Raw genomic sequence first — 72,089 nt, 5'->3', positions numbered from 1 at the left:
CTGTTGACATCTTTTGGCAAAGGCAAAGGGGAATTATCACGGGGGTCCCCTAGTGGGCTGGAAGAGTGATTGATGCTCAGGCGCAGATAACTATGGCTCATTCCAGTGGTTTGTCTCCAATGTTCTCTTTACAAAAATGAAAGCAATCAGGGCAGGGACATTTCCAAAATATATATCTTTCAACAGAAAAGAAAAATTTGTTTAAATGACAGAAATTATTAGAAGATTATAGATGGGAGAAATGGTTTGGTTAAATCTTAAGAGTCTCATTGTTTCAGAATCTTTGAAATGATTTCTAAGAAAACAAATTTGAAAAAGTGATTTTCAACACATTTTAAGTAAAGCATGTAGATCCTTGAACACTCAATATGACCACACTGTTGAGTATTCAAAGTAGTGCTGAAAAATAGTATTAGACTGTAAAACTAAAAGCCAGGAGTGAAGGAAAAAATGGAAAAAAATTAAATGTTTTTAAAAGGCAGGCTAAATGCAAGGGGTATATTGGATTGGTGCCTGGATCATCCCTAGTGAATGGCAGCAAGTATCATTTGATCATACACAGAAAGAAAAATAGGCGGTGAGTGGTAGAGGTGAGGAGGGAGAGCTGGCAGTCAGTGATGACTACAACACACTTCCCCAGAGAATCATAAGGAAGCTGGAAGCAAAGTCTTCTACACTCCAGCATCCCTGGCTGACCAACTGACAGGTCTTCAAATCTGTAATTCTATACCTTAGTTTGCAAGGCAATCAAAGACTGGACTTCACTCACAATAGTCTTTCAATGTGACTTTTGTCCTACTGGATATGCTATAATAAAATCTAAGTTACAACACAAAGAAAGATATCAAAATGATCACTACAAAGTCCATTTTCTCTGCCAAGATAAGTGGAAGTATATGAAATCAAATTTGAATCTGCATGGAGGACTAAGAATATGTACAAACACATAAGCCAAGGTGAGGACATAGTGGAGGAGTTAATGGAATGGTGAGCAGTGACCTGGGAATTAGAAGCCGTGGGGCTTGGTCCCAGTGCCATTGGTACCAGTTGTGGGACTTAAGCAGACTGTGGCTTGCTTGGACTTGATGTCGTGTTTGTTAAAATTGTAGGCTGACTCAACATCCCAACAACCCTTCCTGGCTCCTCTTATGGTAACTTTTGCATAAGTGGAAACTGTAGAAAAGAGAACACAAAGCCTCTGACATGTAGATGGCAAGACTTTAATATCACAAACTCAGAGGTTCCAAATAGGCAACAGGCCCTGCAACCTAATCACCATCAGTAGGAAGGACTAGTGGGCTATGCAAGGTGGCTGACAACTGTAATCCCAGCACTTTGTGAGGCCAAGGCAGGAGGATTGCTTGAGGTCAGGAGTTAAAGAGCTCCCTGGGCAACACAGTGAGATCATGTCTCTACAAAAAATTTTTAAAGTTAGCTGGGAGTAGTGACATATGGAGTTCAAGTAGTGACCCTGGAGTTCAAGGGCTGCAATGAGCTATCATCACACCACTGCACTCCAGCCAGGGTGGACAGAGAAAGACCTTGTCCAGGAAAAAAAAAAAAAAAAAAAAAAAAAAAAAAAAAAAAAACCCAAAAACAACAAAAAACAAGCAGCAGCAGCAGGAAGAAAAAAGAAGAAGAAAGAAGAAGAAATCTACACTAACACAAAAGTTGTCAAATTTTGTAGCCTGGTCAACATAGCAAGACCCCATCTCTAGGGGGAAAAAAAATTGCCAGGCATGGTGGCATACACCAGCAGTCTTAGTTACTCAGGAGGCTGAAGCAGAAGGATTGCTTGCGCCCACGAAATAATGGCTGCAATGACCTGAGGTTATGCCACCACCACACTCCAGTCTAGGCGACAGGGTAAGACTTTGGTCTCAAAAAAAAAAAAAAAAACTTGTGGATACAGCTAAAGGAGTACTTGCAAGAAAATGTATGGCTTTAAATTCATTTCTGAGAAAAAAGGTTAAAAATCAACAAGCTTCCAACTCAAGAAGCTAAAAACCATCAAATTAAATACAGAGAAAGTAGAAGGAAATAAATAAAAAGTTAGGTCAAAAATCAGTGAATCAAAAAGCAGGCAAAAAATAATCAATGAAGCCAAGAGTTGGTTCTTTAAAAATATTAATAAAATTAATTAGCCTGGCATGGTGGCACATGCATGGAATCCCACCTACTCAGTAGTTTGTGGCATGAGAATCGCTTGAAACCAGGAGGTGAAGATTGCAGTGAGCCAAGATCGTGCCACTGCACTCCAGCCTGGGCAACAGAGTGAGACTCTGTCTCACAAAACAACAGTAACAACAAAAGTATAAAATTGACAAAGTCCTTGCTTGTTTGTTCAATGGGGAAAAGGTGGGAAAACAAGATCACCAATATCAGTTATGAAAAAGGGGACATAATTATAGAGAGAAAGAATATTATAAACAATTTTTTGCTAGTAAATTTGACAACTTAGATGAAGTGAACAAATTTCTTAAAAACCACAACTTATCAAATTTGACACAAGATAAAATAAGTAAGTTCAATTGTATATATCTGAAAGCCATTAAAACATTTAATTTTTAATTTTCAAAATCAGTGTGTGTGTGTGTATGCGTGCATGTGTGTAAAATCTACAGTTTAAAACCCTTCTACAGAGAAACCCAGGCTGAGCGCCAAAAGCTTAGCATTGACTTTAGCCTAAAGTTGTGCCTAACCACAGAGGGTCTGCACAGCATTGACTTCATCTTGGCCTCTTGGTACTTGCCTACTCTTCTGGGTTTTTGCCTCATTTCATTACTTGTTTTATTCTGCTGTTCTGCATGCATCATTGTAAGTCACTGTGCAGCATCTTTGTAACAAAGTGAAACACAGTCATGCTATACTTAAAGATAGAGATACTATAAACACTGTACACTTACAGGCTACACTACATTTATTTTTTAGAATTTATTTCTTAAATAATAGATTAACCTTACTTTGTTATAACTTGTTTAAAAACCAATTTTTAAAAACATTTTGATTCTTATAACACTTAGCCTAAAATATACATTGTACAGCTGTACAAAAGTATTTCCTTTCTTCGTATCTCTATTCTATAAGCCATTTAAAAACTTTTCTATTACTTTCTAAACTTTTTTTTATTAAAAACTAAGACGCAAACACATACATCAGCTTCGGTCTACACAGGGTCAGGATCATCAATATCACCATGTTCCATCTCCACATCTTATCCCACTAGAAAATATTCAGGGGAAATAACAGGTTTGGAGCTGTCATCTCCTATGACCACAATGCATCCTTCTGGATTTCTCCTGAAGGACCTCCCTGAGGCTCTTTAGGAAGCGTTGCTATTTTCAGAAATATGTCTTTGGTGGTTTGCTTGGCTTATTTCTTTTTTACATCACAGATTTGCCTGCAAACAGATAATGCACCATGTACATTCCTATTAATGAAAACCTTTCAGTGTTGGGCTCTATGTTTTCAAACTTTTTAAGGAGCTTTCTGAGGTCTACAAAAGCTTCTGCCAAACCTTCACTGTTAATTTTCTTGGGAGTTCTTTTTTCTCTCAGTTTCCTCTTCTCGTCTCTTCTTCAGCTATGCATTCCTGTTCCAGTTCCAACAGCTCCTCATTCTTCTCCTCTACATCATCCTCATTCACACCTAGTTGGAGCCGTTTGCTATGACAACCACAGCCTTGGTTTTTGCAACCTCCTCATCCTGGCTAATCCTTTGAAGTCATAGACAAATCTCGAGTATCTTCAACCAGATTCCATTCATACATGCCTTGGTGACCATGCCAAGGTTCTTGATGCAGTCATAGTAAGGGAGGAGACCACCCCTCATATTGTCTTATGCCCAATTTCTGCCTCCAAAGGAAGAAAGTAAAAACTAAAAGGCAGAAATGAAATCCACAGGCAGACAGCCCAGTGCCGGAACCTGGGCCTGGTAGTTAAAGATCGACCCCTGACCTAACTGGTTATGTTATCTATAGATTCCAGCCATTGTATGGAAAAGCATTGTAAAAATCCCTGTCCTGTTCTGTTCCGATCTGATTACCAGTGCATGCAGCCACCAGTCACATACCCGCTGCTTGTTCAATCGATCACGACCCTCTCATGTGGACCCCCTTAGAATTGTGAGCCCTTAAAAGGGACAGCTCACTCGGGGAGCTCGGCTCTTGAGACAGGAGTCTTGCCAATGCTCCCAGCTGAATAAACCCCTTCCTTCTTTAACTCAGTGTCTGAGGAGTTTTGTCTGTGGTTTGTCCTGCTACAATAGATGTTGTAATCCTTCTAGAGTTGCATCAGTGTCTTCTCAGCATCTTCCTCAGCCACAGCAATAGTCTAGGCAAAACTCCTTCTCAGGTAGCGGGCCTTAAAGGCACCATAAGTCCTTGGTCCACTGGTTGAATCAGAGAAGTAGTGTTTTGGAAGGAGAAACACCACCTCAATATTGGGATGCAGATCACCAATAAAGGGATTATGTGTGGGAGCATTAAAGGTAAGCACAATCTTGAGAGGTACCGTACGTTCTTCTCCAAACAATGCTGCCAGCTTCATTACTTCCTGCTCTCCCAAAGCATCAACATGTATGTGGTTTTGGGTTTCCATGTGATATGGTTTGGCTGTGTCCCCACCCAAATCTCATCTTGAATTGTAATCCTCATAATCCCCAAGTGTTGAGGGAGAAACCAGGTGGAGATGATTGGATCATGAGGGTGGTTTCCCCCACGCTGTTCTCATGACAGTAAGTGAGTTCTCATGACATCTGATGGTTTTACAAGCATCTCGCATTTCCCTTGCTGGTACTCTCCCTCCTGCTGCCTTGTGAAGAAGGTGCCTGCTTCTGCTTAGCCTTCCATCATGACTGTAAGTTTTCTGAGACCTCCCCAGCCATGTAGAACTGTGAGTCAATTAAACTTCTTTTCTTTAATAAATTACCCAGTCTTGGGTATTTCTTTATAGCAGCATGAGAATGGACTAATAATACACCATGGTACCAATTATGACTGTAATTCTCTATTACTTCTGTGCTCCAGTGCTTACTTCTGTTTGGCTATAATTTTTTTGTTTCCAGTGACTTAATTACTTGGTCTATGACTTAATTACCTTGGATCCAATCACCAGGGGCTGAAGGGGACGATTTCCTTGTACAAATTTGGTTTTTTAGCTCTATCGCATATAGCAGTGCCTCCAGGGAGTGAAAGCACCTTTACAAGAGGAAATCGTGATGGTGAAAGAGATCTGATCTAACCAACCCTCATCTTGCCTTTAACCTCCAAACTGCTCTTAATCATTCCTGGGCTCAGGGTAAGCTAACTTTGGGAGACATCTAGTTTACAGTCTAAATGGTAATGTCTCTTCCCCAAAACTAAACTGCCTTTGTAAAGTTAACGAAAGACAATCAGGTAGAAAGATGAGGGAGCCTGAATTCTGCTCAGGTAAAGATGTGAATGGTTGCCAGCCATTGTTCCAGAGGTCACGAAATTTCTCCAACTACTCCTGCAGGTAACATTACTATTGTAGAACCTAAGACCGGCCTTTTGAGATGTCCTTTCAGGTATTTGCATTTTTGACAACTGACACACTGGGACCATCAACTGGCCTTGTGGCCTCACCTAGAAGTAGACTCAGCACAGCATGCACGGCGACCATTTTCCACACTCCTATGATTGCATCCCCAACAAATCATCAACACCCAAACTATCCTTGTAAAACTGTAGCCTCTGAACTTCCAAGGAGACTGATTAGAGTAATAAAACTCTGGTCTCCCGTTCAGCTGGTTCTGCATGAATTAAACTTTTTCTCTACTGCAATCCCCCTATCTTGATAAATCAGCTCTATCTTGGCAGCTGGCAAGATGAACCCACTGCATGGTTATAGGGGCACCTCCCATAAGGCGGAAGGATTGGGAAAGCGCCCATGTGCATCCACACAGTGGCAGTGTGCCAGGGACTGAGCATGGCACACAGATTCCCTCACATAGAGTCTCAGGTCAAAGTACGTGTTGGCCCTCGGAGTGGCCGGCCAGGTCCCACACTCACTCGCCCACGTGCTCCCTCCCTCGAGGGGCTGAGTGCAGTAGGCTGAGTAGACCCACCCCTGCTGCAAGTCTGGTAAAGGGGTCGAGACAAATCCTGTGTCAGTAGGGGATCTAATCGATATTGGGCAAATAACTGGAGGGCACAGCTAGGCAAGGGTTTCAGAGCAAGTTGAGGCACAAACAGTTCTGTGAGAAGCACCTGTGGGATCTATTGTCCTGAGAGGGCTGTTTACCCAGAGAAGCCTCCTGGTGTGCTGGGAAGGGGCTAGCCGGCAATCTATTGTTTGGATAAATGGTCATTTAAGAGATTCCTGAAGAAAACAACAAAGTTATTGACTGGTTTTATATAGCCTTATCTTCCTGGACAAGAATTTCCTGGAACAAAGAGTTGAGAAAAGAGAAGAATTTTTATCTGAGGAATGCTAGTCTTTTTAATTATCAGGCCAAGAGAGACATTAACGTAAGATCACAGAAGCCCAGCAAGGAGGTGTGTGCCTGTAGTCCCAGCTACTCGGGAGGCTGAGGCAGGAGGATCACTTGAGCCCAGGAGTTCAAGACCTGCCTGGGCAACATAGCTAGACCCTGTAACATAAAAAATAAAAAAGAACATATAACAAGACCATGGTCACATCCTACTTCCCCCTTGAGCTATGCAATCATCTCTTAAAACTGTTTGCTATTGCCACAAGTAGCTATAAATTAACCTAATAATGCTGCAACTGACACTATAACCCACAACCTACAGTTTAGCAATATATAGCCAATCACTAATTAACGTTATTTATGTGCACCCCAGAGAGTTCCTGACAAACCACTTTGTATCAGCCCACTCTCTTGTCCCCATTTCCCTTTAAAAATCCACTTGTAATCACTGCTAATTGGAGTGTATATTCAGGGCAACTTGAAACTATGCTCCTGGGTTGCAGTCCTCAAGCTTGGCCCCAATACACTCCCTATTTATGTTAATTTTGCCCCAGCTTCTTCCTTTTAGGTCAACAGAATCAAGTCACATTGAAGTTGGCTTACTCCTGACAGTCGGGTCATGGCACACCTAAGCATCGATGGTCTGGGCAGAGCTGTGTACTGAGGTCAGGGAAGCAGCTCATGGTACAGCCTTGCAGGCCACGGGCAGGACTTAATTTGGATTTTTTCTGCGCTGTGAGTATTTCAAGCACAGAAGTGATAAGAGTTTGCTAGGGCTGCTGTAACACAGTACCACACACTATGTGGCTTTTTAAAAAGGCATTTATTGTCTCTCAGTGCTGGGAGCAGAAAGTTTAAAAACAAGCTGTCAACAGGGTTGGTTCTTTGTGAGGGCTGGGAGGAAAACGACACCAAATATTTCACCCCAAAATAGACTTCTTTGACATGTTTCAAAATGGCTATTCAGAAGGCCTGTAAACACAATAATTGCCCTGCAAATCTAGTCTCCCCTTTTGAGTTGGGGGTGGTGGGGAGGAGGTTTGCATCTGCAGAGGAAATAAACAACAGCTGTAAGAAGGCTTTCTCAGCCCCCCTGGTCCGGATCTAGGAAAGATGACCTGAGAGTCTCAAATCTTTCGAATCTGACAAACACTTCCCACCGCCTACCTACCTTCTATTCTTCCCGAGGGCTGCTACCTTGGTTTCCTCTGCATAACAAGACTGCCTTGGTCTCCTCTTCTCTCCCTCCCATAACCTGTTTTGCTAGGACCCAAGTCCCCATTCTTTCTGTAACCTCAAGATGGTATAAAAGCATCAACCGGCCTGAAGCGGTGGCTCATGCCTGTCATTTCGGCACTTTGGGAGGCCAAGGCAGGCAGATAATTTGAGGTTAGGAATCTGAGACCAGCCTGGCCAACATGGTGAAACCCTAAAAACACAAAAATTAGCTGGGCGCGGTGGCGCATGCCTGTAGTCCCAGCTACTTGGGAGGCTGAGGTGGGAGAATTGCTTGAACCCAGGAGGCAGAGGTTGCAGTGAGCCAAGACTGTGCCACCGCACTCAGGCCTGGGCGACAGAGCCTGAAGACTCCGTCTCCAAAAAACAAAAAAACAAAAAAAAAAGCATCGTCTACCTGGCCATTTGAGTTTTTCATATTTTGTATGACTTCTGTGCCTGAATGCATGTTAATAAACATGCCTTTTTTTCCTTGTTGATCTGTCTATTCCAAGTGGTGTTTTTGTTTTGAGATGGAGTCTCGCTCTGTCACCAGGCTGGAGTGCAGTGGCGTGATCTCAGCTCACTGCAACGTCTGCCTCCCGGCTTCAAGCGATTCCCCTGCCTCAGCCTGCCAAGTAGCTGGGATTACAGGCACATGCCATCACGCCTGGCTAATTTTTTGTATTTTAGTAGAGACGGGGTTTCACCATGTTGGCGAAGATGGTCTTGATCTCCTGACCTTGTAATCTGCGTGCCTCAGCCTTCCAACCCAGTTTGCTTTATAGGATCAAATCAGTGAAGTCTGAGGGGTAAAAATAAACTTGCCTATAGAGGGAAGGATCTGTTCCAGGCCTCTCTCCTTGGCTTGTGGACAGCCTTCTCCCTGCAGCTCTTCACACCATCTTCCCCTACATGTCTGTGTCCAAATGTCCTCTTCTCAGAAGGATTAGAGCCCATCCCAATGACCTAACGAACTAATTTTATTTGGGGTACCTCTGTGGAGACCATAGCCAAATAAGGTCATGTGCTAAAGCAGGCCAGGGGGCTAGTACTTCACCATATAAGTTTGGGCTTTATAACATCGTGCCATTGTGCTTAAAAGACTATTTTCAAAAACAATAGAAAATTTAGGAAAAGTGCATTGTTTTACTTTCTTATTTTTTCAAATCTTTTTAATGTGGCTTAATGAAACAGTGCTTCTGCATTCAATCTGCTGCCATGTTTTGTGTTTTGTTGTTGTTGTCGTTGTTTTTGGCTGAAGTGTATAAAGAAAATCCAGCCTTATATAGATTTGTGATTGGCAAAAGGGTTTTTTTGGGGGCTGCGGGGGAACAGGGTCTCACTCTGTCCTCTAGGCTGGAGTACAGTGGTGTGATCTCAACTCACTGCAGCCTCCTGGGCTCAGGTGACCCTCCTACATTAGCCTCCGGAGTAGCTAGATGAGGCTACAGGTATGCACCACCACGTATGGCTAACGTTTGTATTTTTTGTGGTGAAACATGGGGTTTCACCATGTTACCTAGGGTGGTCTCAAACTCCTGGGTTCAAACAATCTGCCCACCTCGGCCTCCCACAGTCCTGGGATTATATGCATGAGCTACCGGTAGTACCCGGTCTGGAAGGGGTATTTCTATAGACTTTTCAGATAATATGACTATCCTTTCATATTACACTCAAACTCAGGAACTGGTGATTGCTTAAAGGTTAGCAGCCATGTAAAGTTTGAAATTACATCAATGAAATTTTTGTAGTCAAATTAAAACCCATTGGTATATCTTGTGCTTGCAAGAGCCATTTACCCATTCATCATTTTTAAATATCATGCATTACTTTAAAAACATTGGTTTACGGCCGGGCGCGGTGGCTCAAGCCTGTAATCCCAGCACTTTGGGAGGCCGAGACGGGCGGATCACGAGGTCATGAGATCGAGACCATCCTGGCTAACACGGTGAAACCCCGTCTCTACTAAAAATACAAAAACTAGCCGGGCGAAGTGGCGGGCGCCTGTAGTCCCAGCTACTCGGGAGGCTGAGGCAGGAGAATGGCATAAACCCGGGAGGCGGAGCTTGCAGTGAGCTGAGATCCGGTCACTGCACTCCAGCCCTGGCGACAGAGTGAGACTCTGCCTCAAAAAAATAAAAAAATAAAAAAATAAAAAAAATAAAAAAAAAATAAAAAAAAAAAAAAAAACATTGGTTTACTGCATTGTGCCAACCTTCCAAATTCTGACACATTTCATGATACAGTATTGAAAAATCACAATGGTTGCTACTACCACAGATTTCATGAAAAAAGTTTTCAAGAAGACAGTGTGGCAATTCCTCAAGGATCTAGAACTAGAAATACCATTTGACCCAGTCATCCCATTACTGGGTATATACCCAAAGGATTATAAATCATGCTGCCATAAAGACACATGCACACATATGTTTACTGCAGCACTATTCACAATAGCAAAGACTTGGAACCAACCCAAATGTCCATCAATGATACACTGGATTAAGAAAATGTGGCACATATATACCATGGAATACGATGCAGCCATAAAAAAGGATGAGTTCATGTACTTTGTAGGGACATGGATGAAGCTGGAAACCATCATTCTCAGCAAACTATCGCAAGGCCAAATAACCAAACACCGCATGTTCTCAATCATAGGTGGGAACTGAACAATGAGAACACCTGGACACAGGAAGGGGAACATCACACAGTGGGGCCTGTTGTGGGGTCGGGGCAGGGCGGGGAGGGATAGCATTAGGAGATATACCTAGTGTAAATGACGAGTTAATGGGTACAGCACACCAACATGGCACATGTATACATATGTAACAAACCTGCACATTGTGCACATGTACCCTAGAACTTAAAGACAAAAAAAAAAAAAAAGAAAGAAAGAAAAAAGTCTTCTAGAATTGAGAGGATGTCAAGTTCATAGAGCAACATATGTTTTCCAAGATTCAAGTTTTCACTTGAAAGCTTCAATTTTATTGTTGGCAACATTACCCACTGTTTTCTTTTGAAGTGAATGTTTTTGAAAAAAAAGTCTGCCAGACTCACCAGTTTATCTGATAGTTATTCTTTCAAGCAAAAGTGATGTTCCATGAAAAAGTCAGCTCTCAACTTGCAGCTCAGAGATCGTTTCCTACAGGGGAGCTATTGAGCTTTGGTATGCATCCCATGTGTTTCACGCAAGTTCCGTTTAGTCACATGGAGTATTCACAAGATGCGTACTCCACAGTGGAGACCTAATAAAATTGACTTTTTTTATTTTTTGCTACCACATTGAGACTATTCTCAAGTGAAGTGTTTTTGCCATGATCACATGGCAATGAAGAACATGATGGTCACTAGTGGGTACCTTTCTGTGTCATTGCCTTACTTCCAGTGAGGTGTCAGTGGATTTACCTACCCCCGCTTTTGCATTGCCACTGCAAATCTAATAGTGAAAAGGCAAATGATATCTCAGTATCACTGTGAAAACATTTTTCCCTCACACCACCTGAAAGGGTCTTGAGGAGCCTGAAGTCTTCAAGGTCCACACTTCAAAAAAAAACACAGCCCTAGACTGATGGTGGCCCATTACGGGTGGGGTCAGCTTTCCCCCAGATCACATGGGCTCTGCTGGGAGGGGTGGCTGTCTGTATGACCATCATAGTCACCTCAAGGAGGGAAGGGGCAAAGGACTGCCAAGCATCTACTGCATAAGTAGATAGCTGTAACCTCTGGGTAAGAAAATGGGACTGGGTGCGGCATGAGGGAAATGTCCACATTTTATTCAATATTCAAAACACAGTATTGTTTACACTTTTTATAACAGGAATGCCTTCTTGTTTTATCTGTGCAAATAGCAAAACAAAAGCATGAACGGGAACTGACCAAAGTTTTATTTAGTTTTTACAGAAACAGGATCATAGTGCATGTATTATCCAGCAACTTGCTTTGTCACCTAGTGTCCTGGAGATCTGTCCACGACTATGCATTTAGGGCTACTTATTCCTGTCCAACTGCTGCATACCATTTCACGTTATCAGTACTGTGTATCCACAGAGCCATTCTGCTAATGATGTGCACTTAGGGAGATTGACTAATTAAAAAGGTATCTGGGCCGGGCGCGGTGGCTCAAGCCTGTAATCCTAGCACTTTGGGAGGCCGAGACGGGCGGATCGCGAGGTCAGGAGATCGAGACCATCCTGGCTAACACGGTGAAACCCCGTCTCTACTGAAAACTACAAAAAACTAGCCGGGCGAGGTGGCGGCGCCTGTAGTCCCAGCTACTCGGGAGGCTGAGGCAGGAGAATGGCGGGAACCCGGGAGGCGGAGCTTGCAGTGAGCTGAGATCCGGCCACTGCACTCCAGCCTGGGTGACAGAGCGAGACTCCGTCTCAAAAAAAAAAAAAAAAAAAAGGTATCTGTCTGTATTAGGCTGTCCTTGCATTGCTATAAAGAAATACTGGAGACTGGATAATTTATAAAGAAAAGTGGTTTAATTGGCTCACAGTTTTGCTGGCTGTACAGGAAGCATAGTGCTGGTATCTGCTCAGCTTCCGGGGAGACCTCAGGAAACGTAAAATCATGGTGAAAGGCGAAGGAAGAGCAGGAGCGAGAGTGAGGTGAGCGGGGAGGTGCTACATGATTTTCTTTTCTTTTCTTTTTTTTTTTTTTGAGACAGAGTCTCGCTCTGTTGCCCAGGCTGGAGTGCAGTGGCGCAATCTTGGCTCACTGCAACCTCCGCCTCCCGGGTTCATGCCATTCTCCTGCCTCAGCCTCCTGAGTAGCTAGGACTACAGGCGCCTACCACCACACCGGGCTGATTTTTGTAATTTTAGTAGAGACAGGGTTTCACCTTGTTAGCCAGGATGGTCTCGATTTCCTGACCTCGTGATCCGCCCGCCTCAGTCTCCCAAAGTGCTGGTATTACAGCTGGGAGCCACTGCGCCCAGTCTGCTACAAAATTTTCAACTACCAGATCTCGCGAGAATCACTCACTATCCTGAGGACAAGTACCAAGAGGGATGGTGATAACTATTCATGAGAAAACTGCCCCCATGATCCAATCGCCTGGCACCAGGCCCCACCTCCAACACTGGAGGTTAAGACTGATAATGAGATTTGGGTGGGAACACAGATCCAAACCATATGGCTGTCCACTCTTAGAACATACTGTCAAATGTCCTTCCAAGAACGCTGTGCATGAGGGATTCATTTTTCTCTCCATACATAGTCACCATCAAAGGCTAAGCCACTATCATCCTTTCTAGCTGGGAGTCTAGCTATAGCCTCCAAACTGTTTAAAATGTACTCTCCACAATGCCTGAACAACTTTTAAAAAGATCAAATATAAGCACGTCACTCCTCTCCTTAAAATCTCAGTAGCTTCCTTGTCCTTTGGGATAAACTCTAAAATCTTTACGTGTCTCCCAAGACCCTGCTGTCATCTGGTTCTTGCCTATCTTTCCAGACTCAATCCCTACCATCCTTGTCTCCTTTCCTTACCCCAATTATTTCTGTAAAAACAATCTTCGAATGGAGGCATGCATATCGCTGAGAATATGGACACATGTGGTCATGAGGGATTCAGTTTTTCAGATCCCAACTCTTCTAAAAGTTATCTGACTGAGGACTCCTGGAGTCCAGGCCCACCCAGCACTTCACAATGGCTCCTCTCCCACCTGGCACATCCCAAATCTTACTACATGGTGCTGCCCTGCTGAGGTAGAAAGGTATAATAACCCTGAGGACACCAACAGAGAAAATTTATTTTAATGAAGGGACCATTAAGAGATACATTTCTAGTAAAACTTTTTTTTTTTTTTTTTGCCTACAGTTCCTTGTCAGATTTTGTGAAACACAATGATTAAACTGTGTATTGCTAATAATAGTAACAGTTCAATCCAGAAGAAAATTTGCTTCTTAGAACCCTAATGATACAGTCTGATCAATAAAAAACTTTAAAGGATAGAGCATATTCACTTACGATAGAATCCTGTGGTAGAATCGAAATAAAAATATTTTCAGGGAGAAAAATGATCAATGCAAAATTTTCAACTGGTCCAAGGCTTCAGTATTTTTGAAAGGAACGATGGGGTGGATATTAAATCACTATAGTATTTATAACTCACTGCACACATTTAAACATTTTCTGTAATCACTTTATCTTCAAAACATCATTCACAACTCATCACAACTTCTTTCGTAACTACTTAAATTTATAATTAAAAGCCTTTTAAAATTTATCATTAAAAGCCCCCTCCTTTTTTTGAGACAGGGTCTTTCTCTTTCACTCATGCTGGATTGCAGTGACGTGATCACGGCTCATAGCAGCTTTGAACTCCTGGGCTCAAGCAATCCTCCCAACTCAGCCTCCTGGGTAGCTGGGGCTACAGGCATGAACAATCACATCCAGCTAATTAAAAAATATATATTTGTAGAGATCTCACTCTACAGATCGTTTAAGTGATCCTTCCTCCTTGGCCTCCTAAAGTGCTGGAATTACAGATATGGGCCACCATGCCCAGCTGATAAAAACATTTAAATATCAATTTAAGAATGTGTGATAGGAATACACAGCATTCTTTCAAGGGGCATCTCAACAAATTTTAAAAAGAACATCGTGGCCCACTCCAGTGCTAAGCATGAGAATATGGTGTTTTCTCAGCTTCAGGCGTTTAAATGTACCATTCTCCCGTGGAAGGCCCACTAAGTCCCTCAAGCTTCACCTGAAATACCATTTCACCTGAGAAGTCTTCCTTGTCTCCAGACTAAATTGATTGCCTTGATACATGCTCCCACAGAACCATGAAGGTCCCCTTTTCATCCCACAGGGAACTCCTTGTTAAATGTTGTACAAGGAAGGCATAGACAGACTTCATCTTTCACTGTTCCACTGGTGCCCAGCAGGGTATGCAGAGGAGGAGATCGGCTGTGCTCTGAAAGAAGCACCATTCCAGTAGAGGGGTGGAAAAGGTCATCAGACTGCAAGGGCTCAACAAAAGTACAAGGTAAGGAGGCAGAGGGTGTAGGCTGATTATCAACTAAGAGGTATGCACTGAAAAGGGAGAAAAAAAAACAGAAAAACAGAGCCGGGTAGTGGCAGAAAGAGAGGGTGGATCTGTGACTGTTCACAGGAAGAGAGGAGGGGGCGCAGCACAGAGAATAACTGATAAGTCAGGAGCTGGGTTTGGAGATAAAGAGGGAGCAAGAGAAAGTTCTGTGTTTTCATGCCAAACATTGAACAAAACTTTACAACTTGGTGATTAACACCTGGGGTGATTCACAGTAACAAATTTACACATAAACACATATTTATTGACTTTGTACATAGCAATCCTAACATGAACACAGAACCTGCTTTATCTTTTCACACACTGTTCTAGTGTAGGGATGTCTGGTCTCAGTTAAAGAAAGCATAAGGAGCATGAGTTGTGCACATTGTCCACACCCGTGACTTTTTCCCTCCGGTACTAAACCTAGTGCTTCTTACAGTACAGGGCAATGACAGCCACAGAAAGGAAGAGAAGCTCTTTCTATTGCGTAATGCTTCCTGCTGGCCTTCAAATACTTGTTACTTGAGAGATCTCTATTCACCTGGCTTTGTCCCCAAAAGTCACCATCTACCAATGATGTTGTAACTTGATGTTAATCATGTATAAAGAAAGTAGCTACCATCCTGGTCCCGATTAGAACTTTCCACTGAAATGCCGTCCTGCCTAAAGGTAGCACAAGTTTCCATTATGGTGGTGGTGGTGGGGGGGTGGAATATATATATATATGGTAAAGCATTTGGCATTCTTTTAAAGTACAACTATCCTTGAAAAGGGTTACATATTAAACCATTTTTACTGCAGCCAAAGGGGAGGAGAAAGATCCAGAAGGCCTGTGGATCTGCTTTAACATCAATAAAACAGCTATCCAGCCTTCCTAGCTTTTAGTGAAGGCTACGAAAGTATGAATTTTATGGATTCTATACGTGCACGCAAGTACTTTTATTACTACAAAAAAAAAAAAAAAAAGAGGCTCCTTATTAAAAAAAAAAAAATCAGAAACAAGTCCAACAGGCTCTGAGGAAATGAAGCAAGAGTGAATTCTGAAAAGGTCTAATAAACAGTATGGAAATATACTTGCGGGGTGGTTCTTCCGCTATGCATAAACATGTAATTATCATCATTACTGTGATGGGAAAAACACGGACCCTAATTCTGAAACGCCCTGGTAGAGAGAGAAGGGCAGGAGGGGCGCTGCGCACTCAGAGGGGAGGCTGAGGAGCGGCGTCCCCTTGCTAAGGATTGGCAGTGAGCAGATGGGGACACCCGAGCTGCCCTTCGACCTGGGCCCAGGTGCCTGCAAGACTGGGACCTCTGATAATCCTAACACCCCCTTTCTCACTGCTCTAATTGCGTACATCCCGGCGCCCAGGGGCCTGTGAGCAGCAGGTGTGCGTTCCAGGCACCTCCAGCGCCCCTTAAACCTGCCCGCGCGCACGTCCGGCCGAGGGAGCAGAACAAGAGTCACCCGAACCCTCCTCCAGCCCGCACCCACCTTCACCTAGCTCCGCCAGTCGCCACCTCCCTTCCAGCGTCCGCAGCCTGCCCAGCTGGGGAGCATGCGCAGTGGCCGGAGCTGGTTTGCCCGCGCTCCTGGTAGGTAGCTGTACTTTAACTGTCGGCCCAAATCAACCAATCAAGAGGCGTGTTATTGCCGCCGACGGGGACCTATGGCAACGGATGACCAATCAGAAGGCGCGTTATTGCCGCGGAGCCCCTCCCCCGGCAGGGGGATGTGGCGATGGGTGAGGGTCATGGGGTGTGAGCATCCCTGAGCTGTCGATCCGGGAGGGCCGCGGGTTCCCTTGCCTGGCCGCCGCGAGCAGCGCACGCAGCCCCGCACTCGCCTACCCGGCCCCCGGCGGCGGCGCGGCCCATGCGGCTGGGGGCGGAGGCTGGGAGCGGGTGGCGGGCGCGGCGGCCCGGGCCCGGGCGGTGATTGGCCGCCTGCTGGCCGCGACTGAGGCCCCGGCGGCGGGCGGGGAGCGCAGGCGGAGCCCGCGGCTGCCGAGCTGAGAAGATGCTGCTGTCCCTGGTACTCCACACGTACTCCATGCGCTACCTGCTGCCCAGCGTCGTGCTCCTGGGCACGGCGCCCACCTACGTGCTGGCCTGGGGGGTCTGGCGGCTGCTCTCCGCCTTCCTGCCCGCCCGCTTCTACCAGGCGCTGGACGACCGGCTCTACTGCGTCTACCAGAGCATGGTGCTCTTCTTCTTCGAGAATTACACCGGGGTCCAGGTGAGCCGCCTACCGCTCCCAGGTCTGCGTCCACCCGAGCTCCCGGGTGCGCGGACCCCTCCGCTCCCCACCGGTTGGCGAGGGTCACCCGGCCAGCCCGGCGGACCCAGCACGGAGAGCACGTGCCGCCTCCCTGCCTTCCTCTCCGCATGCTTCCTGCGGGTCTGCCGAGATGGCTCTCTAGGAAGCTGTGGCCGCGTCGTCCTGAGGCTACAAGTGGGACCCGCCGCCCCTTTCCCCGCCCCTCGCCTGGGTCTGATGCTACTTAGCAAAGTGGGTGCAGATGCACGTTTTAAATAGGGCACGTGTTTAGCAGTTTCTGGCCTTTGGTCCAAAGAGGTGGTCATGTTGGAACAGATCGGAGACGTCTATACTCCAAAGTGCGCTTTTACAATGACCTTCTCTTGAAACAGAAGTACAATTCGGTCTTGTGTTCTTCCCACAGGACAAGTGAAAGCTGGGCAAGGAAATAAATACATTTGTTACGGTAGAAACCTAACTAGATACAATTCTTGCCAACTTTAACTGGGCTTAAATGTGTGGGTGATCTGTTGTCTGATTACTTTCTTTCTGTTACTGTTTCTCTATAGAGATTGGATTCGTAGATTAAACTTGAGAAACCATAAAAGTAGAAGGCCCTCTTTAACAGTAGGTATTTGAAGTCTTATAAGAAATAACAAATGTGAATGTTTCTTTTATTTCTCAGTTTGAAAGAACAGCTTTATTCTTGGTTATTCCTAATGTCCACTTAGTCCTCTTTTACTTGTCTTGGTAGGGTTAGGGTGGGATGGGGAAAATGGGACGGTATCATTTTGTCTTTTTAACTTTTTTTTCCACCTACAGCAGCTGTTTTTACCCTGTGGTCAGTCAGCTACTATATTTAGTTTGCAGTTGCACTGCTGATCGACGCTTGATGGTCCCAGTTGGAAGTTGTTTGGGGGGAAGGAATTAGGAGAGGCCAGGGCCTCCATTTAAACCAGTATCTGTAAGTGTCTCCTTGGAAAGAAAAAAAGATACTGTACCAGATCATGGTTTCCTGGTAATTGACGTTTAAAATGAGCCTCACTTAAAAATTTCAATAATTCAGCTAATTTTTTCCCTTTGTATGGTAACTCCACCAAGTTTGTCTAAATGTCTGAGTTTTATCATGATTAAGTTTTTACTTTCACATCACGTGACAACTGGCCTGGGCTGAGATATAATCTCAGAACACAAAGTCATTCACCTCTTTAAAAAATAATTCTATCTGTGGCGGGTTATGTTATTTTTGTTCAAGGAGTACACAATATGATGCAGAATACACCATTGAAGGATTTTTTGGTTTGGCAAGTTCTTATTTTTTTCAATGGCTGTAAAACCTAGCAGTGTTTCTGAAATTACATACCTTACCTTATATACTGCTGACTTCAGAGGTCCAATTTACTTCTTGATTTCCTGGCAAGTGATTTTGAAAACATTTAATCTAATCATTTCCCCCTGCCCCATTCAAATCAAAGGAACTGGCGTCCAGCAATAATTTTCATGCATTTATGAAAGGATGCCTGACGACTCTTAAGTATAATTCAAAATTTTGTTTAATGTGTGTTCCTTGATGAAGTTCTTTAGGAATCCTAGAACTAACTGATTGCCCACTGATCCTCAAATGCAGGTTATGAACATTTAATAAAAATTTAAAACCAAGAGTTTCTTGTTCCTGCATTTTTATTTTTATTGTTTGGAGGGGGCAAATAATTATTTTCTGTTTAGTAACAGAGAGCAGGGTATTTTGAATTTATTAGGGTCTTTTTCTGGAATCTGGGTTTCCTGTGTACACGAAGCTACCTTTCAATATTTTTGATTGTTTCTTTTAAGATTAAACCAATAGAGGAATAAATAGCTATCTTCAAACATAAGACCCAAAGGAAAAAGATTTATAGTGACGTTCTGTCACCGTATTTTTTACCTATGACTTTGTACCATTAACTTTGTCACTGAGATGTTTTGATTAAAATTTTTAGCTTACTGTTCTTGTTTTGTTAGGATACTCTTTTTTTCTTGAATTGTTTTTATCAGCTTTCGTTTGCAAGGCTAGGGATGATTATCTTGTTCTGTATAAAGTATTGTTGACTCATTTCTGAAGGGAGTTTTAGTAATTTAAGAGGTTATAAGTTTTTTAAATAAAAAGTTTATTAATTTATATATATTAAAGAGGCATTTTAAAATAAAAAATTTTTTAAATGACATTTTTATGCCTTTCAACTCTAGGTTTAAAAAAATAAGTGGTTCATAGTAGTTCTTACAGAAGAATATTTTCTTTTACATAGAATTTTTAAGCTGAAAAGAAGTAGTAGTAGTAGGTCCATGAGATTTATGATCTGTGCTTGGCAGGTAAACCTGCTTCCAACAAATTTACTTGAATTTTCCTTGGATTCTGGGTAAATGCCTTTTTCTTCCCTAATTTCACTAGTTTATTTTCATATGTATCTCTGAGATAGAGAAATATTTCAGTCAGTGCTGCTAAAATTGTTCCTTACAACTGGTTTATCCTTTTAGGTCCTTCCAGAATCTCTCATTGGTGCTGAAACTCAAATGGGTACTTTCTTCACCATTTATTTCTTTAGAATGAGTAATAAGAATTTTTAAAGTTTTTTTATATTTAATATAATTTGATACTCGTTGAAAATCAACTGAAGTTTCTCTACTATATTGAGAGGCATTGATTCAAGTTACTTTTGAATCAATGTTACTTTCCTGTGCTGCCAAAACAGATCACCTCAAACCAAGTGGCTTAAGAAACTTAATTTCTCCTGATTCTGGAGGCCAACAGTCTGAAATCAAGGCGTAGGCTCAGTTGTACTCCCTCTGGAGGCCCCAGAGGGGAATCTGTTCTTGTGGCTTTCAGCTTCTGGTGACTGAACCTCTGCCTTACAGTCCTTGCTGCCACCTTTTCTGCCTCACGTCTCACTCTGCCTTTCTCTTAGAAGGATACTTGTCATTGGGTTTAGAGTCCACCTGGATAATCCGGGATGATCTCTTCATCTCAAGATCCTTAATTTAATTGTAACTGCAAAGAGCAGTCTTATTTTTTTCCAAATAAGAAAACATTCACAGGTTCCTGGGCTTAGGATGTGGACACATTTTTTGAGGGGCTGCCTTTCAACCCACCACAATAATGAACTCCATAGTTCTGCCTATTCAGTATTTTGTAGTTATTTCTTAGTTTAACTTGCCTTATTTCTTTAGGTATTTATGTATTAATGCATTTTGGTCTCTGCTTTCTTTAACAGAGAACCTGGTTTTCTGTAGTGAGTTTACTTACTTTCCCATAATCTTTTAGTTTCTTATTTACAGATTTACTTTCACATATCCCTTAAGTAGAACATTTGATTAACTGTTTTATTTTCAGAACAAATCTATATTCTACATAATATTCAACTTATTCCTATTTTGATATTCTTTTAATTCTTAACTAATTCTGAAATTACCATCTTGTGATTATATATATATGTATTCTTGTGATTATATACATATATTCTGAAATTACCATCTTGTGATTATATATGTGTGATTATATATGATATGTGTGATCATATATAATCATATATATCATATATAATCATATATATCATATAATCATACATATAATATATCATATATGATATATATCTAATCACAAGATGGTAATTTCAGAATCAGTTAAGAATTAACTTATATATATCATATATATGATATATATGGAAATAACTGAAATCTTGATAAAGGTAATTTAACTTCTAAGACTGTTAATTATGTATGATTTGGTGAATATACTGGTATTTGATTTGTTTACCACTTAAAAGCCCTATCTGTAGGATAGGAAGTAACTTGAATGTGGAATGCTTAGAGACTCAGAATAAGAGGCCATATGTATATCCTTGAGCTGGAGTTTAAGGAAATCTTACGGGAAATTAAAAGGAAAGTTGGAGTACTGGCAGAGGAGTAGATGGGACTCATGAAAAAGGAATGAAGTTACCTTAAATTCTATCATCGTGAGTTAAAGTAAAACTAGATTTATCTTAGTTTATAGCCTAGAATTCTATCCTAGGAATCTAGATGTATCTTAAATGTTCAGATAGCTGCATAAACAATAACTGTAATAGTTATGATCAATAATGAAAAATATTTTTAGCATGTTTTGTGAAGCTGATAAAAGTTAATAGAATGTCTTCAGATATCAGAATTCTTTTTTCTTTGCTTCTTTTTTAAAAAATTTCTTTTCCCCATTCCTATGCAATATACTGAAAACTGATCGTTGAAATTTGTAGGCCAAAAAATTATCAACACGAGTCAGGGTCTTTTTCTGTCACCCAGGCTCTAGTGCAGTGGCACCATCGTGGCTCATTGCAGCCTTGAATGCCTGGGTTCAAGCCATCCTCCCGAGCAGCTGCCGTGCCATTATTTCTAGCTAATTTTTAAAAGTTTTTGCAAAAATGGGGTCTTGCTATATTGCCCAGGCTGTTCTTGAATTCCTGGCCTCGGGTGGTCCTTCTGCCTTGGCCTCCCAAAATGCTGGGATTACAGGTGTGAGCCACCATGCCCAGCCCCTAATAAATATTTTAATTACCAATTTATCTTGCTTAAATCAGTTGGTAACACTTGGAATTTTCTTCAGAATATATTTTACATTAGTGGCTCTGACTGCTAATTCCCCCTTCCCCAGATGCTAATGTAATATAACAAAATGCACAGTTCTTAAGTTTATATAAAATAAACTTAGGTTTTCAGTTGACCTGCTTTAAGTGTAAAATAGTTTGAAAAACACAAGAAAGAAGATAAAGAATTTAAGATTTTGACATTTCTCTAATATGCCCTTAACTTCTCCAAGGACTCATACTTTTTTTTGTGAGACAGAATCTCACACTGTTGCCCAAACTAGAAGGCAGTGGTGCAATCTCCACTCACTGCAACCTCTGTCTCTGGGCTCAAGTGATCCTCCCACCTCAGCCTCCCGTGTAGCTTGGACTACAAGTGCACAGCACCATGCCCAGCTAATTTTTTTGGTATTTTTTTTTTTTGCCATGGGGAGGGGTTAGAGATGAGATTTTGCCATGTTGCCCAGGCTGGTTTTGAGCTCCTGGGCTCAAGTGATCCCTCCGTGATCCACCATGTTTAGCTGATTCATACTTTTAACTGAAACATTGTTCCAAGTTCCTCAGAAACAGTCAAGGCTTTTTATCTAGAGACCATTTATAATTGGATCTTTCTTTTTGTAGCACTGACTCATCAAATTCATCCTAAACTCCTAATGAGTTAAATTTATATTCTGAATCTTGCTGTAAAAGCAGCCATTCATTAGAATGAAACATGTTTACTAATAATTGGAGAAAGGAGCTTATAAGTCATCTAGTCTACCCCCTTTTATGACACTTCTACATTCTTTCTGCACTTCTGCCAAAATGTTGCCCAGCGTCGTCTCTGATATCTGTAGTCCTAACGAGAATATGAATTGTAGCTTGTGTCCTTAATTTTACTCTTCTGTGCTTATTTGTCATTCATGTGAAGACCTTAAATAGATCTTAAATTGCTTCCTTTACTTTAGCTGAGAGTAATAGGACTGTGTAGGTTTGGGTGTGTCTCTGCATTAGCTTGTTTAAGCAGGATAATAAAAACTTTTAGTATAGGAAATTAAACATTTCCCAATCAAATTAATTCCAGTCTAACACAATTCAGTTCTGATGAGGGAACTGGTTAACTTGCTAGACTTAGAGGAAAATCCTAAAGAAATGGAACTAAAACTCTATTTTTACACTTTATAAATATAAACCTCTGTGAACAAACCAGTTATTTCAGGTTGCATTGGTGTATAGTTTTTTAATGCCTTATTTTTCTATTTTAAAATCACAGATGCAATTATGCATTCAAACACTGCCACAATATTTTGAGAAAGTTAAAGTTTCCCCTACTCCTACACTACGTACACCTTTCCCAGGTATGTACCAGTTTGGTGTGTAACTTTAGATTTCTTCCACGAGCTTTTAAGTAGGTGTTTGAATTATGGGAAGATTCTTCAGTTAAATGAACTTCTTAGATGAGTTTTTTAGTAAAGTAGCACAAAATGTACCTGTGTACCTATGGGGATACCTCTGTGCCATCACGATGGAGGGCAGGGGAAAACAGCACTCCGTATACACCTAGTTTACTTTCCCTCTTTTGTTTATTTGTCTAATTTTGTGGAGCTGATGCTTCTCAAATGGAATCAGAAGTTAGTCTTTCCTTTACTATTTTCTCACTATGGTTTCTTAACTAGAGGTTGATGTTAGTGGTTAGACAATTCAGTAGTAAGTAATGACTTCAGTAAGGGATCTCTAGAACCTAGATCCCTTAATCCCTGCGGTATTCCCGTGTGCACATTGTTCCAGGTGCTGTGCTGGGTACCAAGGGATACAATGTTTGATAGACAATATACCTGCCATTATGGAGTTCACATTCTAGTGTGGGAAGACAAACAATAACGAGAAAATGAAAATTTACTGTGCCGTGCCAGGTTGGTTAGCCTGGTGGGTGCAAGGTAGGGGTTTGGAAAATCTTCCAGAGCAAGTGACATTTGTGTGGAGCTCTATAAAAGGGCAAGCTTGGAAGGTAATGTAGTCATCCAGGTGAGAAATGATGGTTAGGGGAGTGGAAAGAGTGGATGTTGACATTGAAAAGAATTCCAAATCTATTTTGGATATCAGTGGTAGCTGATAGGACTTTGTGATTGAACGTGGAGGAAAAAGAAGAGGGTGGGTTAGTAGCACACTCAGTCGCAGTTAGTGAGTGCTGCTGTGTGCAAGTATTGTTCTATTATGTAAATAATTTTATCTTTACAAGGTAGGCACCATTCTTCCTCTTACAGACAAGGAAAGGGGAATACCTGTGGTTCACATTTGTAGTAGTCTAGCCAGGAGTTTCAGTCACTCATTTTCTGAAGATGCTCTGCCTGGCAATGTAGTTATATTGCTTGAAATGAGACCCCTACTCTCAAGGTATTCATCTAGAAAAGACATGAACTGCCAATTACAAAATAGGATAACACTGAAATTAGAGATGTGTTTATTAGCTTTGCTATACAGAGAGATAAAGTAACTCTTTAACTCTTTGCTTGGGTTAGTGGAGAAGGCTATAAAAATTACTTTGAATTTTTACTTTGAACATGCGTACTTAACATGGAATGTTTAGGGAAAAGAGATTTTCAACTGATAACATGATGAACATGAGGAGTTTGAAGCATGGCATTGGAAGCTGTCTCAATTCTGCCCAGTTAACTTTTCCGTTCCTTGGTTTCATTCTAGTCCCGGTTTTCCTACTGGGCCGCCCCTCCACACATTAGACCGCTCCTTTCTGGAATTCCAGCTCAAGCCCTAGCTTTTCTCCATCTGTCATGATCTTACCCCATCTCAATGTCAGGGTAATTTTTATGTAATATTCACATATATAATACTAACATAACATTATCATATTTTAATGTTTGGATCATCTTCTCTGCAACATTGTAACCTCTTGAAGATGGCAATAAAGGGGAGAATGACTTGATTTTAGTTTTTCTTTTAACAAAAATGGCAGAGTAGTCTGGGCACGGTGTGGCTCATGCCTGTAATCCCAGCACTTTGGGAGGCCAAGGCGGGTGGATCACTTGAGGTCAGGCATTCGAGACCAGTCTGGCCAACATTGTGAAACCCCATCTCTACCAAAAAATACAGAAACTTGCTGGGCCTGATGGCGTATGCCTGTAGTCCTAGCTACTCAGGAGTCTGAGGTGGGAGAATCGCTTGAACCTGGGAGATGGAGGCTCCAACTTGGGCGACAGAGTGAGACCCTGTCTCAAAAGAAAAAAAAAAGGGCCAGGTGTGGTGGCTCACGCCTGTAATCCCAGCACTTTGGGAGGCTGAGGTAGGTGGATCACCTGAGGTCGGGAGTTCGAGACCACCTGACCAACATGGAGAAACCCCATCCCTACTAAAAATACAAAATTTGCCGAGCGTGGTGGCGCATGCCTGTAATCTCAGCTACTTGGGAGGCTGAGGCAGGAGAATCGCTTGGACCCAGGAGACAGAGGTTGTGGTGAGCTGAGATCATAGCATTGCACTCCAGCCTGGGCAACAAGAGCAAAATTCCATCTCAAAAAAAAAGAAAAAGGGAGAGAGAAAAGGCGGAGTACTCTAGGGAATTCTAGTTTGTGTTTCTGTGGAAATGTAGCTGAATCTCACTTTTAAGGGATGGAGATTTTTGAATGGCATTACTAGTTGGTAAATTTTGTTCTAACAGGGTACCCAGGTCTAGTGAGTCCAATTCATTCTTTCCTTAAATAGATGAAGGAGGAAGAAACATGATCTCCACCCTCAAGAGTAAGGCAGAATGAGCAAAGTCAGAGAAGTTAAAAAAGAATTCTCACGCGGCCAGCAGTGCAGAAAATCCTTGGTTTAGCTGTGAATCAAAACCAGTACTTTTTGTAATTTTTGAGCCTATGCAATTCTCCAAGGTTTTATGTTGTTTCTTCTGTTTCTCTGTAGGCACCAGAAATGAAAACCCCAAATAAGAAAGTGTTGCTTGAAGATTTTAGAGTACTGTATATGTGTGTAAGTGTAAGTAATATTTAGAAGACGATTTTACTGTGCTCCAGCTTGGCATGAGAATTCCAGGGGCAGAAAGAAATGAGGGTGATGATACCTGGAAGGGAGAGTCGTATTAGGTCCCAGCCACATATTAAGTGCTAACCACCTACTGTTAATAGGTGCTAATGTTCTAGACTGACAAAATGCATAGTCTCTACCCTAAAGTAACACATAATTTAGCAGTGCAGAAAGATGTCACTTAAAAGAAAACTTGAATGGATGGCGAGATAGTTCGCAGATTAAAGAAATAAACAAAGAACTGAGGAAATAAAGGAGGAATACAACTGTGTCCAGATGGTTACTTAACTGGGTGGCTGTTGCGTATGTAAGCAGGTGGTTCACCTAAAAGTTGGGTGTGATGTAGTGAATGCCAGCTCTTGGTGCACTTTCATACTGCATTGCTTCCGGGCTTAATTTGTGTTTACGTAGGAAACAATTTTTTGTTGGTTTTTAATTTTTTTTTACAGGTTCCTTATAATTCCGTGGTTGATATTCAAAGTGAAAAAAATTATATAAGCTTCTAACGTATGAGAAGCCGTCTCACTTGACATTTTTTATTTGGAATTTTTGCAGAGAATAGTTTTGTCACAGTCAAAAGATTTCGGGATCTTGGAGTGAGAAACCTTGGTGTAATTCCTATTTCTCTGCCATTCCGTATGTCATGTGGAGTAAGTGTCAACTTCTCAGTCTCAAGATTCTCATCCTTAAATGGAATACTTTTGTCATGCTATTTTGAAGACAAAATGAGATAATATGTGGAACTGCCTAGCTCAGTGACTGGTACATCATGGATACTCAGAAAAAACACACCCTCTAAAATAAGAACAGTACCAAAAGACAGGATGTAAAATAAGGGCAGTGCCAAAAGACACATGCATGCTGAGTGTGTGAGAAAGAACTTGATGGCCTTCCTGGGTGGCGCAGGCCATGGCAGTTCCACAGCATGACGTGGTTGCTGTGGGCGGTAGAGCAGACATGCCGCTCCCCATCACTGCCTGGCTTTGATGCTTTCTTTCTTCAGCTGAGAGGACACAGCTGTGATACAAAGACCTTGTGTGTACAATCATGACCTCACATTTTCAATTTGCTGCTGGCAGAACCCACAATCTCCAATGTACAAGCCCCAGAGTTGGCCTGAGACAGACAGCATACAGAGGCTTATAACATCCTTCTGGAAAACACTGTGTAAGCTTTCAGTGCGAATAAACATGATCAGTGGCAAGTTCTGTTAGATGTAGTCTGCAACCATCCTGATTTTACTGAGCAAGACTATGTTGATTTACAGGCGGCTGATGATTCCGTGGATAGCCCACTACTAGTATGTTTTACAAATTTAACAAGACATTCTTACTGGAAGATTGCCCTGTTCTTATGATACTGCTGCCCCTTTTCCTTCATTTCCTGTTCAGACTAAACTTGGAGACTACAGTCAGTCAGAGAACTTGCTAGGCCACCTCTCAGGTTATTCTTTCATTCCTGATCATCCTCAAAATTTTGAAAAAGAAATTGTGAAAATTACATCAGCAACATATAGGCTTATATCCTTGAGAAGCAGAAGTTAATTACCTAAACACAGCAAGTACCTTAGAACTCGGTGGAGTTGAATTCCACTATGCAAGGAATCAAAGTAACAATGAAATTATGATTGGAATGACGTCAAGAGGAATTCTGATTTATAACAGACTACGAATGAGTACCTTTCCATGGTTGAAGATTGTAAAAATTTGTTTTAAGTGCAAACAGTTTTTTATTCAGCTTTGAAAATGGCTTGCATAAATCTGGAAAAAGATTATCAGGATTTAATATGATGAATTGTAGAGCGTGTAAACGTTTGTGGAAAGCAAGTTTAGAACATCACATATTCTTCTGTTTGGACAGACCACTTCCAACTAGAAATAATTTGTTTGCACATTATTTTACATTAGGTTCAAAATTCCTAATGCACCGTGGGAGAACTGAAGTTCAATTAGTTCAGTATGGCAAAGAAAAGGCAAATAAAGACAAACTACTTGCAGGATACTCAAGTAAGCCATTGACATGGAAATTAATGAATTGGGAAGTAGTAAGCAGGAATTCAATATCTGATGAAAAGATTAGAAACATAAAGCCTTCCATCACAGCTGCCACCTGGAACAGGAATTCCTACTCATCAAAATTTTGCATTCATACAAGAGGGAACCTGATTATGACCATCTTCAGTTGGTCATTTGGTAGATTATGTGGTTCACACTTCTTCCAAAGTATTTGCAAATCAGAGATCACCATTATCAGCACAAGCTGATAGCATCACTCTGGAATCATCACCATTACAAGACACCGCTGAGATGGGTAGTCTCTGGCTTTACCACCCAAACAATCTAAGAAAAACAGTTGGAACCAAATTCATTATTTACATTTCCAACAAGATCTGGAAGATCATATTAATAAAACATTGATGTTACATCTTCTCTTTAAAAATCTACTCCTAATGGTGGTGTTCTACATGATCATTTTGTTCTAATCAGAGTGAACCTGATGAAAATGGAAGGTATGGAGTCAATGTAAAGGGGAATATGGTCAGAATATGTCTGTGATCGTGTCCTGAGAAGCACCAGGAACACCTTTGAACTCGGTGACCCTCGATTGAAGAGAAGACCTAGTTGTATTGATCAGTGGTTGGGACTTTACAGACACATCCATGATTGGGTTGTCTTGCTTATTAAAGCTAACTGTGAGAGACATTCTGGGGAGCTCATGCTTCTAGTTCTACCTATGCTGCATATGATATAGTGGAGGAAGTGCTAGAAAACGGAACAGACTTCCAGTACATTCTGGAGAAAGCCCCATTAGATGGTGTCCACCAGGATGACCATTTCCTGTGGGAGTCAGTGATCCAGCTAGCCAAGGGCTTACCGCTGGAACATTCTGGACACAATTTGATCGGCTTGTCAAAAAAAAAAAAACTGGGAATGACAATGTCTGCTGCCAGGTTACCTTAGAACCTTTCCAAAAATAGATGCAGAGATAGTTTGCCTTATGATACTACATGGATTATTTTAAATGGTAATGAAGACTACATCAGTGCAATTCCAGCATTATAAGTCAGAACAGTGCTTGTCAAGGGGCGTTAACACACACTTGAACAGATTTTTGGCAGATGACTTAGGAACAAGTTTTCTCCATGGTTGTAATGTTGACCACACAAGTTGAATGTGGCAGAGTTAAATGACCCCAATATTGGCCAGAACCCACAGGAAGTTCATCCTATGGATGCTACCAAGCCTTCTGCCACTCAGAAGAAGGAAGCACTGCCTTTATCTTCAGGAAGATCACACTGCTGTTTAACCAAGAGAAAAATAAGAGAGTCATCAGTCACTCAGATCCAGTACACAGGTTGGCCTGACCATGGAGACCCTGATGATTCAATGACTTTCTGGATTTTGTTTTTCATGTGCAAAATAAGAGGGATGGCAAGGAAAAACCCCTTGTTGTTTCTTGGCAGTGCTGGAGTTGGAAGAACCAGCATTCTTATTACTATGGAAACAGCCATGTGTCTCATTGAATGCAGTCAGCCAGTTTATTCACTAGACATGGTAAGAACAATGAGAGAGCAGTGAGCCGTGATGGTCCAAACACCTAGTCATTACAGTTTTGCATGTGAAGTGCTATTTTGAAAGCTTATGAAGAAGGCTTTGCTAAAGAAAGCAAAAGGAAAAAAAACTTTGTCATCTGTTAGGTCCCATTTATTGCATGATAATTGTGTTTGTATTGATTATCGGGCAAGTAGCTGTTTGCTATTTTGATCTTAATTCAGAAGGGCATAATAATTTTACTATTCAATGAAACGTTTTAAACTGGGTAGAAAAAGACTAGTTTTTGTATGTTTTACAGCAGAAATCTTATAATGATTAACTGGTGGTATATTTCATTGGCATAAAAATACATTTAAAAGTTCAAGTAATTATATAAACCATGTAAATTGTATATGTAATCTTATTCAAATTGTAATCTTATTCAAATTGAAATTCTTTATGGCTGTACTTCTATGTAATCAAAGACTTTGTGGGGAGAGATAGACTAGCTAGCTATTTCTCTTGTCCATTAATCACTTAACACAGTTTTGAATAAAAAGTTCTGTTTCGTTGGATAATACTAATGACAGTTTAACATATTTTAGATGGTTACTATGTTCTAGGCATTGTGTGAAGTAGTTTACATAGTTTCACTTATTTCACTGCAATCCTAGGAGGAGTAGTTACTATTATTACACTCATTTTACAGGCAAAGAAATAGGTCTGGAGAGGTTGGATGTTTTGCCCAAGTTCTCATCGTAAGGTGACGGATGAGGATTCTAATTCAAGTCTTAATTCAAGTCTAGTACTTCAGAACCTACCTCTTAGTGGCTCTCATGTTACAGTACAGGGGAGAGCAGACAGTTCCTTTACCCTCGTAGGGTCGCTAGGGCTTGTGAATTAAGAGACAGATTAACAGGAGAAGAGGCATACACATGTTATTGATGTTAGTATTTTTACATGCACAGGGAAGGAGGGGTTTATTTTTATTTTTATCTTTATTTTAAAGAGACGGGGGTCTTGCTGTGTTGCCAGGGCTGGACTCAGACTCCTGAACTTAAGCAATTCTTCTGCTTGAGCTTCCTGAGTAGCAGGGACTGTAGTTGTGCCCTTCTGTGCTTGGCTAAAGAATGGGTTTGTATGTGATTTTTAACAAAGGCTGATAAATTGTGAAGTGACTGAGGAGAAGAGGATTTCAGCTCCCAGGGGTGGTAAATTGTGGGAAAATGACTGGGAAATGTATGATAATAAGGTTTGCTATGCAGGTTTTTTTTGCCAGTTTCTGGTCTCCTAATAAGGGACAGGGAAACACCTTTACAGATGGAAATTCATATGACCTTTCCACAGGGAAATGTATGTCCTGCCTTAGGCAGTTAGGGAGAGGGCAGAGAACTCTTCCTGTGTCTGCTGTGTCTCAGCTGCCTTCAGCTCAAAATAATCCTAATGCCAAAGTAGCATATTTGGGTGTGGCATATTCTCTGATTCCTTTCAACAGTATCATCTATACTTAACAGTGGAAGTTTTTTTTAAAAAATCATGTTTCAGGTTTTGCATGTGGAAGGCAAATGGACATTATTGAGATAAATGAATATATATTTTTTAACAAAGAATGCTGTGTATTTATGTCTCTGTGACATTGTGTTTTGGAGGCTAAGGTGTTAAGCATGTGATTACTTTAAATTCCATATTACTACCTGTTTTTAAGATTAAAAAAGAGTCATTAGGCAGTTTATGTATCATGAGAGCAAATTAAAAACAACATAAATGTGATCAAGGTGAGGTGAAACTAGTCCACTTCTAATTCAGGCCTTCTTGTGAAAGCCAGTTTGTGCAAGGTAAGTAAGTTTGTTTGACAAAAACAGAATAACTAGTTTGTCAGTTGTGATGAAGATACATAGTTATTCAGAAACATTTTTATTGGCTACCTCTGAAATTAATAAATGAAAACAGAAAGTATTTTTTTTCTGTAGGGGATGTCTGATGAGTTCTTAAAAAGTGGATGAACCTAAAATTATGAAGAAGCAATTATAATGAACTTAAAATTACTTAAAGAGTTATTAAAAACAAAAAGAAAAGCCATGTTTTCTTGTGCCTTATATTGAAGTGACAAATTATTTGCAGGATACATTTGTAGAGGGAACTAATGTGATTTAAAAAATGAGTACTAGATTTACAGAATGATGCCTTTAAAAGTCACTGGTGCACTTAAATTATTTTATTTATGTTTAATCTGAAACTACCTTTATTTTGAAAATGAGATATAGCTTTACCTACTGGTGACAAAAGTGTAAAGAATAATTCTGTAAACGTGTTAAAAACCAGCTTGGTGCTAGGCTCTTGGGGTAGAAAACTGATCAGGCTATTGAGGAGCTCATAGGCCATAAGGGACCGGGGACTTGTCATTAGGTGTGCAGTGTGTTCTGGATGCTCCTGAAGGAGTGTGGGCAGGTGTGCACCACCATGCCTGGCTAATCTTGTTATATTTCTGTAGAGACAGGGTCTGGCTGTGCTGCCCATGCTGGGTTTGAACTTCTGAGCTTAAGAGATCTTCCCATCCTGCCCCCACTGCCCCCGCCCACCCACTCCACCTCAGCCTCCCAAAGCACTGGGATTGCAGACGTGGGCCACTATGCCTGGCCTGTGCAAAACTTTTGAATCAGTGCATACTCAATGGTCTTGATGCAATTCTGGCTTGTTGGTAAGATAATGGGGATTTACTCACAAGCCAGGATGTCACTTTTAACTCTGAACAGATCAAACTATTGGTTTTACTCATTTATGCCATCGATAAACTTTATGAATAAAAACTCACTGGGCAAATATTTAAACATACTACATACATAGCACTGTGCACTTTCTAAAGAAAGTAATGGAAACTTTAGTCACATCCCTGGCTTCCAGAACTTTATGTTATCTAGGTGCATTTGTCTGCAAAGTTGCTGGGTTAATTGTCCCTTTCTTTCCTGTCTTTTTAAGATGTTAATAAATAGTGTCATGACCAAAAGATAATCCTTATGGACAAGATAGATCTAAAAAGGCTTAGCTAATTTATAATCTTACATAATCCATGATGACAAGATGCAGAAACAAAAATGCCCTGAATAAAAACCTAACACCATTAGCAGCCATTTCCTTTTAAGTCTTTACAAGTATACTCCCAGTTTCTTGAAAAATTTATTCTAAAATATATAAGACACACAAAACAGCAGAAAGACTAATACAGGTACATTGAACACCTGTGTACCTACTGCCCAGTTTAAAAATAAACTGGCTGGTGGACCAGAAGCCCACTGTGTGCTTCTCGCCAGCTCCTGCCTCATGCTGGAAGTTGCCCTTTTGTTTAACTCTGTTCTTGGTGGAGGTGGAGTGAGTCCTAATCATGGAACCATGTTTCTCTCATACTTACAGAATAAAGTTGTAATCTTTAGCGTGGAATTCAAAAGACTTCTGGCATTCCAGTTCAGAGCCACCCTTCTGGTCTCCTTGATCCTCAGCCCGACACTGCCCATGTACCCAACAGGCCTCCAGGGTCACTGCTTCCATTCATTCTTATTCTCATGAACATTTTCCTTCATCTCATCTGCCAAAATCCCACCTAATAATCCTCCTGCTCTGCAGTTTACAGTTCTTTAAAATTAAAAAAGGTTGTGTAGCCTTCTAGTTTCCTGAAAAAAGAAAAAACAGATTTTAAACATTAAAAAGTATCATATTTTCATAGTATTTGCATTATGTCTCATTACAGTTCCTGTGGACATGTCTGTCTCTTACTAGATTGATTGTAGGCTCTTTGAAGGAAGATTTATGTTATGAACAGTGTTTTATATATTGTTAGCAATCAATAAATGCTTGTTATATTTTTCTCATGAGGATATTGATTATTCTATTTTAATTTATGACCATTAACCTGTCCTATACATAACTGCTTTGTGGACATGAGCAGTTTTGATCTCTGAGGCTCCTGTGAGGAATCTAATTTTTGTTAATCATGGATGGAAATACAGCATCGTTCATCAGTTTCTTCACATTGTCTTCCTTTGTATATTACAGTATATTACAGATGTTTTAAAATATCAAAGTAATGTGTTTTTTTTTTTGTTTTATTTTTTAGATATTGCTATATGGAGATTTGCCAAAAAATAAAGAAAATATAATATATTTAGCAAATCATCAAAGCACAGGTTTGTATTTCATTTGCATGAAACGTAGGTTTTTCTACAGATGGCACATGGGCATTCAAAATACCATTCTTATATTTAAATGAAGTGGGTTTTTTAAAACATCGATTTTCTGTGCAGATATTACACCTGTTCTTGTATTTCTGTGATTTTACTTTTTGGAAAGTCAGAAACTTGAAAGCTATGAATTTTCCTAAATTTACCTTCTCCCTCTGTTGGATGTAAGTAAGCTATTTTCTTACTTGCTTGGTTTGTTTTTCCTTTGTGTAGCTCTTTAAATAGTGTATTCATCCTTTTTGTAAGTGATGTTTCTAGAAGTAGCATTGGGTCAAAGTGTAGATATACACTTTACATTTTTGATTGCTAAGCTGCAGAAAGGCTGTATTGGTATGTGAGTACTCATTTCCTTACTATGCTAGTCATTTCTAATGTCTGCACTTCCTTTCCTTCTTCAAATGGGTTTGGTTTAATTCTAGTTTGCTACTGTTCCATCAGAGGAATTGCAGAGGACTGGTCTTCAAAATAGTGCAGTATATACTTTAGGTTAAGATACTTCTAAAAACCTTTGCATTTTTAAGTAATTCTAGAGTCCCAAGAATTTGCAAAACAGTACATTGAGTCCTATGACCCTTTCAGCAATATTTTTCCCAATGGTGACATCTTAATATAATTGTAGCACAGTAGCAGGATCAGGAAATTGTCATTGGGTAAGGTACTTTTTAATTCTCCAAATAATTCAGCCCTCCAAGAAATCCCACTTCTTATGTTTTCAAACCTGTAGCTAGCTACTTTTGGTGCATACTTCCTAAATTCCATTTTTATTACTTTAAAAAATGTTATACCTAGAAGCTCAAAGCTAAAAACAGCCTGATCAATATAGTACTCTTAAGCTAAAAACAACCTGATCAATATAGTACTCTTAAGCTAAAAACAACCTGATCAATATAGTACTCTTAAGCTAAAAACAACCTGATCAATATAGTACTCTTAAGCTAAAAACAACCTGATCAATATAGTACTCTTAAGGGAAATCACTTATGCCTGTGACTTTTTTTTAAATTTTCTTTCTGTCCGCTGTCTCTTCATGATTTTGTGGTTTTTATTACTTATACCATAGATGAGGTATAGAAAGTATAAGAAGTTAAAGTGCATTTTTCTCAATTTAGTGAAGTAATGATTACATTCAGATTTATAGGACAAGAGTTGAAGCTACAAGGGGTTGATAGGAATTTTGATGTATATGTGTGTTTTCCCCAACTTTATTATATGACTGGTTCAGACTGTTTTATCTAATTACATTTCACTCTCGGCAAAAATAGCAAAACAGTCAACCAATGGTCAGTGCTGCTGATAACTCTGGTCTGTGCCGACATATTGGCCATTTTACTTCTAACACCATTCTGCTGTTCCTGTCCTGCCGCTGACGGATGTGTCTACCAGGTTTCAAATATCAAATAAAAGGGATCCGTGGGCCCAGTACAGGGAATGTCTCTTGATAGCTTTGATTTTCCTACATTTCCTTTATATTGATCCAGTGTTAATTTCGTGTAGAGTTGTCTTTCTGTTTAACAGGATTCTCTTAAAATTCCTTCTTCAGTTTCCCTGCCAGCTTTTCTTTGTCCAGGTTTCAGTATAAACCACTCGATTAACAGAGCTCTCTAGTAGTGACTCGTGGAGTAAGTTCTCTGAACATTTCTGGAAGTGTTGCTGATAGTGACAATAATGATAACTACTACTGTTCATTTGTATGCTTACTACATGTTGGCTTTTATATATATTCCTTCAGATTGAGGACTTCTAGAAAATATCTATGAAAAAACAGATTGCAAAACAAAAATAAAAAACAATTCTACTTGTATTTGGGACCAGAGGTACTATGGGAAGGATAATCTTCATCCTCAGACCACACTGACCTGAATTTCATTTATCAGTTTAGAGAACCGCTTCCCCTTCCCTTCACCCTAGCTCCAAGTGCCTGTGACTTTGTATCACTGCTCTGGCACCAGATCCTGATCCCAGCAGGATTTGGGAAGTCTGCTTTTTGAAAACCTTCCTTTTAAAATTCGATAACTTGGGAAAATACTAGGGGAGTGATTTTAAATTTCTTTAGAATTACAGGCTTTAGTCAGTATATGACAGAGCCTTTTCCTAGAAAAAATGTGCATATAAAAATGTGTATGTAGTTTTAGGGTTTCAGAGACCCCTAAAGCCTAGCCATAGACATGGTTCATTGTCCGATCCTGTTTAGGTACCCTTGTAAAACCCTTCTGAGATATTAAGTATCACAGCGGAGTATCTCTGAAAATGTAATTAGCAGAAAGAACATTTCAAAGACTGCTGTTCTGCTTAGACTTTCTTGTTTGTCTTCTGCCAGGCTTGCCAGAATAAATGAGTTTCCTGGCCTGATACTCAAAAGAATTAACATTTAAATTAGTCTCTCTCTTCCCTTGTTTTCACTTGACACATCCTTGTCTCTACATTCTGTCTCTGTCTCTGTTAACTCATTTCTCTCTGGAGTCAGCAGGATACAGTGACTGTTATTCCTTCCCCTTATCCTTCAACAATCTACTTTTGATACTATTTGCCAATTTTTTCTTTTTTTTCAGACAGAGTTTCACTCTTGTTGCCTGGGCTGGAGTGCAGTGGTGCGATCTCGGCTCACTGCAACCTTCACCTCCCGGGTTCAAGCCATTCTCCTGCCTTAGCCTCCCTAGTAGCTGGGATTACAGGCATGCACCACCACACCTGGCTAATTTTGTATTTTCAGTAGAGACAGGGGTCTCACCATGTTGGTCAGGCTGGTCTTGAACTCCTGACCTCAGGTGATCTGCCTGCCTTGGCCTCCCAAAGTGCAGGGATTACAGGCGTGAGCCACCGCTCCCTGCCTACTATTTGCCTTTTTATTCACATGAAATGTTCCCTTTTCTTGGTTTAAGCATCAATTTTCTTGTTGAACAGCATGCGTGGTGAGTAGAATGTTATAAAAAGGCACGGACTTTGGAGTCAGAGAGACCCAGGTTCCTGTTCGGCATTGCAGAAATGCTGTTCTGCAACAGGCTGTGTGTCAGTGGGCAAATTACTTATCTCTCAGAGCCTTATTGGTAAGGCGTGAGTGCTAGCTCCTTTAGGCCCTTTACAGAGGCTATCTCCTAATCCTGGTAGAGTACCTGGCTCATAGATGATGTTTAAAAGTGGTTGTGATGCCAGTCATAGCTCACCATTAGCATAACACTGGATCCATGGTAGGGAAGCACTGCACATGCAGTATCTCTTAGACTACACAGGGCCCTCATGAATTAGGAGCTGTTCTTTCATGACGATAGGGATGAGGAAATTAGACTTGCTGCCTCTCACTGCCTTCCACTCCTTTCCTCCAAGTAAATGGGAACAATGACACTGCTTTGGGTTGATCGCCATGGAAGAGTCTCACGTAGCCAAATTTATTGCTATCTTAGTTAAATTATGCCAGAACACAAAATATGAATAGTTATTGTCAAAGTAATATAATCTCAACTGTAACTGAGATAGTCAGAAACTATCTGTAATCTAGTGTCCTATCTGAAACATAGCTGAGAATAAACAAGAAATAAAGATAATTCAGTAGCAAATATTGGTGGCGCAAAGCTTGTATATTTTGACTACTTAAGCTAGTTGTTAAATGTTTCCACTAAAATTTTCAAGTTTAAGGGTATAGCCCAGGGCAGCTTATTATGAACATGACGTACCTTGAAAATCTTATACTTTCTCTTAAAAGTTCTTGGGAGGGGCATCTGAAGCCATAATATAACCATAAACCTGTTTGTTTTAAAATAAAATCCATTTTTAAAATTCTTCCAAATTAAAAAAAATAATTGTTGCAGGAAAAGATGCTAAACCTGGTTTTTAACTTTGTACCTCAACTATATTTCCAAGATGTGCTTTAGCCTGGGAACATACAGAACCATACAGAATTAGTTCTCAATTTAGTCAATTTATTGACTGCTTACTTTTGGCATTTGGTACAGGTATAGCAGGATTGATTATACGGTTTCTAAGACATGACTAGAAGGAAATATGTTTATCAGTTATTATTTGTTTGATCTAAATTAGAAGGGGCTAGGGAGAGGGCTTCAACAGGAAATTATATACTTTAGAGAAAAGTGATCATTGATAGCCCAATAGCGTAGATATCTCAACCCAATAACACAGGTCATGTCTGTCTCTGGGATCATACACACTGTAGGGGAGCATCTTTGCAAGCAGCATTCTACTTTTAGGAAGCCATACCAAAAGTTCCATATATATAATAATTGTAAGTCTTCAGTCATCAAGAAAAAGTTAACTTGTGAATGATAATCCCTGATTAAACAGAGAGATGTATAATAATTGCTAAGACATTTTTCTGGGTTAATTTTTAGTATTAAAATGGCTAACTCTTCTTTGGGATATTCTGACTAGTATGGTGCATTGTCTAACGGATTTCACATAGCTGAGAGCTAATCATCCTGTAATCTGTGGAAAACTGTCCTCTTTGGCTAAAACTTTATTGTAATTCCTTTAAATCCTCAGCTTTTATTTTCTACAGATTTTTTTGTTTGTTTTTTTAACATTTCCTTCCTCTGACTCACTCCTTTTGTTCTCATTTTGTGGCCTGAGGACATGTGTGATGCTAGAACTGTTGTTTTCACAGATTCTTAACAATTTTCTTTTCGAGTATCAATTGAGCTCATGTGTGTATTAACTAGAGGTCTCCCTTACATTTCATTCTTATATGTTTTCTTTCTCATCAAGAAATAGAGTAGTTTGTAGCCATTTACTTTCAAATCTAAATTTCTGTGGTTCTTAACACTTTTATCATTTGTCTTCTTAATTTCACTTCATTTCCTCTTTAAACCGTGTCCTCTGTTTCCCATCTTCTGCACCCACATTGCCACTTCCTGTTTGTTTTATTGGCAAGGGCCGCTCTCTGTGTTGGGAATTTTTTCTTTTTGAAAGTTCAACTAACAACCTCTAGGAAGTTTTTTGTTGCTGCTGTTATCAACTCATACCATCTTACCCTTGTTTTTGCAACCCTTTGTTAATAACGTATTTATTTAACTGTAGTTATTAGCAGCCTGGGATCATTTTTCTTGGTTACATAAAGAACGCATGTATCTACCCAGCACTATTGTAAGGCATGTGAGACCTTTGTTTGATTGCCGTCCTAACCTAGTACCGAGTCCTAAAAACTCATTAGTAAAAGATAAACTGTCCTTGCCTTTTGCCGAACATACATATACACACACAGAATATTTAGTTGCAATTCATAGTTTCATTTGGCCATTTTTTGTTTATAATTTCCCCTTTCTCATTAAAAAAAAATCTTTGTTTTCTAGGCTTTAGGATTTAGAGAAGCTCATTTTATTCCATATACATGCTGCTGTTGGATTACTTAGGTATTTTGTGACTGTGTTTTATCTTTGAAATAAAAAGCCTTTCAAGAAATGCAAAAAAATCTCAAAAAACAGAAAATGTATATTTTTAGAATATCTCAGATTGATTTAAAAAATTTTTAAACATCCTAATCACAGTACTTTTGAAGCACACTCCTAGTACAACTTGTGAAGAGGTTCATGTATGCATTAACTGGGTCCTGTCTCTGCAGTTGACTGGATTGTTGCTGACATCTTGGCCATCAGGCAGAATGCGCTAGGACATGTGCGCTATGTGCTGAAAGAAGGATTAAAGTGGCTCCCATTGTATGGGTGTTATTTTGCTCAGGTAATTTGTTTCCATGCTTTTCTCTCTATATATGTAGTTTGTAAATTTTGTTTTGTTTTGTTTTGAGACGGTCGCACTTTGTTGCTCGGGCTGAGTGCAGTGTTGTGAACACAGCTCACTGCAGCCTTGACCTGTGGGGCTCAAGTGAACCTTCTGCCTCAGCCTCAAGTAGTTGGGACTGTGGGTACCCACCACCATGCCTGGCTATATTTGTGTTTTTTGTAGAGATGGGGATCTCGCTGTGTTGCCCAGGCTGATCTTGAATTCAAGCAATCTGCCTGCCTCAGCCTCCCCAAATGCTGAGATTATAGTTCACACTGCCATACCCAACCCTATAAAAATGTTATATTTTAAAATGTAACATATACTTCATGTAAATGTATAGTTTTTAGAATGGGTTTAATAGTTTATTCTCAATTGAAATAATTTTGTTTGGTATTTTTAGTGGTGTGTACTTATATACCTGTCTGATTATCCATATACAGTTTTCCTTCAGCATCTGTGGGGACTGGTTTTAGGACCACCACAGACACCAAAAGCTAAAACACAAGGCTCAAGACCCTTATTTGGAATGGGATAGTATTTGCATATAACCTGTGCACTACTTTAAATCATCTCTAGATTACTTATAATATCTAATACATTATAAATGCCACATAAACGGTTGTTATACTTTATTTTTGTTTGTATTATTTTAATTGTATTATTTTTTACTTTTATTCACATATTTTTGATCTGTGATTTGTTGAATCTGCAGATGTGGAACACATGGATATGAAGGACCAGCTGCAGTAAAATGAAAGAGTAAAAATGCAGATGTACAAAGACCAAACGAATAGGACACTTAAAGGCGTAGGATTTGATACGCAATTACATTAAACTATTGATAACAGTAATTAGCGATCTGTATGATATTAAAAAAATAGCTGTATATATAAAACTTACTTTCTCCTGTTCTGGAGGCTAGACATCCAAGATCAAGGTGTTGACAGGGTTAGTTCTCCCAAGGTCTCTCTCCCTGGCTTGCAGACAGCAGCCTTCTTCCTGTGTCTTCATGTGGTTTTTTTTCCCTGTGCCCAAGCACCCCTGGCATTGCTTCCTCTTCTTAGAAGGACTAATCACACTGGATGACTAATCCTTCTACAAAGACTTGTAAGGTCCCACTCTGAGGCCCCTTTTTAACCTTAATTACCACCTCTAAGTCCCTCTCTCTGAATACAGTCACAGTGGGAACTATTAGGGCTTTAGTAGACTGACTTGGGGGAACACAGTTCTGTCCATAACAATGCCACAGAAATATCTGTAGCAGGACTGATTTTTTAAAATCCGTAAAGATCGTGAGTATTGACATTTTAAGGATGCTTTTTAGTGACTCCGTAATAAGTGGGTGGAAGAATGGGGAGTTAAATCCATCTGATTGATCAGGTTTTTTTATTTTAAAAAATGTATATTTAAGAAAGAAAACATTTTCATTTTAACTGCCAACAAAACTAAAGTTCATGTATTTTCCAATACAGTATCACACGCAGTTTTTTTGAATTATGTTGAGACAAGGTAATTTTTCAGCTAAATGTTCTTTAGAAGCTAATATTTGAAGACATTAAATATAGATTCAGTTCTGAAATGTAGTTTATATTCTGTACTTTTTGAAAGAAAAGTTGCCTTTTTGATGACTCTGGCCAATCGTTATTTTAAAAGTAAAACTTCTTTCTCCCAATTTTATTGTGGCAGCATGGAGGAATCTATGTAAAGCGAAGTGCCAAATTTAATGAGAAAGAGATGCGAAACAAGTTGCAGAGCTATGTGAACGCAGGAACTCCAGTAAGAACCTACCCGGTTTTATTTTTCTTACCAGCTCTCAGTTTCTAAATTTAAGAATTAAATTAAAATCTAAGAATTGTTTTGAAAATATATTTTCCCATGTGTAATTACTAATTCAGAGTTACGCTGAGGTAACAGAAACCCTCTAAGTACAGGTAAGCAGGTATTTCAGCCATCAGAAAGATTGCTGTAAACAACTAGGTCCTTTGCTGGTCAGTGGACCTTAAAGAGGAATAAAAAGAGCATTTGGTGTCTTTCAGAGTCTATAAATAGCTAACTACATTTTAACCTGACATTTAAGCTACTTTAAGACCTCATCTTACTTCTTGTCTTCTTTACTATCAGATTTAGTTTTAGAAGCAGCAACTGTTTTCTCTTAGTGGAAATTTGGAATGTCTTACATATACAGAAAAACCAAAAAAGGATGAATCTCTACAAATGTCAAATCATTCAGTGTAAATAATATTTTATAAAACTTTATTCCACAAAAGTGGGGGAAGTTCAATCTGCTATGTGTAGAATGCTGATTGCTGCCAATGGCTTTTCCCCTGGTTCCCTCCTAAGACAAAGCATCATGCTTACCAGGACTACTTGGGCTTTCTCTTTCGGTGCATGACAGCATGACATGTGCTCAGAAGCTTAGCTGCGTGCACAGGCTTTCCTCTTCCTTTCTGGCTCCCTCCCTCTGTCTTCCCTCCTCTCCTCTTGCCCTCCCCTCACTAGGGGTCCTGGGCAGCAGCTGGAGCTCATGGTGAAGGAAGAGTTCTTCACGGTCAGCTGGTAAAGTGCCCGGTGCAAGCATTATTTATTCACGTGCCTCTTCTAGGTGTTTGTTCTTCATGGTCAGCTGGTAAAGTGCCCGGTGTGAGCATTGTTTATTCACATGCCTCTTCTAGGTGTTTTTGCATTAGGACATTGCATCCTGTTCTGGGCATGTATGGGATGACAGAAGCAGAATGGAATGAGATGAACAGTGACCCTTTATCCTGTTATAGCTCACCCTTGAGAACCAAGCTTGGTGTTTTCAAAGGGTCTGTTTAGTCTGAAACAGTGTGAATTTGGGCAGAATTGTGGTCATTGTATGTAGGTTTCCAAAAGACAGAATAAGTTGGTAATACGGTTTATCGACTTTTTACAAAAAAATTAAAATTTAAAAATCACGAATTTATACCTTAAAATGTCCGTCCCACTTCTCTCCCAGCTGTCCAGTCACCCCAGCCATGGATGACTGCTGTGGAGTTTCTTCTGTGTCCTGCTGTGGGCATTGTATATATGAAGCAAATGAAGATAGCTGCCTGTTGGGTGATGTTGGCGTTCTATGCACAGTGGTCCCTTGCTTTTTTGCCCCTGCAAATATAGCTGTCAGTGGCACTAGGGCTGAAAAAATCAGCTCTGTACACTTGTCATGTGTCTGTTTCTCCGGCTGCCTTCATGAGTTTCTTCTTGTTTTTGGTTTGCAGCAGTTTAAGTATCATATATCTGAGTGTCATTTAAAAAATTTTACCTGGATTGGTCCTCTGAGCTTGGATCTATGGTTTGGTGTCTGTTATTAATTTTGGAAATTTCTTTACTCTTATTTCTTTAAATATGATTCCTACCGCAGTCTTTCTTCTCCAGTTATGTTTGTGTTGGCTCATTTGTCACTGTTCTTTAGTTCTTAGATGCATTATTCATTGTTTTTTAAAAATTTTTTTTACACCCCCTTCCCTTTTTTCTTTTTTTGTTACAGTTTGGATGATTTCTGTTGACCCACCTTTTTGAGTTCACAGATTCTTCCTTTGGCTGTGTTGAGTCTACTGGTGAGCCAGTTGAAGGCACTCTTCATCTCTGCTACTGCGCATTTCATTCCTCACATTTCCCTTTGACCCTGTTTCATAGTTTCCATCTCTGTGCTAGAATATCTGTCTGATCATAAAGCTTAGTCACTTTTTCCACTTGAACCTTTATCATTTTATTATACTTGTGGTTCTCTTAAATTCCCTGCTTGATAATTCCAATATCTGGGCCATGTCTGAGTCTGGAAATTTTGATTGCTTTGTCTCTTCAGATTGTGCTTTATCTTGCCTTTGTCACACTTCCTAAGATTTTGCCGAACGCTAGGGCTTTTTTGTAAGACAGTGGAAATGGAGGCAAGTTGTCTCTATACCTGGAAATGGATAGACTTGTCTTTCTGCTCAGCCTTTGGTGTTGAGGAGTTGAGTCAGTCCACTCAGGAGGTGCACTGGATTTGCGTTTTGCTCATGTGCTTTTTCTCACAGCTTCAGGTTTCTATAGCTGCATTACTTTGTGTGTAGGTTGGGGACGTCCTCCCAGTAGAGCTTTTCCTCAGTGTCTGTTTCACACTCAGAATTTTCACATGGCACCTCGGAGTGGCTCTCCTCTTTGTGCCTTTCCCCACTGTACTTCTCTGATACTTGTTACTGAACTCTCACTAGTTTGGTGGTAGAAGGAGAAGGAAGGGAAGTGTCTTTTTATTCTTAGGGAGAATCTCAGGGGTGGAGCCTTCTGTGATCCTGCCTTGCTTCTGGCTGTAAGTCTGTGCCCAGGATGTATTCCTGCCTTCACTAAGAGTTTTTCCCTGTTCTCTTCGCCCAGCCTCATCGAGTATTCATCCGTGCTCCATGGGTAGCAGGGTTTTGTTGCCCCTGTTCATCAGTTTCCGCCTGCTGTTCCATAGGAAACGTACAGAGAAGGATGTGGGCTGGGCCCTGAGCCTTTCCCACAGGGCTGCTGTTCCATCCCGCAAGCCTACATCCAGTCTTCCCTGACCCCAGTGTGTTTTCCTTTTTCCTTATCTTGTAAGTACACAGGAGGTCTGTGGGTCGAGCCTGTAAATTGTGCTGCCTTCTCCTTGTGTCTGTAGCCCAGGGGTTCATCTGTTCCACTAGCTTATGCTTGGCTTTCTGCACAATTGTTAAAATTTTTAGCTAAATGTTTGCATTGGCCCCTAAGTAAACAAGCACTTGCATCTTGTTTCTCCTTTGAGTTTTCTCTCATTCCTTAGACTTTTGGATTAGTTGGTTGCCTTGCAACCTTTTGGCTCTCTGAAGGATCTGAGAAAAGTCATGAATCTACAGATTGTCAGTGTTGTTGTTGCTGTAGGGTTAGGAGTAGTATTCCTTCAGTATTCTACATACTTCATGGAAGCCTCCTCTCATTTTTGGTTAATACATTTCAAAACTTGGAACAATGTTAGATTTACAGAAACGTCAGAAAGAACAGAGTGTTCCCATTTATTTATTCTTTATCTAGCTTTTTTTTTTTTTTTTTTTTTTGAGTTGGAGTCTCGGTCTGTCACCCAGGCTGAAGTGCAGTGGCACGATCTTGGCTCACTGCAACCTCTGCCTCCTGGGTTCAAGCAATTCTGCTGTCTCAGCCTTCTGAGTAGCTGGGATTACAGGTATGTGCGACGATGCCCGGCTAAATTTTGTATTTTTAGTAGAGACAGGGTTTCACCATGTTGGCCAGGCTGGTCTCAAACTCCTGATCTCATGATCTACCTGCCTCAGCCTTCCACAGTGCTGGGATTACAGGCATGAGCCACCACGCCCAGCCTTCTTCATCTAGCTTTAACATCTAATGTTGACATCTTACATAACATGGTATATATTTGTCAAAACTAAGAAATAAACATTGGGACCACACTGTTAATTGTACTACAGATTTTTATTCAGACTTTACCGGGTTTTCCACTAATGTCCTTTTTCTGTTCTAAAATAAAATCCAGAATAGATACAAATTCATTCACCTTCAGTGTTTTAAATTTATTGTTTTTCGTTATATGAAGTGCTATGTGGTTTTCGTCAAATCTGTTATTTTGGTTTTAATCTTCAAGCTTGTCTTTGTTTCTTTAAGTGTTAAAGGCATAATTTAAAAGGTGTGTAGGTGTGTTGGGTTATTTCAGTGCCTAAAGTCCTGTCTGAATCTGTTGTTTTTTGCTGGTTCTTGCTCATGGTACTTTCTTTCCTTGTTTGCTTTGTTATCTTCCTTTGCTTCTGGCTGTATTTGGTAAGTTATTTGTGGAAATCAGTTGAAGCCTCAGGTGGGAGCGTCTTTCTCCAGAGAACATTTCTGCCTGTTTTAGCTGGGCCCCTTCAGGCTCCTCTAGTGCGGGCCCCACCCAAACCAAATTCTGAGTTGAAGGTGAACTGAGCCATTCAGGCAGTGCGACCCAGGGTTGTAGATACACGGGAGACCTGCTCACCTCTCATTTACTTTCACCCTGAGAGTGGAGCCTTTGGTGTTTCTTCTGATTCTCTCTTCACATTTATATTAGAAGGTCTGTGGGCTTTGGTTTCTGTTCCCCTCATCTTCTGAGTCTTGTAAAACAAAGTTCTGTTTTGTGCTTACTTCTGCTTTACTGTGTTTGCTTAATTTCGGTATTTTTTTTTTTTTTTTTTTTTTTTTTTTTTGAGACGGAGTCTCGCCCTGTCGCCCGGGCTGGAGTGCAGTGGCCGGATCTCAGCTCACTGCAAGCTCCGCCTCCCGGGTTTACGCCATTCTCCTGCCTCAGCCTCCCGAGTAGCTGGGACTACAGGCGCCCGCCACCTCGCCCGGCTAGTTTTTTGTATTTTTTAGTAGAGACGGGGTTTCACAGTGTTAGCCAGGATGGTCTTAATCTCCTGACCTCGTGATCCGCCCGTCTCGGCCTCCCAAAGTGCTGGGATTACAGGCTTGAGCCACCGCGCCCGGCCTTAATTTCGGTCTTAACATCTTGCCAACTCTTGGGTACTTTTAAAATAATATTATATCCAGCTTTTTAAGTTGCTTTCAGTAGGAAGCTTGGTTCAAATAACCTAGTCTGTTATGGGCTACCAGAATAGCCTTCCTGTTTTTTGTGGGCAAAATTCCAGCCTTTTATGTTCCTAGCGCAGTATGGATAACAGACTGGCAGGTTCAAGAGGCAGTGCTGAGCATCTGTCACTGTAAGGTCACTGTCTCAGGTGGGGTTTCTAAGAATCTGGATGGTTGTTTTATTTCTTAATATGTACGCCGTGTGAGAGCAGGTACATCTTGCTCAGGTTCTTGATGATTCTTTTCTTTCTGAAGGTGAATTAAGTAAGTGACATGGTAGAATATGTTAAGCCAGTTTTCGTGCGGCTTAATAGTTCTAGTGAATCTATTTCATGATTATATCAGTTCTTATTCGGTATTAGTATTTAAGAAATGCAGAATTTTGTTTCAAAAAATGTATTTGTATTATAATTTGTATAAAATGTATTTGTATTATTATTATTGCTGGGACAATGCAGTATTTTATTAAGGTACTTATTGGTTGTGGATGCAAATGAAGCATATTTGTGATAAAAATAACTAATAGAAGTCATTTTGTTAGAATATGAGCTAGTAAAACTTACGGCACAAATATGGAGACTTACACTTTTTCTTCCAGCTTTCACTTAAGGTCCTTTTCAGATAGGAGGCAGCCTGGTGGATAAGAGTATTGGTTTTGAAATTAGATTCATGTTTAAATCCCAGATCTTCTGTTTAATCTTTATTTTATTTCAGGTAGATTTTCTGGATAACTTGCTATAGCTTATACATCAGTACTTGCCACTTCAATTTTATGTTATGAAGAGATGACTTCCTTCCTTAAACCTCAGGAACCAACCTCTGCTAGCCTCTGACTTTTTTTCTGTCACTTCCTTACCTCTCTCAGCCTTCAGAGAATTAAATGGAGTTAGGGCCTTGCTCTGGATTAGGATTTGCCTTAAGGGAATATTGTGGCTGTTTGATGTTTTATCTAGAGCACTCAAACTTTCTCCTTATCAGCAATAAGGCTGTTTTGCTTTCTAATCATTCTTGTGTTCAATGAAGTAGCACTTTTAATTCTCTTTAAGAACTTTTTCTTTGCATCCACAACTTGGCTGTTTGATGCAAAGGGCCTAGCTTTTGGCCTGCCTTGGCTTTCAACGTAGCTGTCTCACTAAGCCGTTTCTAGCTATTGATGTAAATTGAGAGGCATGCGACTCTTCCTTTCACTGAAATGCTTAGTGGCCATTATACGGTTATTAATTGGCCTAATTTCAATGTTGTTGTATCTCAGGGAATAGGGAAGCCCAAGGGGCAGGAAAGAGAAAGAGAGACAGGGGAACGGGCCATCAGTGGAGCAGTCAGAACACACATGACATTTATCAATTAAATTTGTCGTCTTATATGGGTGCAATTCATGTCACCCCCAAACAATTACAGTAGTAACATCAAAGATCACAGATCACAATAACAGATATAATAATATGAAATATTGTGAGAATTACTAAAATATGCCACAGAGACGTGCGGTGAGCACATACTTTTGGAAAAATGGCACCAGTAGACTTGCTCGATGCAAGGTTGTCATAAACCTTCAATGGGAAAAAATGCAATTTCTGTGAAGTTCAGTAAAGCGAAGCTGTGATAAAATGAGGTGAACCTGTCACTCCTAAGAATGTTCCTGTACAAGGTTTTTGCATCTGTTACTTCCTTTTCCATTTATAAATAGTATCTTTTTTGAGAGCGTATTTTTTATTTTTATAAATTTATATGTATCTTTTGAAGAACATACTTTTAAGCTTAATTTATAGATTTTTTTTTCCTCTCATAATTTCCGCTTTTTATATCCTATTTAAGAAGTCCTTGCCAAACTCCAGGTGGCTAAGATTTTCTCCTTTGTTTTCTTCTGGAAATTTTAGAGTTTTGCTTTTACATTTAGTTCTGGGGTTTATTTCTAATTAATATTTTTATATGGTGTAAGGTTGAAGTTTATATTTTTTAAATATAGATAACCGTCACTATAGAAAAGATTATTTTCCCCCTTATGTTTGAAATAAGTACACTGAATATAGATGGGTCTGTTATCCCTAGATCAGTGGACCATTTGTTCTGTTATGTTGATCTATATGTATATCCTTATGCCAATAACATACTGTCTTAATAATGCTTGCTTTGTAATAAATTTTTAAATACTGTAGTTGTCTTCTAAATTTGTTCTTTCTTTTCAAAGTTGTTTTGGCTATTTTAGGTGATTTGCATTTCTATATGAATTACAGAATTAGCTTGACAATTTCTACCCAAAGTTTGTGGGCTTTTCATTTTGGTTGTATTGAAGGTATAGAGGAATTTGGGAAGAATTGATATAACAGGACTGAATCTTTGGGTTCATGAACATAGCCTGCATTTGTTTACTTAGGTCTTTATTTATCTCAGTGTGTTTTGTAGTTTAATGTACAGATTTGCACATCTGTTGCCAGATATATCCCTAAGAATTTTAGTTTTTGATGCTGTTGTAGAAGACATTTAAAAATTTTTCAAGTTTCTGATTGTTGACCTAGGCGTATAATTTTTTAATATACCAACCTGGCTAACCTTACTCATTATCTAGTAACTTAAAAAAGATATTCCTTAGGATTTCCTACATAAACAATCACGTCATTGTTACAGAAATAACAGTTTTACTTTGTCCTTTTTAATCTTGATGGCTTTTATTTCTTTTTCTTGCCAAATTTTCTGGCTAGAGCTCCCAGTACAGCCTTGAGTAGAACTGGTGTGAGGGAAATCCTTTCCATATTCCTCATCTTTAGGGAAAAGCATTCATTCTTTTACCCATTCTTTAGATCCTAGTCCCATTGCCCTTCCTAAATTTCTTCTCATCATTTTCCTTCATCACACCTTGTTCTTTTTCTTTGCAATCATATCATGATATGTAACTACATGTTTTTATTTATCTGTTTAATGTATTTCTTTTCCTCACTTGTCCATGAAGGGAAGGACCATATGTGTTGTTATCCTGTGTGCAGTTTCTGGAACATAATAAATATATAAGAAATAGTTTCCGAATTAGCTCTGAATGAATTCATGCTTTCTTGTTGTCTGTCAGTGTTCTTTTAAATTAAACATCAAGACACAGCAGATAATGCCACATGAGTTATTAACCTTTGAAATAATCGTTTTCTTTATAAATGATTGAGTTAAAAGCTGATAGCCCACAGTAGTTGCTTTCATGGCTTTGAGTATAAACCTTTACTGATACAAAAGACATTTTCATGAAAATGAATGTGTGGTTTTTGGAACTAGCTTTAATGTTTGTCTTCCTGTTTTTCCTTCTAGTTACTGGAATATAATAAGGAATTTTGTATTTTTTTCCTAATTTTACCCATTTTTCTACATTTTCTTAACAGATCTGATCAATCTTCATTATTAAAGATACATATAATATCTGTTAATTTCTAAGTCAGGCGTGGGTGCTGAGACTATTACGTGAATGAACAAAAAGCTTGCATATTTGCATGGAAGCTGAAAGTACAACATTTTCAGATACCATTATTATACCAGTATCTAAAGAAAACTCAGTCCCACGTAGGTTTTTAAGTAGGAGCTTTATAATCAGAGGCCATCCAGATGAAGGAAGTCTTCTGTACCAGATGCACAGAGGTAGACAGTATTGTCTGAGTACTGTCTGAGATCTGGCAAGAATGGATCCAATGAACATAGTTTTCTCCCATGAGCTCCTGTCTTGTTTTCTGTATTCTGTTTGTATCTGAAAGGATTTGGTATACATATCTTATTTTTGTCTTTCAGCTGTCAATCAAAGTTATCAGTGTAGATTTTGTAACTCTGTTCTCAAGTTAGGAGTTTTTGCTGTATAATTTTAATGTTTCTGTTTTTACTTTCCTAAGCAGATAAGTGTAAAAACTTAGACTAATTGATTACTTATTAAACATCCAGCTTGATGTTCTTCTTTATATTATTTTAGTTTCAGTTTATATAACAAATGAGGTTGCTTATAAATAAAATTTAAAATTCACTAAAGGAGCTGTGTAAAATAGGAATTTTGTGTGAAGCTTTTGAATGTGAACATTTCGAACCTTTTACATGGTGGGAATTTAGTATATGAATTTCCTCAAATGAGGTACTTTTTAGTGTTGGTACTTAAGGATACTGATTTCTAAAATTTATATTTCTAAAAATGACATATTACAGGATCTCAAAGGGAAAAAAGTCATTGAGGCTTTGTATGAGTCAGCATTTCATGGCCTATTTTTAATTAGTGAATTATTAGCATGTAATTAGAAATGTTTTTAGATTCTTCATGGCTGACCTACCAATGAATGTAGCACTGCATTTAAAATATATTTCACTTTATGTTCAGACTTAATTGAATTGTTACATTTTGTTTGCTCTGCTTGAAATGAAGGTCACATGTAAATAAATATACATTTTCCCCTACTGTAGGAAATACTCTCTTAGCACTAGTAGGTTTAGCTTTTTTAAGTTAACAACAGTAACAACAAAGCTCACACCAAATAAACCAAATTTGCTCTATGTCCCACAGATGTATCTTGTGATTTTTCCAGAAGGTACAAGGTATAATCCAGAGCAAACAAAAGTCCTTTCAGCTAGTCAGGCATTTGCTGCCCAACGTGGTAAGTAAAAATTTGACAGTGTTTGAACAAATAAGATAATAACATTTTTAGTTTTTCTTCCTGGAAAAGATACTTTTGTTTTACAATTGAAAGAATGAATGTATTCATTCCTTGAATTAATGTACATATTATCTCTTAGGAAATGAAGTTTCTTCTCCTTAATTCACTTGCATGCTATTATTACATATATCTGAGAAATTGAGTTCAAGTGCTTGTTACGATACATATTCTTGTGCCATGGATTTATTTAAAATCTATCTAAGAACATGATTATGTAGATGGAAGCTTTTTCTACAGTGTAGGTTATGTGTAATGGAGCTTCTGTTTTGTATGTTGACAGACGTAAGTTGGAGTCCGAACTCGGAATTTTATTAGCTGTATGGTTGTACCTTGCAAGTTGTGTAATGTGACTGAGCTTGCTTCTTCATCTCTTAAAAGAACATATGCCTTATAAGTAGATCTAAATCTGTGTGAGAATTAGATTAGAAAATATGTCAAGTTTCTAATGGAGAAGTTACACAAAGTTGGCTCACAGTCCTTGGAAGCTATTAATGTCCTCAATAATGGTAATGTTCTTAATATCCATATTTTAGAGAATTGGATAATTGATACACCAATAAGTTATGCAATTTAACCAAATTGGGAAGTATAGAGAAAACAGGGGCTATGCTGTGTTCTTAGAGGTGTCTTTGAAGCTTGACTGTGATTTAGTATGTGATCTCCAAATGTTGATAGTCACTTACTGAGCAAATACCTTGTTCGTGACATTACGCCAGGGCCTATGACAGTGTCGTCTAATGGAACTTTCTGCAATAATGGTAAAGTTCTTTATCTGTTCTGTCCAGTGTGCTGGCTCCTACCAATGTGGTTTTTGAGTTTTTGAGCATTCAACATGTAACTAGTGCATGAAATGAATTTTTAATTTTATTTAATTTTAGTTTAATTAAAAATGATAAGGGGGAACTTTTACAAGATTCTTACAATATGACATCATTTGTAACAGTACATTTAAAAAATGCCAGTTTGTTTTTAAACACATGTCCTATTAAGGAGTGGTTCAGAATAGGAGGGTTCAGTTGGTCTCTCAATCTGTCAGCTCCCTTTTGACTTTCACTGCTTCCTCTGTCTAGTAGACATCACGTTCTGTCATTTCAGTTGCTCTTTTGCAACGCCATTATCTCTGTTGCCCTTTTCACATTTATTAAACAGAACAAAACAGAAACCCCTCTCTCTCAAATTTATGTTTTCCTCTTCCTAGCACCCACTTTTCCCCCTTTCCATAACAGCCAAAGTCTTCTGAATCTGTAGTCTACCTTTGTTGTAAGCACTGTTTTCAGTACTCACTCTGCCCTCAATTTGTTTTGGTCTGATCTGAAATTCTCTCCCTAGACTTCTGTGGGGCTGTTCTCCTTTATCCTCCCAACTCTCTGGTGATTACTTGCTAGCCTCCTTTCCAGCCTCTTTCTGCTTCATTTTTCCCTGCTTCATGTGTTACTTCCAGTGTCAGGTTTTGGTCTTTCATTAATTTCAGTTTTTGTGTCTCATGGTGGTCTTCCTCTAAATCCATGGCCTTAGCCACTGTCTGCTTGACTGCTGATGACTCACAAAAGCTTCCTCCCCTCCATATCTCTCTGCCTAACTCTAGACCCATTTGTACAATTGTCCACTAGAGAGCTTCGCTTGACTGGCCCAAAGGGATGTCTCAAACTCAGCATATTGAAGATAGAATTTATCCTTCCATGCGTACACTCCTATTTCTTGTCTTGGTAACTCCATCATTCAGTTTTTTTGCCTAAGTTTTATTCACAGAACAAATTGATAGCAGTTGCATACCTCTTATAGGAAACTTAGACATGAAGGAAGAAGCTGTTCATACGGGGTCCTGCAGAAGTGCAGGCACTGCGGTAATATTTCAACTTTTCTCAGCTGTACGAAGGGTTTTGTTTTAACTCATTTTCCTTGGTATTGTTTTAGATATTTGGCTTTCTAGTGGTTTTAAGAAATTTGGAATTAAATGTATCTTGATCTGCCACCTGAACCCATTGAAGTGAGCCCCTGTGGTGTTTTCGTTTGTTTGTTTGTTTGTTGAACTGCCATGGTTAAAACCGTCGTAGCTAGCGAAGGTGACATACTTAAGCTTTTTGAACTCTCATAATAGAAAACAGAAATTTAATGGTGTGTCTATAATGGCAAACCAGATATCTAGAATTTGCACGTTATTCATAGGAAGAATAACACTGGCGATTATAGAGATTGGAGAGTCCTTTGAAAACATGAGAACAAAGGGAATAAGCGACAAAGCAATTTCTTTCTTTGTAGACAACTGAATAAAAATTATTTTTATGTCTCAAACATCATATGAACAAATTTAGTTGGCAAATAACAAGCTAATAATATTTTCTAATATAGGATATTAATATACTTAATATTGCAAAAGTGCTTCCTAATTAGTAAGAAAAGACATAAACTAGAAAAATGGGAAAAGGGCATGAATAAGAAATTCAAGATACATAAATGACCCACACACTTGAACAAGTATTTCTTCTTTCTCATAATCAAAGAAGTAGAAATTAAATTAATACTTTGAAGCCAACTTCTGAAAGTCAGCATAGCAAACAAGAAAGCTAGTGCTCAGCTTTGGGTGGTAACGGCACTCTCACCCTTAAGAAGGTGTATTTGCTTCCTATGGCTGCTCTCAGGAATCGCCATAAACTTGGTGGCTTAAAACACCACAGATTTCTTCTCTTACAGTTGAGAAGTCTGAAAAGGGTCGCACTCAGCTGAAATCAAGATGTTGGCAGGGCTACAGTCCTTTGTGGAGGCTCCTGGGGGGAGGTCTTGTTCTGCTTTCACCACCTTGAAGTTCGTCTGGAAATGACACTGGGTCGCCCACACCATGGAGCTGACCCTGGTTCTCCTTCCTCCTCACTTGCTCTGAACCTGTGGTTTTGGCTCATTTCTAACCTGTCTTTCCTTGGCCCTTCTGCAGCTCTTGTCTGCCCCAGCCCTGGGGTCTGCCCATCCCGATGCTGGGCTGTTCTGTTCTTGCCCTGCCTTTCCTCAGCCCTTGGCAACCCTGTTTGTTTTTTCCCTTCCTTAGCAGTGGAGAACATCATAAGATCAATGCTGACTGCCTTCTGCAGCCAAGCCAGGCCATTTCATTTCAGCTGAGCCAAGTCTGTGCGGAGCAGTTTTTATTTTTCTCCTTTTGACTACTCTTACGGTTTTCATGGATTTTTTTTCTCCTCACATTCAAGGATTTTTTGCCTTCAGGAAGTTGTGTTTCTCTGGAAGCAGTGTATCCCTTTTGATTTCAAAATCTTAATGTGGCCTCTCTTGACTTGATTTCTTTGGAAGAAACTGCTGAAGCTGCCATGTCTAAGAAGAAAACTTGGAGAAGAATTTTCTTCTTAGACATGGCAGCGTCAACAGTTTCTAAGCTCTTGATTCCATCTACCCTATCTCCATCATTGCATTAGTCATCTGCCTTACTTCTCTGCTAGGATTTCTCCCAGCTTGCAAATATACACCCATTCTGAAATAACTAAGTCTGTAGCTGTGCAAAGAGAAGTTTGGGCCCCTTGCTTTCTTGTATTTGACTCCATCCAGTCTCCAAAAAGTGTATCCCACTTCTAACTTACCACTGACCTCCGAAGCATCGTATCATTTGTGTCAGTTGTCATATTTGTTAACTTTCGACATTATTTATAACTTTATAACCAGAAAACAATTTTAACTTTATTGTAGAAATAAACAATGGAGTATTATTTTTCTTTATGAAGATAAATATCACTTCCTCTTCCTTTAAACATTCTCTTCCCTTGGTGTTTGTATTACATTGGTTTCCCCCCTTTTTTTTTTCCTGGCTTGTCCTATTCCCTGTTATTATTTTTATCTTTTTTTTTTTTTTTAATGTGGATGTTTCCATAGTCTTTATTTCTTGCCTTTTCGTCTTCTGCCCTTTATTATTCTCAGCCACTGCCATCACTTCAGTTATCCATTCCCACGATTTCCATATGCTTAGCTTTGGTTGATTCTTGCCATTTTACAGACCATATTTCCAACTACTTCTAGAATGTTTTGTTACTTCAACCTCAGTATGCCCAATTTGAACTCATCTTCTCTCTCCCCCATTTCTTCCTTCTTTCTTTCGCTCTCTCTCCCTTCCTTCTTTTCCTTCCTTTTCTCCCTCCCTTTCTTCCTTCCCTCACTCATTCTCTCTTGCTTGCTTGCTTGCTTTTCTCTCCTTCTCTCTTTCTTTCTGTTTTCTTTCTTTATTCTCCTCCCTCCCTCCCTTCCTTCTCTCCCCCGCTCCCCAACTCCCAGGCTAAAGCAGTGCCCCTGAGTAGTTAGGACTGCAGATACACACATGCCATGGCGCCCAGCTTAATGTTCTCTTTCCCTGCCTGCTGCCCTCCCACTTCTCTCTTTGCATGGCAGGTGCGTGCATGCCGGCATGCTCTGCATGTCTTGCTTCTGGCCATTCCTCTTCTAGTCATGGTGTGGCCTTGTCTATGACTTCTGGAGCAGAAGCCTAGTTATTTTTTTTTCTCCTTTTCCCCTGTGACCACATTCAATCAGTTGCTGATTCAGTATATATTTGGTGTTCACTTTATTACATTTTATCTTTTCAGTTTTCACTGCTTCATTCCTAATTCAGGACTTTGTTGCTTTATGACTGAATGTCCAAAACTCTTTGTGAAACTTAGAACTGTTATTCTTTGCACCTAGATTCAGTCTGTTCTTTGGCCTCCAATCCTTGTGCTCCTACAGATCAGTGTTTATTCTGAAGCTTACAGCAGTGTGACCTGGTGTGTTTGTCACACTTAGCCCCTCCTGCTCTGCACAAGTGCTCCAGAGGCCTCCCGGGTCCCTGCTTCTGTACCTTTGTTCAAAAGTCCTTCTGCCCGCCGTTGTGTGCTGTATACCTCCACATTGGCATCTCTCCAGTGTGCTTTTTCCTGAAGCTTTCACCAATAGATATGTGTGATTTCAAAAAACCTTGAAGTATGAGTAATATTTTTACATTCTGAGAATATCTTCTATCTCTTTTAAGACATTCTGCCATGTCCTGTAGCTATTTAAATTTTTTTATTGCCTCATTAATCTTTAACTTATTTATAGTTTCAGAATAGTATCTTATTAATTATGGCATAGAAAAATACTGAACCAGACATTATAAGGTCTTTCTAGCTGTGTGACTTTGAGCAAGATTTTATCTCTCTGAGCCTCAATTACTTAATTTCTGAGAATCAAGTGAGATAATATATATTAAATACATTGCAGACTAAATTCTGTATATAAATGTAACATTCTCTACATGGATCATTAAAGTTTTTTGTCCAGTGTATTTTCGTTTATTTATAATGTTTCCAAAATGTAGTACTAACTGCAGAATTTCAGGTATACTCAACCAGTACCGCAAATGACCCTTAGGGAGAAACTCAGTCAAAGGGTATGCTAGGCCATCGTTAGCATTAAGTAGAAATTCAGGAGCTCTGGAGAGGGAAACAAGGCAAAGCAGGTACCAGAACAGACACTAGATCGTGACCAGGAAGAAGTAACTGAATAGCTACCACATTTCTCTGTTTGGGCTCAGGCCTTTATGTAGTTCCCTGGAAAGTAGTCAGATCTCAATATGGTTGGCTCAAGCTAGAGCAGTTAATTAAGAATACGTCATTATTTGGGTTTCTCTCTATCGAAATTCTGATTGGCCTCGATATTATTACTATAAAATTGTTTTTGTTTTAACTCTTATCACTGTTGAGAGTTGGTGACCGCTTGGTCAGAGATTGTAAATAATTCCCCGTGTGGACTAGAGTTTATTATGAGCTCTGGTTTAGAAATGGAAAGTGACTTCTGAGTTATCCAAGAAGGACCAGGTTTTATTTGTTTTAATAGTAAGAGCTTCTTATGTTATTCTAACCGTTGGAAATTAATAGACCATTTGTTAATAAATTCAGGAAAGAATTTGCTGTGGTTTATTTTTTTCTCACCTCACATATTGGCACCTCACTGAACCCATTTTTGAGTTTCAGTTCCCACCACTGCACTGAAAATATCAATCAAGATGTCATGGACCCTCCATTGTGCCTGGGAGTCATGTCTCAGTTCTGGGCCTTTCAAGTGTCTTCCAGCAAACGTGGCTGAGCACTTCGCTCTTCCTGGGCTGTTTCCTTCTGGGGCACCTGTGTCACCACCACAGTCCCCTTGTTTTTCTTCATCTTCATTGGCTATTCCTTTTCAAGTGTTGGATACTAAAACCTGGACTATGTAGGATTTGGATTTGATACAGAGAATTTGATATAGAAAATGTTTGGAATAATTGAAGCTATTCCCAGTGTATTCCTTCATTAGAAGATTTTTTTTTAGTTTTGTTTACATACCATTAATGGCTATGATTCATGTCACAAAGCTATTTTTTTTAAACTTTCATAATTCATTTCCCTTTATGTTTTAAAAAGACTACCTTTCTGTCTTTATTTCCCTACTAACTTACTTGGATTCTAGTAATTGGTTGTTTTAGTGAACACCACAGAGTGATGTTTTGAAACTTTGGACTTCATAAAGTTGGATGTGCTCCAGTAGCAAAGAAGGAAGTGTTAACTAGTTTAATTGACAAATAAATGCTTCCCAGCTTGGTATGTGATTGAGGTTTTTGTTGCAAGTTCGTGAATCAGTTTAACTGCCCCTGCCCTGGGGACTAAAGTCAGATATGTGCTTGTGGGAATCTTTGTCTTTCCCACACCACCCTGCATTTTAAAAACTCTTGTGTGGGACAGTCCCACCAAGTAATAGCTGTTCTTCCTTACTCAGCTACTTTCCCTGGAGAGAGACCAGTAGAAAATCTAGACTAGTTTTTTGTAGTCTATTTTCATGTCACTTATTGAGAACTACTGTTTTCTGTTACATTGTCAGTAAATATTTTAATCAAGGAAAAGGGAGGTAATAGGAAGGAGAGGAGAACAAAATCCTTAACCCTAGTAGGAACCTGATGAATGCAATTTGTTCTGGATAATTGCGGTAGTCCCCCAGCTAAAGAACCTTTTAAAAATATGTCACATATAGCCAAGAGGAATGAAATCGTATGTTCATGCAAAAGCTTATTCACATGCAGCCTTCATTTGCAGTTCCTGTGAATGTTCATGGCAACATTATTCGTAATAGCCAAAGTCTGGAAGCAACTCAAACGTCCATGAAGCAGTGAATAGGTCAACAAAATGTGATCTGTTCACAAGATGGAAAATTACTCAGCCATAAAAAGGAATGAAGCACTGAGACCTACAGCCACACAGATGAACCTCAGATCCATGCTGAGTGAAAGAAGCCAGACACAGGAGGCCATGTGCTGTGTGACTGTATTTCTAGGAAATCTTGAGTCGCCATGGGCAAGTTGCTATCACCTTTGTTCAGTGGCCAGAAGCAAGGGCACTGATATTTACCCTTGCCAGGGTTTACTAGATTGAAGCGTTTCCAATAGGCCATAAACTTCCAGCATGGTGACTTGTACATGTAGATATTTGATCAATATATAGCAAATGAATATTGATTTAAACAGGAAAAGGCAAGTGAGAGTGCTTTCTAAACTTAAAGCCCTAAAGATATGAGGTTGTGGCACTAATAGATTCTGGTGTGTTTACTTGAGGGAATTTAAAAATAATTTAGATGTTCAACAATATATTTTATTGTGGAGGTGTTTTGTAACTAATTAATGACAACACTGAATTGACTTCTCTTCTAGGCCTTGCAGTATTAAAACATGTGCTGACACCACGAATAAAGGCAACTCACGTTGCTTTTGATTGCATGAAGAATTATTTAGATGCAATTTATGATGTTACGGTGGTTTACGAAGGGAAGGACAATGGAGGGCAGCGAAGAGAGTCACCGACCATGACGGGTAAGTGTGTCCATGCGCCTGAAATGCCTGCCACGCGGTGTATATGGTGCATATGTTTATGTAGAATTCAGTTTTGCAAAGTAGGTTAAGTGAACTTTTTTCCTTCATTACATTTACCCGGCATATTTTTCAAGATGTTATTAAGATGTAACAGTTGAAATTTCATTAGTCCTGCAAAGTGCGGTGTTTCTTGGCTGTCGTATTAGTCCTATGGACTAATCAGTTGTCGTTAATCCAGCCTCTTTCTACTCAAAGTTCACACATACAAATGGAAAGCTCTGTAAAGGGGAGGAAGGCGTGAAGAAAGAGCACGCCCCTGGCAGTACTGAGGTGCACATTATTAGTGCTGCCCTTTTGCTGTATTTTTCATAAAATATTTATGAAATTTGGTGTCATTGTGACAAGAAGAAATACAGTTAAGTGTTACCTTTTTTTTCAAACATGTTAGGTTTTAAGAACCTTTGAGCTATTGTCAGATATATTCTTATTCTACCATCCCTCCCTTCTTATAAAAAAGTGGCATATTAATATTTTTCTCTTTTAAACTATTGAAGGAGTTATTTACCTATTTTTGCATTTGAAAACAAGACATTTAGTTGTTCAGCAAGATTGTCACTAGTTTATTAAACGTAGTTTAAGATTAAACAAGTGTTTATAACCAATGAAAAACAGATAGACTCCCCATAATAACCTTGTTTAAATGCTGCTACTTTTATCATGTCCCCGCCTGTCTAAGAACCCATTGGTTCAGCAGAGTTCATGGGTAACGCCAGCCTCTATAGCCTGCTTTCAGAGGACTGTGTTCCAGCCTTGAGCTCTGCCTTGCCTTTGCCTCGTCCTGCGCTGTGCCGTGAAGCCTCGGCCATGGTGAACCTGGCTGACTGAGTCCTCCTGCACCTCATGCATATTCAGTAGTCGAAGACTTTGTGTGGCCAATCCTACTTTCCACAGGAAACCGCCCTCTCTTTTGTTGCCCTCATCCAAGCCTACTGTTCCCCCAGAGTGACAGGTGGCGCCTTTCCCAGCATAGCACCGTGCCTTCTACCCCTGCTCTCGCAGTACTGCTGTGGCACTGACGGCGTGTGTTACAGTACTGGCACTTAGCGCAGGGCTCTGTCTTTCTCTCTTCCCAGCTGCATCGCAAGTGCCTTGAGGAATCCAAAACCCTCTTTGAGTTGCATTGCCTGGGTTCCAACCTCCCACTGCCCTGCTTATCCTCTGCTACATGTGAGCTGACTGTGGCTTTGGGGTGGTCACTGCCTATGTGTATTCGTTACAAATTGTGTCTCTTTTCGAAAGGTTGGCCTTTCTGACACCCAGATACCATAAAGAAAATAAAATCGTATCACGTCAGTCAAGGATAAAGTATTTCTGAATTAAAGGAAAAATACACCAGAGTAAAATCAGGACTGAAAGACAAACTGGGAAGTTATTTGCAACTTAAATCATAGAAAAGGGATCATTTCCTTCATGTATAAAGTACACTTACAAATTGATAAGAAGATGACCGATAACTAGAAAGAAAAATGGGTAAAGGACAAGAACAGACATTTCACATTTAACCTCATTCATAAGATAAGTGCAAATTAAAACTACAGGTGATACCTTTTTTTTTTTAATCCATTAGATGGGCAAATACCCCAAGGTTTGACATAGGCTCAGTGGGTGAGATTAGAGTGTTAACAGCCATTTTTATACTTTGCTGTTAGGAATGCAATATAGTATAAATCTCTATAGAAGTTGCTTTGGACATTTATCTCAGATATACAAATGCATTCACATTTTAGATTTAGCATTCCCACTTCTGAGACATTATTCTACATGTATACCTGCACATAAGACATAATAATAACACATTTTTCCTTTTAGTGTGTTGCTTTTAACCCGTAGCTTGAAAAACCCTGCCTTCATTGTTTTTTTGTTTTCTGTCACTGACTCAGCCCTGCTTTCAGTTGTTTATATGAATTGATGGGTGTTCTGGTCTGGTTATAATCTACTTTAGATTAATAGTCACTTTAAATTATATGAAATCTGATATAAGTTGTGTTAGGTATAAAATTCTGTAACTTGGAATACTGTAAGTACTTTGTGGCCAAATTTCATTAGTATTAAATATTATCTCTATATATAGCAGGCGATTTAATATTCATATTTTATGGTGCAATTAAGAAATAATTTTTTTCGTGAAGTTGTTAGATTGTTGATATGCCGTGGCCCAGTGTTTCTCAAAGCATTCTGGGGGATCACTGTTTGTCAGTATTAGCTGCAGTGATTGTTGAAGATGCAGAGCCTCTGCTCCACTCCACGTTGCTACCAGGACGCTCTACAGGGAAGCTGTAGAAGCTGCAGTGCTAACAAATGCTACAGGAATTCTTGCAGTCACCTCCATGAGGTCTCATGTTGAAGAGAGAGGCAGCCAGTAGTGTCCCTTGTCCTTCCCGTTTTATGGTGTAAGTTTCATTTTAAGGGAGGTATAAATCAAAGCCCACCTGGGCATTCTCGCATGGTTCACTGCTTCTTGTCATCATGGAAGATGTCATTGCGGCAGAGATGAGACAGGGTAGTTTGATTACTATTGATTTTTTTAAAATTATATTTCTGAAGTGGATCGTGTAATATAATAAATTGTGTGCTTAAGGACAACATTTGATATTCTATTTAAGTATTGTGTGTGATCCTAGTTAAGTTTTTTTCTACCAGTATTTTCATATTACGACATATATACTTTCCATTTCTATTAATATTTTTATATTTAAAAATATGGATGCCAGGCTTAGTGGCTCACACCTGTAATCCCAGCACTTTGGGATGCCAAGGCGGGTGGATCACAAGGTCAGGAGTTCTAGACCAGCCTGGCCAACACGGTGAAACCCCATCTCCACTAAAAGTACAAAAATTAGCTGGGCACAGTGGCAGGCGCCTGTAATCCCAGCTACTCAGGAGGCTGAGGTAGGAGATTCACTTGAACCCGGGAGGCAGAGTTTGTAGTGAGCTAAGATCATGCCACTGGACTCTAGCCTGGGTGACAGAGCAAGAATCTGCCTCAAAAAAAAAAAGAAAAAAAGAAAAAAGTGGATCAGGGAAGAGGGGATTACAGATAACCCAAAAGAAGAAGAAAAAATCTCCACAAATTCACCTGTCCAGCTGTAACCCCAGTTAACAGTTTGGATATTTTCCTTTAAATCCTTTTTTATAATGTCTATATGTTGGAGAGAGTATGTGCCTTTATGTGTTTTTTAAAGATGAGATTGTGTGTGTGTCTATAGCTCCTGTTCTTCATATTTTCTTACTTGTGTGTCATAAACAGCTGTGCATGTCTGTACATATACTTCCGTAACTTTTTTTTAAAGGCTATATAGTGTTCATTGATGTGATTTAACAGCAGTTATCTACCCAGCTTCATCCTGTTGGATATGGGTCTGTGTGTTGCCTTCAGAGCAAATGGGACTTGGTTTCTACAGCAAATAGACCTGTGGCCCATACGAATACTTGGAAGACTTTCTGTATTACCCAAGCGTATGAGTGTACTTTAGTGCCTACTAGAAATTTATAGGTAGAAAAACAATTATACCTTAGAGTATTTTTCCCTAGATTCCCTAAGGTGCTATAGGGTAATTTCTACTCATGTAATATGAACTATGCTTCAACTAAGATAGTTTTTGCAAATGTGGATATATAAATACTTTATTAAATCTATAGGAAGTATTTATGCCACTTATTTCCTGCCTTCAGTGTTAGAACCTCCTAAATGTCATTTGCCATTGAACTGCTTTCCACTTTGTCGCCTGCTCCTCTCATAGTCCCTATCTGGGTCCTGAACCTTAGGGACTTGGCTGTTACAGCCCCACCATGCCTACGCTGGGCCTTGGTCCTCTCTGAGACTTAGTTTCTTCATCTTACAAGGAGATAATAACTGCCCCTGCCTGCGTAGAATTGCAGAGATTGAATGAAATAATCAGCATTCTCAAAAGCATGCTGTAAACGCATTCTGAGCACATGAAGTTTTAGGAAAAACGAAAGGACCCATGCAAATTTTGGAGTCCTTTTCTCACAGCACCACTGCCTCTTCTTCCAAAGCTCACGTCTTAGTAGAGGCCCTGCCACGTCCTGAGCACTGTACTCCACGAAGCATTCTATTTCTGACATTCGAAATGCAGGTCTGTTCCATCTTCCTTACAGTCTGTATGCCAGCACTTGAAATATTGGGTATTTGCAGTGCGGACCAGATGATTACTTGATTATGGAAATGTTGAGTAGGAGATCTAGATAATTCAGTGAAGGCAGGAAAATTAGTATTGGAATCTGTCTTTTTATGTATCAGAAATAGAAATAAGATAGAGTGAGAAGTAATATGTGGCTAAAACACTATTATAGCTAACACATAGTGCATACTGTGTGCCAAGCACTCCTGTAGGTGCTTGAAATCTTCTTGGAATGACCGTTTCAGTGGTGCTATTATTATTATCCCTACTTTATAGACTTGGACACTTAGGCACAGAGAGGCTGACAGAGTTGCCCAAGGTTACCCCAGAGGTGGAGACCCAGGCTACCTGACTCCACCATGTGTGCTCTTCCCTAGGGCACAGTTCTGCTGCTGAAAATGCTTTTTAAGCAGTTCTTTGATTTTTCAGATGATAGTACTGTAGGAAAATTAAGACAAAAATATTGAAAAATTAAAATCTTTGTTTACTGTTTTGCACGTGTGTTATTAAAGCCAGTTTACTCCTGGAAGTGTATAAGAATACAGGGTATTTTTGATCACCTAAATGCTGCATGTTACTAAGAGCTTGACACTGAAATCAAGAAGAGCAGTTGCAGAGAGTACTTAGCAAAAACGGGAAATCTGTGGGGTTGAAAGAGCAAAGGCAAGCCTTCCTCGGACAGTGGAGTGTAGGTTCATCATTTCTCAGAACATGGTTTTGAACGCATTTTCAATTTGACCAAAACGTCTCAGTCTCCCATTCAGCATACCTCCCTACCTTAGTCAGCTCTTAAATCTTAGGAATATTTCTTTGTTCTCCAGGGAACTTAAATATGTTAACATTCTTACCTTTCCACAAGGAGCCACCTACAAAGAAGGGAGTTTCTAGGCTCAAAGTTCTTTCTTGGAATAGATAATAGCCTCATCCCTTGTGCAATCGAGGCTGAAAAAGACTGTCTCCTTTTTTCAAATTAGCAAGTCTTAAAAACTACAGTTGTTTACAGGGCTCATGGCTATTCCACAGTAAGAATTTTGGTTATTTTACCAATTATATAATATGTTAAAATATGGCAAGTATCAGGAAAGCAAGGAGTAGCAATGATTAGAAACCAATGGCCAAGTTAGAGAGGAGGGCAGTTGCTCCCGCAAGTTTGTTGTGGCTGTGTAGCAGCCAGTGACGAGAAGCTGTGTAGCAGTCAGTGACGAGAAGCTGTGTAGCAGCCAGTGACGAGAAGCTGTGTAGCAGCCAGTGACGAGAAGCTGTGTAGCAGTCAGGGACGAGAAGCTGTGTAGCAGTCAGGGACGAGAAGCTGTGTGTCAGGCGACGAGCAAGGAGTTGAGGATTATCAGGCGCCTGTGAGTGCCCCCAGCTGTGTGCCAGGTAAAGAGGTGCCATCGTGAACCAGACCAGCTTCCTCTCGGCCCCTGTGGAGCTCGCAATCTGGTGGGGAGGCAGCAGTCACCGTGGTGACAGGTGACACACTCGGATGGGGGCTGGTGGTAGTAGGCATTTTGGAGTCCCTTCAGAGAGGTGAGTATGGACTTAGAGGAGGCCCCAGCTTCCTATTCCTGGGCTGTGTATAGCACTAAAAGTTGTCACATGAAAAATTACATTTGGTACTATTGATTTAACTTAATGACTTACGTAATTGTAGTCGACTTAGAAATTATAACATGCTCTTCTACTTCAGCTTGAAACCCCCAACCACCAGTTTATAATCCTTATTTTTTTTAACTTTTGTTTATTTTTGCTAAGGAATCTGTACTTTTCCATTATTTCACAACTTTTTTTGTCCTGTTACCTTATTTTCATTATGTTACTTTATATGACCATGAGTTCTAAAATAGTAAAAAATGAAATATTTTTGTTCTTTGCTAGAATTTCTCTGCAAAGAATGTCCAAAAATTCATATTCACATTGATCGTATCGACAAAAAAGATGTCCCAGAAGAACAAGAACATATGAGAAGATGGCTGCATGAACGTTTTGAAATCAAAGATAAGTGAGTAACAACACTTCCACCACTTCCGGAACTTCAGTTCAACTAGATTTCAGTATAGTCAACAATTTGAAACCAGTGTAAATAGTTGTATTGTCTCAAGAATACATTTTATAAATTCAAATCAAATTTTATGCATATCTGATCATGTTTTAAACTTGTACAAATCACTGTAAAAGAACTTGTTACAGTGGGCCCATCTACTTTCATTGATAGTATTTCTTTGACAATACTACATGATAACATAGCAAATTAAATTAAAAACAACAACAAACACACAAAAAAACTTTTCAGTGTCAGATGCCCGGACCTACCTCTCAGGTCACATAAAGTGGTGTTACTGTATGGGACCAGCTACTGGGCTGGTGCGCACAGAAAAGCAAGGGAGGGGTAGAGGACTGTGCTGGCGTGCAGGCAGATATGACGCTGTTATATTTGTTGGAAATAGAAGCGGCAGTTGACAGGGTTATATCCACAATGTCTTCTGTGGTTAATTCAGAAATTTTAGCCAGTTGTTTTATTCTCTTAATATATATTTTCTTCTCAAGGAACTATCATTGTTCTTCTTTTCCTTGTTTTACAGTGAAATGTTTTTAATTAACCCTCCTGGATTAACTTTACTAGGTGAAAATGATTAAAAGTGTGATAGGTTAAAAATGAAACTTTAAGCTTCTATTTTTCATTGACTCTCAAGTGTACATGATGTAATTTATTAAGCCAGCCTTCAGGACCACTTTGGCCATGGAAGAAATTTAAAAGTAAGATCTACATGTATTGACATGAAAATGTGTTCTCAGAAAAAAGACAAATGTATTTAACGTCCTACTTATTTTATAAGTATTTATAAATATTTAGAATGAGTCTGGACATTTTAAAACAATGATTATCACTAGGGTGTGTGATTTATAAAGCAATAGAAGCGCTTTTCCTTTCAGTATTTTTGTGTTTTAGATTATTATGTTGGGTATGTTCTGCTATTATAACTTTACAAATCTTATGTAGGATGGGAAAATGAATTACTATGCTCTTTTCCTTCTTTCACCTGTCTTTCTAATTCCATGGGAATAAAGGTGTTTTTGAGACAGACCAGGTGCAGTGAGCAGTCCATATCCATGGATTCCACATTCGTGGATTCAACCAAGCACAGATCAAAAATACTCAGGAAAAAAAGGGGGCTGACTGTGGTGGCTCATGCCTGTAATCCCAGCACTTTGGGAGGCTAAGGTGGGCAAATTGCTTGAGCCCAGAAGTTCAAGACAGCCTGGGCAACATGGCAAAACGCTGTCTCTACAGAAAATACAAAAGTTAGCCAGGCGTGCACCTGTAGTCCCAGCTACTCAGGAGGCCGAGGTGCGAGGATCTCCTGAGCCTGGAAGGTTGAGACTGCAGTGAGCTATCATTGCCCCACACTCCAGCCTGGCAACAGAGTAAGGCGCTGTCTCAAAAAAAAGGATTTGGGAGGATGTGCGTATGTTATATTCAAATACATGCCATTTTATTCATATATCTGGGACTTGAGCATCCTTTGATATTGGTCTCTGCTGGGTATCCTGGGACCAGCCTCCTGGGGATACAGAGGGACCACTGTCTAAGAACCGCTGGTCCTATCTTTGACTTCTGGTGGAATAGGAGCTCCATGTAAAAAGGAGGAGAAGCTGCAGCGGGTTATTAGCCATTTGTGAGTCAGGTCACTGTAAAACTTTATAGATCAAAAGTTTAAAAGACAACAAGCATCCTCATAAAATGGCTTAAAACCACCTGTTGAAATATTACATATATAATTCATGTATACTAATCATAGAGCATATTAAAGATATTTTAAAAGACTAGAAACTTCTATTAATCCAAATTTCTGGATGTTTCCTTACTCATCCTTATTTTCCAAGGACCTGCATAACTTTTCCAGCATGTAATAGCTACCTAATGGATATTTTTTGAATTGAAATACTGAAGTGACTAAAATCTAAACCTTTTTCATTCTGGCTATAGGATGCTTATAGAATTTTATGAGTCACCAGATCCAGAAAGAAGAAAAAGATTTCCTGGGAAAAGTGTTAATTCCAAATTAAGTATCAAGAAGACTTTACCATCAATGTTGATCTTAAGTGGTTTGACTGCAGGCATGCTTATGACCGATGCTGGAAGGAAGCTGTATGTGAACACCTGGATATATGGAACCCTACTTGGCTGCCTGTGGGTTACTATTAAAGCATAAACAAATAGCTGTCTCCAGACAATGGGATGTGCTACATTGTCTATTTTTGGCGGCTGCACATGACATCAAATTGTTTCCTGAATTTAATAAGGAGTGTAAATAAAGCCTTGTTGGTTGAAGATTGGATAAAATAGAATTTGTGACGAAAGCTGATATGCAATGGTCTTGGGCAGACATACCTGGTTAATACAACTTTAGCACCAGGGCTGCTGGAAGGGTAAAAGCTAAATGGAGTTTCTCCTACTCTGTCCATTTCCCATGAACTAACGACAACTTGAGAAGGCTGGGGGGATTGTGTATTTTGTAAGTCAGATGACTGCATTTTTGAGCATTAATTTGCAGCATATTTTACTTTCTCTGTTATTTTCAATTTATTACAACCTGACAGCTCTAAGGTCTTATTACTAAAGTATTTAGTATCTTGCAGCTAGCTAATATTTCATCTTTTGCTTATTTCTACAAGTCAGTGAAATAAATTGTATTTAAGAAGTGTCAGGATGTTCAAAGGAAAGGGTAAAAAGTGTTCATGGGGAAAAAGCTCTGTTTAGCACATGATTTTTATTGTATTGCATTATTAGCTGATTTTACTCATTTTGTATTTGCAAAATAAATTTCTAATATTTATTGAAATTGCTTAATTTGCACACCCTGTACACACAAAAAATGGTATAAAATATGAGAAAGAAGCTTAAAATTGTGATTCTGATTCATTATAGCAGAACTTTAAATTTCCCAGCTTTTTGAATATTTATGCTATTAATACTTCCCTATGTCTGTGCCATAAGTGCTTGAAAACATTAAGGTTTTCTGTTTTGTTTTTTTTTAATATCATAATAGTCAGTGTGAACCTTGGTTGGACCCCAAGTTCACAAGATTTTTAAGGTGATGAGAGCCTGCAGACATTCTGCCTAGATTTACTAGCATGTGCCTTTTGCCTTCTTCTCTTTGATTTAACAGAATATTCAGAAGTCGCGTTTCTGTAATGTGGTGGATTCCCACTGGGCTCTGGTCCTTTTCCTTTGGATCCCGTCAGTGGTGCCGCTCAGCGGCTTGCACGTAGACTTGCTGGGAAGAAATGCAGAGCCAGCCTGGGCTGCCCACTTTCAGAGCTGACCTCTTTAAGTCCTTGTGAGTGGGCTTCACCAGCTACTGCAGGGGCATTTTGCATTTGTCTGTGTCAAGAAATTCACCTTCTCAAGCCAGTGAAATACAGACTTAATTCATCAGGACTGAACGAATTTGTTTATTTTCCATTAGGTTTAGTGGAGCTACACATTAATATGTATCACCTTAGAGCAAGAGCTTTGTTCCAGGAACCAAATCACGTTTTTCAGCCATGGAACAATGTATCCCATGGGAGAAGACCTTTCAGTGTGAACTGTTCTATTTTTGTGTTATAATTTAAACTTTGATTTCCTCATAGTCCTTTAAGTTAACATTTCTGCTTACTGCTACTGGATTTTTGTTGCAAAAATATATCAGTGGCCCACATGAAACATACCAATTGGATCATGGTAAGCAAAATGAAAGAAATAATGATTAAGGGAGAATCAAGTGACTGTGTTACACTGCTTCTCCCAGGCCAGAGAATAAACTGTTTCAAACATCGTCTTTGAAGAGTCGTGTGGTGTGAATTGATTTAGAATGTATGCATACATCCACGCACACTCAGGATACAGTTGGCCTAATCATCAGTGGGGCATGGGTAAAACTTATGAAAAGTTTCCTCATGCCGAATTATAATTTTCTCTTACCTGTAAAGTAAAATTTAGATCAATTCCATGTCTTTGTTAAGTACAGGGATTTAACATATTTTGAATATAATGGATATGTTCTAAATTTGAACTTTGAGAGGCAATACTATTGGAATTATGTGGATTCTAACTTATTTTAACAAGGCAGTCTGACCTGCATAAGATCACTTGAATGTTATGTTTCATAGAACTATACTAATCTTCTCACAAACGGTCTATAAAATATAGTAGTTGAAAAAATTTTTGTATCAAAATGTTTGGAAAATTAGAAGCTTCTCCTTAACCTGTATTAATACTGACTTGAATTATTTTCTAAAATTAAGGCCGTATACCTACCTGTAAATCTTTTCACATATCATTTAAACTTTTGTTTGTATTATTACTGATTTACAGCTTACTTATTAATTTTTCTTTATAAGAATGCCATTGATGTGCATGCTTTTATGTTTTTCAGGAAAGGGTGTGTTTGGATGAAAGTAAAAAAATAATAAAATCTTTCACTGTCTCTAATGGCTGTGCTGTTTAACATTTTTTGACCCTAAAATTCACCAACAGTCTCCTAGTACATAAAATAGGCTTAATGACTGGCCCTGCATTCTTCACAATACTTTTCCCTAAGCTTTGAGCAAAGTTTTAAAAAATACACTAAAATAATCAAAACCGTTCAGCAGTATGTTAGTTTGGTTATATAAATTCATCTGTAACTTGTAAGATGCATGGCCGATGTTAATTTGCTTGACAATTCTGTAATCATTAAGTGATCTCAATGACACATGTCAAATGCCTGAAATTAACTAAGTTGGTGAATGAAAGTGCCGATCTGGCTAACTCTTAGACCATACATACTGATAGTTTTTCATGTTTCATTTCCATGTGATTTCTAAAATTTAGAGTGGCGGTAATTTTCCTTGCTATGGGTTACATAAGCTTTATTTTTTCCTTTGTTCATAATTATATTCTTTGAATAGGTCTGTGTCAATCAAGTGATCTAACTAGACTGATCATAGATAGAAGGAAATAAGGCCAAGTTCAAGACCAGCCTGGGCAACATAGCGAGAACCTGTCTACAAAAAAATGAAAAAAAATTAGCCAGGCATGGTGGCAATGCAACTGTCGTCCCAGCTGCTCGGGAGGGTGAGGTCGGAGGATCGCTTCAGCCCAGGAGGTTGAGATTGCAGTGAGCCATGGTCATACCACTGCACTACAGCCTGGGTAACAGCACGAGACCCCATCTCTTAAAAAATAAAAAGGAAATACAGAAATATAAAATTTGCTTATTATAGACACACAGTAACTCTCAGATGTATACCACAACAAATGTGAAAACAGAAATGTCTATCAAAGCAGTATTTTGTGTGTATAATTGCAAGTGCATAGTAAAATAATTTTTAACCTTAATTTGGTTTTAGTAGTGTTTAGATTGAAGACTGAGTAAAATATTTTCTTGGCAGATATTCCGTATCTGGTGGAAAGCTACAACGTCCTTGTAGTTTTGCACAGCTTGCTTTATAAACAAGATATTTTTTCCCTCCTTATGTGCCAGTTTTCATTACGAGTAACTCATTCTTTTTTTTTTTTTTTTTTTTTTTTTTGAGATGGAGTCTCGCTCTGTTGCCCAGGCTGGAGTGCAGTGGCCGGATCTCAGCTCACTGCAAGCTCCGCCTCCCGGGTTCACACCATTCTCCTGCCTCAGCCTCCCGAGTAGCTGGGACTACAGGCGCCCGCCACCTCGCCCAGCTAGTTTTTTGCATTTTTAGTAGAGACGGGGTTTCACCGTGTTAGCCAGGATTGTCTCGATCTCCTGACCTCGTGATCCGCCCGTCTCGGCCTCCCAAAGTGCTGGGATTACAGGCTTGAGCCACCGCGCCCGGCCGTAACTCATACTTTCTGATTAAAGAACTTGAAATTACATTATTGCTTAGTATAATTGACATTATATAGAGACTATGTAACATCCAATCATTAGAATGAAGATTAGTACTTTGGTCAAACTAATGTTTAGAACATTCATGTATTTATCAAATATTCATGTAATTAACTGAATTTGAAACCTTTAATTCAACTATTACGGAGTGCTTGTACGATCACTGATTTACTCAGTTTAGAGTAGCTACAACTCTTCGATACTTTGATCATCAATATTTGACATCTTTCCCAATTTGTGTATGAAAAGTAAATCTATTCCTGTAGCAACTGGGGAGTCATACATGAGGTCAAAGACATATACCTTGTTATTATAATATGTATACTATAATAATACCTGGTTATCCGGAGCAGAAAAAAAAGGTTATTTTTAAGAAAGTCACTTCAAATAGAAAGCTGAAGTACTTCTAATGTACTGAGGGAAATCTAATATGTGGAACAAACTTTCAATAAAATGTTCATTGATGTTGATGAAACAGATCAGTTTTTTCATCCGGATTATTATTGGTTCATGATTTTATATGTGAATATATAAGATATGTTCTGCAATTTTATAAACGTTCATGTCTTTTTTTAAAAAAAGGTGCTATTGATATTCTGTGTCTCCAGCAGGCAAGAATACTTGACTAACTCTTTGTCTCTTTATGGTATTTTCAGAATAAATTCTGACTTATGTTACTGGGATTATTGGTGCCTCATTAATTCAGCAATAAAGGAAAATATGGATCTCAAAAGTTGGTGATAAAAAGTTATTTCATATATATGTGATAAAGTTTACATGTTTTATATATATGTATATGTTATATTGCCAAATACGGCTATTAAATATTACATAATAATTTAAAGGTTCACTTTGTTGTGATACTAGACAAGCAGTGCCCTAAGCCTCTTGCGGGCATCATCTCATCTCACTGTCATCACAAACCCCATGCCACAGCGTAGCTGGACCACTAGAAGTAATGCATCTGCAGGCATACTGCCAGGTTTTGGATACTGTTTGTACCAACAGATGCCTTATCAAGGTAAATCCCAGACTAAAAGAGTTGGTGCTGTATCACTACATGCATAACTAAATACATTTCCTGCCGGGCACAGTGGCTCACGCCTGTAATCCCAGCAGTTTGGGAGGCCGAGGCAAGTGGATCACTTGAGGTCAGGAGTTTGAGACCATCCTGGCCAACATGGTGAAACCCCATCTCTACTAAAAATACAAAAATTAGTCAAGCATAGTGGCGGGCCCCTGTAATCCCAGCTACTCGGGAGGCTGAGGCAGGAGAATCACTTGAACCCTGGAGGTGAAGGTTGCAGCAAGCCAAGATGGCGTCATTGCACTCCAGCCTGGGCAACAAGAGCGAGACTCTATCAAAAAAAAAAATTCCTCTCCTGTTTGATCTTTCCCTTACCTGCAAAGAGGGGAGAATATGTATTTACTTCATAGAGTTCAGGGAAATGACTCTCACTAGTTTGAGACTCTAGGTATAAAAATACAATTTTATGGCCGGGCGCGGTGGCTCAAGCCTGTAATCCCAGCACTTTGGGAGGCCGAGACGGGCGGATCACGAGGTCAGGAGATCGAGACAATCCTGGCTAACACGGTGAAACCCCGTCTCTACTAAAAATGCAAAAAACTAGCTGGGCGAGGTGGCGGGCGCCTGTAGTCCCAGCTACTCGGGAGGCTGAGGCAGGAGAATGGCGTAAACCCGGGAGGCGGAGCTTGCAGTGAGCTGAGATCCGGACACTGCACTCCAGCCTGGGCGACAGAGCGAGCCTCCGTCTCAAAAAAAAAAAAAAAAAAAAAAATACAATTTTATATAATTTCAACACCAGTGTGCGAGATTGTTCTTCTTAAA

The 72,089-nt window shown here is 39.6% G+C and overlaps 1 protein-coding gene across 2 annotated transcripts; it reads left to right on the top strand.

Moving 5' to 3' along the window:
• The first annotated feature begins 16,416 nt into the window (after positions 1 to 16,416).
• AGPAT5 (1-acylglycerol-3-phosphate O-acyltransferase 5) lies at positions 16,417 to 68,826 on the top strand. 2 transcript variants are annotated; one of them, XM_030937704.1, is made up of 9 exons: positions 16,839 to 16,950; positions 22,813 to 22,897; positions 33,219 to 33,288; positions 38,909 to 39,024; positions 40,756 to 40,845; positions 50,156 to 50,246; positions 57,988 to 58,146; positions 64,227 to 64,350; positions 66,337 to 66,681. In XM_030937704.1, exons 5-9 carry the CDS (start codon positions 40,804 to 40,806, stop codon positions 66,560 to 66,562), a joined length of 642 nt encoding a protein of 213 aa, XP_030793564.1. In that variant the 5' UTR covers positions 16,839 to 16,950; positions 22,813 to 22,897; positions 33,219 to 33,288; positions 38,909 to 39,024; positions 40,756 to 40,803; the 3' UTR covers positions 66,563 to 66,681. The 2 variants fall into 2 exon arrangements, with proteins under 2 accessions (XP_010379686.1, XP_030793564.1); XM_010381384.2 differs by lacking the exon at positions 22,813 to 22,897 and having other exon boundaries at positions 16,417 to 16,950; positions 66,337 to 68,826.
• Positions 68,827 to 72,089: the final 3,263 nt, after the last annotated feature.

The sequence above is a fragment of the Rhinopithecus roxellana genome, chromosome 9 (assembly GCF_007565055.1).
Source record: "Rhinopithecus roxellana isolate Shanxi Qingling chromosome 9, ASM756505v1, whole genome shotgun sequence".
In the NCBI taxonomy this organism is placed as follows: domain Eukaryota; kingdom Metazoa; phylum Chordata; class Mammalia; order Primates; family Cercopithecidae; genus Rhinopithecus; species Rhinopithecus roxellana.
Note: the sequence above shows the minus strand (reverse complement) of the source record. Positions and strands in the feature narration are given on the sequence as shown.

What these genes read in the sequence shown, in the direction of transcription:
- AGPAT5 (XM_010381384.2), top strand. Translation starts at nt 16,732, where the DNA reads ATGCTGCTGTCCCTGGTACTCCACACGTACTCCATGCGCTACCTGCTG. An exon ending in AGAATTACACCGGGGTCCAG is followed by an intron (nt 16,951 to 33,218) that starts GTGAGCCGCCTA and finishes TTTATTTTTTAG; the next exon opens with ATATTGCTATATGGAGATTT. An exon ending in CGTTTTGAAATCAAAGATAA is followed by an intron (nt 64,351 to 66,336) that starts GTGAGTAACAAC and finishes TTCTGGCTATAG; the next exon opens with GATGCTTATAGAATTTTATG.